The sequence below is a fragment of the Rhyacophila brunnea genome, unplaced genomic scaffold (genome assembly GCF_057557595.1).
Source record: "Rhyacophila brunnea isolate RB1 unplaced genomic scaffold, BYU_Rbru_1.0 scaffold_1, whole genome shotgun sequence".
NCBI classification, from domain to species: domain Eukaryota; kingdom Metazoa; phylum Arthropoda; class Insecta; order Trichoptera; family Rhyacophilidae; genus Rhyacophila; species Rhyacophila brunnea.
In genome coordinates, this window is record NW_028232751.1 from 39,597,698 (window position 1) to 39,669,158 (window position 71,461).

General features: G+C 32.7%; 1 protein-coding gene and 1 long non-coding RNA gene across 2 annotated transcripts in view; both read right to left on the bottom strand.

Moving 5' to 3' along the window:
* Window positions 1-33,415: 33,415 nt before the first annotated feature.
* Window positions 33,416-52,363, bottom strand: Su(P) (prostaglandin E synthase Su(P)). The gene is made up of 5 exons (XM_085943783.1): window positions 51,961-52,363; window positions 50,827-51,036; window positions 46,266-46,465; window positions 45,971-46,183; window positions 33,416-33,811 (listed from the first exon to the last, which is right to left on the bottom strand). Exons 1-5 carry the CDS (start codon window positions 52,261-52,263, stop codon window positions 33,556-33,558), a joined length of 1,182 nt encoding a protein of 393 aa, XP_085799909.1. The 5' UTR covers window positions 52,264-52,363; the 3' UTR covers window positions 33,416-33,555.
* Window positions 52,364-69,999: 17,636 nt separating this feature from the next.
* LOC147079762 (uncharacterized) overlaps window positions 70,000-71,461 on the bottom strand; it is a 2,418-nt gene continuing 956 nt past the window's right edge. The window contains exon 2 of the long non-coding RNA XR_015070545.1: window positions 70,000-71,461. This exon is cut by the window's right edge and continues 197 nt beyond it. This is a non-coding gene — a long non-coding RNA (uncharacterized LOC147079762).

Below are 71,461 nucleotides of genomic sequence, written 5' to 3' on the forward strand. Positions count from 1 at the left end.
TATCTAGTCGGTAAGTTAGTTAAAAATCGATTGCAAGATTTTTATTGGACAAACTTGTATTGGACAAACAAGAAAAAATGTGTACTCGACAAACAAGAATAAAAGCTAATAAAAACGTGGTAAAAAGAGAAGATATTGTCCAGCAGTATGAAACCTTTTTCTTTACGTATGACGCACAGTAAAACCTCAATTATTATTTTTTTTTTTTGACTTACCTATAAATCGTTATCTTACTTCTCAATATGCCTACCAAATTTTAACACAACACAGTTAACTATCTTTTCCACTAATTTAACTAAAAATGTTGACTTTTATACTTTCCTTAAAAAAATCATATATTTCAGCACAACGGACTCCAGGTTTTTTCCTAATGTCATAGGTCAAACCTATATCTACTGGCTACACTTTTAGCTTCACTAAGTTGATTATTAAGATGTATTTTATCTTACTCTAACGCATATTGCGGAGATTACAAACGTCTACTAAATGCTTTCTCACTCGCACTTATGTTTAGTTTTTATTCAGGTATTCGGTACTTCGATTACTATAATTGAGTCATTCGATATAATGTGGCAATACGTGCTGGTTATGTGTTAAACTAATAAACTATTAGAAAGTACAAGCACGTCATAGCTAATATTTGAGAAGATACTGATGTCGGTTCGTAATTTAAAAAAAGATCATTATTAACAGATTTTTTTGCGAGAAATGGATGTCAGCCACTTGCTTAACCTATTAAGTCCATACCCTGACTCATACACAATTTTAAAAACAATGTGTGTACTTTCCAGACCCATTATTCGAACCTGGGACCCACGATATTATAGGCCGACACTTAAGCCGCGCGGCCGTCGTAGGTAGTTAAGGTAATTGATAAAAATTAAGGCGTAAAAACTACTTGTCAATTGCATCGTAATTAGATAGGACGTTCCTGGCTTAATTTGTAAATCAACTTGGCGCGAATCCTGTGCGGGTTCATGTCGTTTTTTTCAAATTCATCGTTTATATAATATGAAGTGTTTTCAAATTATGTTTGTATGTTAAACTGTTTTTTATTTATTTATTTATTTAAAAAAGACACGTTGATTACATAACAAATTATTAATTCAGCACGTTCACAACATGACGTTTAAAAATTTACATGAGTTTATACATACTAAATAATTAAAAATATAAATGTATCATTTATCAGTTAATTTAAAAATAAACTAGGTTACTAATGAGTTTCAGTTCGTATTAATCAGATTAGGACATACGCCGTTATTTTTTAAATACAGCTAAAAACGAGTGATTCTCCTCGATGGCATATACTGTCATATATATCCCATATAGTGATGCATTTATTAAATAATAAAACATAAATCATTGATTCTTACCTCCTTCAATCCCGCCTTCGTGGTATTATCCTTATGACAGGGCCTGCAGAAGGGTCTTTGCCCTTCAGATAGAGCCAGCAACGCCAACCAAATGACGCACCACATCACGTAACCACCACCCTGTAAAATGGACAAAATATATTGTACATATTTATTAAACAAAATAAACATACTTTCTACTATGTTTATATAGTTTGACAATATGCAACACATCAACATAATATACTATACAATAATTAAATATATATATTATAAACTGAATATTATATTACATATATCAATAAGTACGTGAAAATATGAAAAGACAAAAGTATATTAACGCTAACTGAAATCTATTCAGCGCTCGAAATGGAAAAGTTTACGAACCGGAGCGCTCTAAAATTTTCTGAGGATATTAACAAGGTTATCAAATTTGGTGTGTATAGTTATTATAAACATAAGTGTGCTAGATTTTTTGTTATATCTATGGAATATCTAGCTAAAACGGTAAAATTAATTTGTTGCGTGTTGGTGCGTTCCGGTCCATTTCGAGCCCTAAATCTATTTGTTGTAAAGCTTGGTCTACCCCTAGCCCGTAGTCTTGGCAGCGAAAACGTGGACTATAAAATAACTGAAGTTTTTTTTTCAGATATGGGATTGAAGGCGTTTGCCAAATAATAATAATAAAAATCCATCGTTGAGAAGCTTACAATAAAAAAACAAACACGCAACCTCACGTCAAAACAAACTCTAAGTTTTGCGACCATCCAATTCGGATGAAGGGGGTAATAAGTTATAGAAACCGGTCATCAGAGCAGCAAAAATAGTAAAAAAAAGAAGAAAAAACCTACACGATAGACAGATCAAATCAAAAATGTGACAGGATCTTCATTGGTGTCCGTAATCTGCTCAGCTGAATCCAGTAGCAATTTGAGAGCAATTGTGAGCAGAATATAAACTTCCCATGAATCCCACGATCTTCAGTAATAAAGCAATGATTTTTCGACAATTTATTGCGTTATAAAAATAAAAATAATTAATTAAATAATTGTAAGTAACACATTTATGATTAAGGGAACTTATGTTTTAACACTCAACGACTTCCTTATTACAAACGTGTGTAATTTTAGTTTCTATTCAGTAGACATTTCCATATATTATAAAATATATTTTTCATGGCTACCCGGATTTATACCCTGCCGTTTATACAAACATAGCATATATCCGTATTCAATACTCAAAACTATTAAATTTCACTTTCAATGAGTTATGTTAGAACCGTGGTATGTATATTATCATACAATATATTATAATATGAGACTTGAAATATGGTCTATCCGATTTCAAAATCAATATTTTCTGTAATGTTAAAAAAACTTAAAGATAACTTTTTTTATATCAGGAGTATAACTAAAAGAATTACATTATGTCAGTATCTACTTATCTAGTCTAAGGTTTGGGGGACTTGCGACCTTTTAAAATAAATCCTAATTTTATTTTATTTTTTAAACTGGTACATAGTAGTCATATTATTTATATTTTTAAAAGCATCTAAATGATTTTTAATGAAGCTTTATTACTGTGACATTCTAACAAAAAAAAAGGTTCAAAAACCTTTTTTTTTTAAAACCGGTTTAATCCTTTCGAATCATAGTTACCTACTTACTTATATTTTGAATAACTGCGGAAATGTTTTTTTATATAACTATGTAAATATATCTTTAAAAAAAATGTTATCGTGACCATAAAAATATAAGTACTTAAAAGTTATTATATTTAATAGTCGGTCAACCGTAAAAAGTCTCATCATTAAACTTTTTTCATTAAAAGACGCAATATACCTGATCAGTATAATGAAGTACTTAAGTAATAAAAAAAAATACCTATGTAGGAGTATACATAATATTATAAACCGAGATGCTCCAGGAGTATCTGCCACCCGCATGCAACATGTCGATAACTGCTATTGTTAATAATATGCGTAAAACCCAGGCCTTAGGCCAAGGGTGGGGAACTTCCAGTTGGCCGCATCATACGCCCTTGTATGCCATTAACTGCGGCGTATTGAATGAATCCAAACTTTGAAAAACAAATCATTCGCTTTCATCTTAACCATAGAAAATTTTATATTTATACGTTGGCAGCGTTGAATACATATTTTTTTGTGAATAAAAAATAGATAAAAATGGTAGTGTGAGTTGACGTATGTTTCTCTTTAGTTACTGACGTAGGTACTATTATTTGTAATAATTATAGGTACGTGGTTTTCTATATAAATAATGACGGTTTGTTATATAAAAAATCTTTGAGGCTAATAACAACAATGCAAGGCGTTTTTAATATCGGTATGACACTGGAAAATAAATCTCAGAGCACATTATTTCTAAAAATCAATCTATGAAATGTCATTTGCAGCTCATTTAATGATTTCCTTTTTACGGCTTACCTATATAATTTGTTTATCCATTAGATGAATATTTGTTTAAGTTTGTTTAAGCATTGGCTTATAGCCTCGTGGGCCCCAGGTTCGAATTCTGGGTATGACAAATACACAATTATTTTTTCAATTTGTGTATGAGTCAGAGTATGGACCTAATAGGTTGACATCCATCTCTCGTAAAAACAAAAATCTGTTAATACAAACTTCCACTCAGTAGAGGCCCATATAATCTTATTAGGATCGGATATGGTCGAAAAAAAATGTACCGTAATTAAACTTTATTCGTTAACCCATTTTTTTATAATTAGTAGTTCGCGATCCTTTACCATGTGAGCAAAACACGTGTCGTAAAACAAAATGTTATATTATGTGGTTACTGCTAAGTGATAAATTAATTTCATTGATTATTATGAATTACCACCAAATAAATATGAATGTACCCTAAAGTAAAATCAAAACAAGTCTATAAAACTCTCCTGCGCCAGAATGCTGGGTACTCAGCAAACAGAGTGAAAGAAAAATGGACACATTTACAAGGAAAGTTCTAAAAAAAATCTTTGGGGCTGTTAGAATTTTGGAAGTCGAGGTATATTGAGGAGCTGTACACATTTGTGAGGATGAAATAATCACGTGGCATATGAAAAGACTGTGCATAATATAATGAAGTTGGAATTAAATGCAAAGCGGGCTATGTACGATTCCCCTAAAAGCAAGAGAAGACAAGTACGGCTGAAACTGAGATTTAAAAATGATACCAAAAGCAACTGGAAAGCAGATCGTTCAGGGTGGAACAAGTTTTTTGAGGAAGCCAAGACTGATTATTATCATGAAGTAAACACTGAATCTATTCTCTCGAAGAAATAACTAGTCCATGGATACTTTTTTGTGGCGTAAGTGGCAAGTATCGATATAAATACGTGTTTTGTGCTTTTTTATTTATTTATTATCTGTTATATTTTGATTATAGTTGCATGATGATTAATCTTACCATTGTTTCATTATAGTATAATAATTAATAACACAAATCAATACTTAACAACGGTACAACAATCAACAATAAAACAATAAACTTTTCTAGTTTCAATTTTTGACAATTTAATTGTTAATAATTATCAAATAATACTCGTTTCACGTCAGATAAAAAATATTCATAGATAGCTTAATAATATATTATAAACATTACAAAAATGTTATCAACACAAGATAAGTTCGTTTTATGAGCAGGTACTGGCTTATAAGAAACATTGGCTTAATCGCAAAAACAGATTTTATGATTTTTATATCTTATAATTTTTAAAGTCGCCCGTAAAAAGGGTAAAAACTTTTATATACTAGAGTAAAGATGAGTATCTTAATTATATTTACCTTACTTCAGAACTTAAGTGACGTAAGGGGAAATAAAAATTGAGTAGTGGTTCGCAAACTTTGTACCGCGAAGGTGCTCCAGGTGTGCACAGAATTTTTCTTCCGGGAATTAATAACAATAGAAAAGTTATAATATTACATATTTTTGTATCCCTTTTTCATGAAAGTTTATAAAACCTTCTCTTTATAGACGAATAGTAAATAATTATTATAATGAAAATGAAGCTGAAAAAAGTTTACTGAGACTAACAGAGCTACAAGAGATCGCCAGCATTCGTCAAAAAGCATCGTCAGTTGGTAATCAGATTAGTTGCACGTCAATTCGCATAGCATAATATTATTAATTTGATGTAAATTTCACAATGGTTATAGCCCGCATCTATCAAAAATCATCATTTTGATAATGGCCTCTGCAACAAACCAAAAACGTCGGGCAAATATTAACAAGCAATTCTGCAAAAAAAAACATTCAATAAATCAGTTAAAATGCCTGTTCAATTCATACCGAAACCAGGCCATTGATATTCTAATAGAAATTTTGTGAAAGGATAGTTTGTCTCCATTTTAGACAGGCAGCCAGGAGTGCTTAATCTAACTATTTTTGGCAGGTATACAAACATACATACAGTACATCCATAGATATACAAACATACATACAGTACATCCATAGATAATGTATATACCATTATGTGAATAGTAACCACAGAGACATGTAAGACGATTTGCAAGTTTGAACTATGAAGAGAATATAGTGACATTGTATTTATTATAAATTAAAATATCATACAAATTATTATCACAATTAGTTCAGATATTTTTTATTCTGTACTGCCACATTTTGAGGAACACTTGTCTAGTTAAAAATAATATAGAAGTAAATCATAGTAATTATGTAATCATAAGAATAAAATAGTAATTCATAATATGTGATTTAGGTAATCACAGAATAGATTGGATTTTTAGCATAAAAATGTAGAACCAATACAAAGCAACAACATGTCATAATAAAACAATTATTTTACGTAAGTATCATTCGCGCACACAGATTATGAACGATAAACCATTGAATATGCAATATATTTTTGAAGTAGTTAGTAAATTATATACGCATGAAATTATATATTATTCCATAAAAAACATTTTCTAAACTTTCGAAATCTGAGATCTAGATTTATAAATTTAATCATAGTCATACTGTAATTAAAAATAATTATAAATAATGTATAGAGCAATATTGCCATGTTACCGCTTTTCTTGCTAGAGCTAACATTTTCAACAGGAATCTAGCTCACAAAATTCGCATCTGGTATGTTGCGTTAAATTTAGTATTTTTTCATAATTTCTAATTTAAAATATTCAGTATTATACCAGATATGCTTGGACATGTACGGTTTTGGAACATTGGTTATTTAAGGCGAAGAGTAGCGTTTCTAGCAAACCCTACAATTTGATACATTTACTGATAACTTTCATTTATTAGGAACGATAATATTTATTTTAGTTAAACCTTTTAAATAATAACACGGAATCCTGGCATTGCGATTACCCATTAAACGAAGTTCAAATTTTGCACCTACGTTATAATTATTATGATTATTGTAAATAATTCTAACACAACCTACTCTTAATACAACCTAAATTTCTCGTGTAAACATTTTTCTAAATTACGACTTATTTATTGAGATGCTAGTTTCAAAGCACTTTTTGAATTTAGATTTTCTAGATTTAGAATACTGGAAGTTCAAGGAAGGTCCAAGTTTTAGTGATTAAATGTCATAATACAGAATGCGCAAGCAATCGACATATTCGATTAGAGGAGGATAGCTGAGGAAAGATACAAATCATCACAATAGTAATAGAATGATGAAGTATATACAATATTAAAAATCAACAACAACTGACTGTTTTCTGCAATGAGATCGTGTCCCTATTCAACTGCATTTTTGAAGTTATACTTCTTTAGGCGCGTTTGGGAAAACAGATCAGAGTGTATTTTTGGCGTGGGACGAAGTTGCGCGCGCAAATGTAACGCATTAATTTGGCGTGGGACGGAAGTTTTGCCCGCGACGTTCGGGTGTTCTAAATGCCGGAGGTTTGTAAATTTCAGCTGTGATATTGAGGGCTGTGGCTTGGGCCGGTTGGGTAAAGACTGAATGTTAATTAATGCAACTTTTATTTATGAGTAAAATTATATATCAATAAATAAATAAATTTTGTGAATGTTGAATTGGTAAGTCAAACAATGGTATGTGGTAAATTTACAATATGTCATGTCAATGTCAATTTATTTATTAGCGGTTTATAATAATTGAAGACGATAATAATTATTATGTTTCATCACAAAAGCCAATACCACGTTTCAGTTAAACAATTAAATAGCCTATATTTTACTTTTGATTTGTAATAAATTATTATTGTTAACGAAAATAGTTGTACAGCCATCTGTTTAAGCAAAGATGGTCGAAACAGCGGTTTACTAAATTTTTCAAACACAGGTTTTGAAATTTTTTTCTTCCAAAGTAGGTACATTCTGCAATAATATTTTGTTATGTTACGCCAAAGAAGTATAACTTCTAACGCGCGTACATAGATACAGGTACACACCGATTTTGTTTAAATAAAAAACAAAATTAATGTCTTGTGAATGATTTTTATCTTTTTCATTATTATAATGTTGATCAAATATTTAATTTGTGATATTGATAACTTCAGATGATTGTTTGAATGTTGTAGATTTCCTGAGTAGATATTGTCAGCAATAATATGTTCAAATTGAATATTCAAATATATTATCTCTATGTATAACGCCGGAATAATTCTTAGCGTTGAAAAAAGGAGTCCTACGACGAAAGAGCTAAAAGGAAGATTTCTCAATAGCACTCCACGTTCAATTGAAAGAAATATGTACATCACAAGAGTCCGGAATATTTATCAAACGCAAATTAAATTGCTTATGTAATACATTCAACATAAGCCTTTCCCTGCAAAACTTGTATTTGACTTGCTGACTTGTGCAATAAATAATAAACATAGATAAATTATGGTGAACTTCTTGAAATTATTAATTTTATATTATATGCAGCATTACAAAATAAACTAAACAGACTTATCTACTGACAAACTAAATTGATATATCAATTCAAGAAAACAGGGAAAATTTATTTTGAACATATTCTGCTAGTCATCAATTAGAAAAAAAAATATTATTTATCCTGCTTATCCAATATACCAAAAATATTACTATTCGGTAAAGTTTTATTATAAGTTTAGTTAAGCATTTAGTTATTGCATCAATTAACTAAAATATTTTTAGAAATTTGCTCATTTTTAAAATCTAAAGCGTTACAGCAATTTATTTTCTAATCACCTAATATGAAGGTATATTTATTTACTTTAAAAGGACTGTGTTATAGTAGTCCAGTGTGTCCACCATGATCTTTAATATCACAGCTTGTAAAAAAAAATATATGTGGATATATGGATTATAATATAACATAATTATTATAAACCTTGCAAAAGACAGCTAAAATAGACGTGCTACAAAAATCAAGTACCTACATGGTAAGCACGGGAGAAAAAGAAACCCTTGGAAGCTTTTATATTCATGGTATTCAACTTGAATATACAAAACATGACAGCAGAAGGGCTGAAAAATCACCTAATTGCCACTGTTTGGGTCATAAATGCTAAGCCAAAAAAACGAATTTTCGATATTTTTTATAATTCCATAATTTTTTAAATTGCCTCTACGGTTTTATATGGGATATGAAATGAAAACGAGAAATAGATGTTAGGTACTAGTAATTATAACCTATTTGGACTATTCTCTTGATCCAAAAACACATTAAAAAAACAACTTGTGAATTTTCCCAGGGTTCTAACCTGAGACCCGTGATGCTATAATCCGACAAGATACTGCTTGACGATCACGGGCGCAGAGATCATGTATGGTTGTAAAACATAGTGCCTAACCCATACCGAAGGAAATAATTTCTCTGTCTTTGAAAGAAAAATACTGTGGAAAATCTTTGAACCGACTTTATAAATAATTACAAGATAAAAATAACTTTGTATATACAACGTTTTTAAATTTTCTGTTGAATCATATATACTTGACTTGACTAGCTTAAACGATCCAAAAAATGTACTTGATAGAAATAATACTGAAATGACATTTTGACATGTCATATTGATTTCCATAGTAACGCACGTATATATGAATAATTTAGTTGCTAGGACCCCAGACCCCTAGCAACCAATAATGGTGTCGAAATAACTTTTTATACTAAACAGAATTAACTGAAAATGAATTCAATTCTACTTAAAAATGACTAAAAGTATAAAAAATGCATTGGCATCGTGTTCTGATATATTCTAAGTTTCAAATGTCTAGCAAGTCGGTAAGTTAGTAAAAAATCGATTGCAAGATTTTTACTGGACAAAGAAAAGAAAGAAAAGAAGCTAAGAAAAACGTTGTAAAAAGTGGCTTACAGAAGAAAAATGAACCATGAGCCGGACACCAAAATATTTTTAGATTGGAGGAAAAGTATCAAAGATTCTGACCATGTTGGAAACCTCTGTGGAACCAACCTAGAGAGGTACTGTAGCAGGATGGGAAGGCATGGAAACTGGAGACCAATATAGGAGTTAGTGGAGGACCCATGTGTAGGAAGCCAAATCCCACCCTGCAATATAGCACTGAGGAGAAATGGAAGTGATGTTTAAAATAATATAATATGTCTAATGAGTGACGCTACTGAGTAATATATCTGATATATTTATTATACCTACATATATATATATATATATATATATATATATATATATATATATATATAGTAAAGTTGACGATAATATAATTACGTATGTTATACACAGAAACTAGGAAATCATATTATCATTTAGTACAGCGGGTGATACGGATATGGAATTTCCAACAACACACCTTTAGGGCAAGGCTTAGGAGTGGCTTGGGTCAAAGCTCCGTGTTGTATGGGGAATTAAGACCTTGTATAGGGGTGGTAAGAGACAATAAAAAAACGCTACATATTTCACAAATAGCACTACACAAAACTCTATAAGATGGTAAATTTTAAATACATAACTTGGAAAAGCCTAAGAAAAATTACACATTACATCACCATCTTTGATTGTGATGCGTCCACAGGGTGGAGATTATATTAACAGATTTTTATGTTACGAGAAATGGATGTTAGCTATTAGATCTATACTCTGACGTCAAACACGTTAAAAAGCGACATATGAATTTGCCAGACGCGGCAAAAAACACACTCGACAATCGTGGGTATAGAGAAATCCTACTTATTAGTAAAAATCTAGAAAAATCTCTATTCAAGTGGACATTGAACACGTTTTTCGTTTGCAAATCGAGGGCTTTGATCACTAAGTCACTGACCTAAGTAGGTACTAACTAAAAATATTACCTAATAACCAGGTACGCTATCTGATATGATTTCAAATTCCTTCAATAGTGACGACATGTGTTCAATTTCGAATACTTATGAAATAAAACCAAACTGAAACTAAAGCATTAACATTAGCTCTAACTATTGCGAAATAAAGAGGCACGTCAATTATTTTACTTATATAGGTGGCCAGCCAAATATTCAGAATATCGAGTATACCTACACAAAATTCTATAGCAACCTTTTTACAATGCGCTAACGTGCACAATATCATTTTCTCTGCTACCAATTCAGCACCTCTAAAAACGCTGCGTTATCATAATTGAATCAAAAGTCAAAAATATATATATTTATATAATATAATATATTCTTTTTAACACTACAACAGGCCTAGAGACCCAATGACAGTAGTGTAGTTTAACAGTAGTATATTATTTAGTAATAGAAGTTAAACAATCACAACCATCCAGGCTTTGAGAAAATCACATACATATATTGTGTCGTCATCGAGAATCGAACCCGGAGCTTCCGGATGAAAGGCCAGTGCCTTATGCACTGCACCATGCGATAAACAAGTGTTATAATAGAAAATGGGTCTATAAACCTTATTCTAATTGTTATCTATAATATGTTAAAATTATGTTTTTGAAGAAGAATCAAATGTTTCCATCAATCGCCTGTGCTGTTTCGTGTATTTGGCTTATGTACATATCTAATATAAGTAGATAATATTATATGACTTCCACAAAAAGTGGAAAGCACTGCATGTGAAAAGTAAGATTAAAGATAAAAATATACCATAAAAGTCCATTTTAATTTATGTATTATCAACAATAAATAATTATTATTAGACAGATTTTTTAAAGATTTTTACGAATGTGAATGTTACTGGGGTGTTTCCAAATTATGCATTTTCAATAAAGAATGTCACATTCTCGAATCTTATAAATTACTCAAAAATAAAAAAAAAGTTCATTAAACATTAGAAAATCTAGAGATACACTGACTAGTATGAAATCAAGATGTGTCCTATTATAGGTAGAATTGATTTAGACCACAAAAGCCATTTGCCAATATTAGCGAAATTCGTAATGCGCATCAGTTGCATGCCTATTAGTTAATTTCGTCATAATTAGGTAGGGATAAATTGGTAAATCACAGCAGAATTTTCAAATTATGTAAGTATATTTTTTATTTACTTTAATATAATAGATCATCGTTGAGCTGTTAAAACCGAAGACGAAACTGAAATTTTACAGTAGAGATAAAAAAATACTTCTCTATAAGCACAAATATACAGGTAAAATTTTCATTTCTTTTGTGTCTGTGTTTAGCTTGATTTATCTAAACAACAAGTAGTAAAGAACACACCATCTTCAAGTGTTTTCAATAACTAGATTCGTCAGAAGATTTAAAAAGGGGCCTCGAAACAGTTCATATATGTCATACATTTTTTAACATGTCAGATCCTAAGAAGATCATATGAACCTCCACGGAGTGGAGGATTTTATATATTAATATTTTTTTTACGTGAAATGGATGGTAGTCACTTGTTCAACCTATTAGGTATATACTCTGACTCCAAACAATATGTGTATTTACCATACCTAGGATTCGAACCTGGGATCCAAGATATTATAAGCTGACGCGTAAGCCACTCGGCCAATTATTTAATTAAGTATACCAAAATCTTAAAATGTTGCGTATTTCTCACAAATACAGATAAAAATTGTTCTAATTTTTATATTTATCGTAGGGGGTCTCAAAATCATTCAGAGCTTCGAGCGGTCCATTGTTCCGCCATTGGTAATAATTACATTATTTAAATTTTATTATAGAACATTGAAAGTTTTACTAAACTTCGCGACATTATAATTAAATGAACAGAAAATATTTTTTTTTAACCATTGTCACATCGGAGGTTTTTACAGCTCGGCGACGATTTGTTATTTCGTTCGCCACATTATGCAATTAATAACTAAATAACAAACAAGTTAAAATATATGGTTTTCTTACCATCTTCGGAGAGCGGTTGCGTCTAATCATGATAGCCGTGTTAAGTCCTGCTGCCTCTGCTGTCGTGAAATCTGCCCCAATCTAGTAAATCTTCAGGAAACAATCAAATTTTTGTCAAATTAATATAGCAGACAAAATCACATTCAATGGGTACATAATTATTCAATCACTATAATAGCAATAATCTACCATTAATATAACGCGCAATATGAAAAATATATAGCGCCGTTTAGTTTGCATTAAGTCGTAAATACACTAGACTTGGCAACATCATAAAAACGGTGCTTGCTCATTAATTAATCTCGAAATAAAGTGATAAAATTACCGAAAAAAAACAATTATTTATGATCAAATAAACTATGATAAATTTAATGTATTATAAATATCTTATGAAGTTGTTATTTTTTCTCTGTGTGTACACGGCTTGTTACATCAGTCCATTTTGCAATAAGTATTTAAATGATTTTTTTAATGCAAATAAGTATGCCAATATTGTGGTACGTGTGAACCTGACGATAAGTTTTGTGACATATTACGCGATATAAAATATATTAAATGGGGGACACCCGGTCTCAGAAAGTACGATCATGTTGTTAGTTTGAAAACCAAAATTGTAGACTGTCTAAGATAGAGAATACAAAGACTGACTATTCAATAGACAATACAAAAAATGAGAATCAAATAATATGTTGAGTTTTGTGAATAATACGGTGAGAATTTTATGGACTGATCACGATATGAGATGATTTTAAAGCGAGCCAATGAACAAAGAGAACTTATAGATATAGACACCATCAGGATATCGTATACTTCTGCCATATTTTCTGCATGATATATTCAAATATAAATATAATTTACTCTAACATATGAAGTATTCAAATAAATGTATCAGCAAAGGGAAACGGAAACATATCGGTGATCTGATACGAGTAATGAGTAATAAAAATTATCTGAAATATATATATTTGCATATAAATCCGGTCCTCAAAAAGTTTTGGACATTTAGTATAACTCTCATGAAAATAGAAATGTTGCTCATCACGGGTAAACCAATTTACAGATAGTATGTATTAAATTCCCCGTATTCGCCAAACTACGGTTGCAGTCATAAGCTACTCATGGATTGTCTACAAATCGTATTGCGGTCAATCTGCATACGGTTGTTCGCACCGATTGAAAATGTAGCATGTGAAATGCATCTAGTTGTTGCACGGCTGGTTACAACAACCTGGTGAATACGCATAAAAGGCATTATGTGATACGAGTGTCGTATTTGCAATTTAACGCAAGATTGCTTTTATCCACACAAAGGTGTTAAGTGACTTTTTCTACTTAAAATTTTGGGTTAAATATTATCAAATATTGCTTCGGCTTTCTTTAAAAAAAATCAGTCATATGAACTTAAAACTGCGCGCGTTTTACTTGCTAATACAACGATGTAATCGCGCAATGCATACAATGCAATTCGATTGCAAATTATAATGCATTACAAAACATTTACCATAATAATCTACTCACAGTTCAATTCACTTGTTGCTATTTATATAAGTTTTGAGTTAATCAAGTCCAAACATATGCGATTTTATATATTTTATATATGACAGAATAGAATTACAGGCAGTAAGGCATAAGTCTAAAGAGGACTTAAAACTACATTTTTTTAATAACTTTACCTTACAACAAGTTTGAAACACTGTGACGATATGTGAAAATTCAAGTATGAAGTAAATACTTTCTTTGTCTACGTGTATTTTTATTATTATTTAAAAAAAACTTTCAATAAAGTTTAAATTCATTAAATAATCTATTGTAATATAAAAGTGTCAGAGAAATATAATAAATAATTCTAAATTAAATTAATTAATAATGAGTTTTTCCATATTTTTTTGATAAAAGGTGTTTGATAAATTATATCGTTAAATTAATAAACAATACCAAAGAGAACCAAAAATTATTTTTAAATAACTTTTCTTTACAAAAAGTTCTAAACGCTGTGCCGATGTGTGAAAATTCAAGTAAATGCCAACTTAATTACTTGTATTGTCTACGTGTATTTTATTGTTATTTAAAAAGCTTTCATTGTATTTTAATTAGCAATAAAAACACTAAGTATTAACAAATTTTAAATTCATTAAATAGTTTACTGTAATAAATGAATGTTGGAGAAATATTATAAATAATTTTAAATTTAGTTAATTAATAATGAGTTTGTCTAAAAATTTATGGATAAAATGTGTTGTATAAATAATATCGCTAAATTCTTTTAATTATAAACGATGTTTTCTTATCGTAAATTTAAAGTAGATTAAAGTATTTAAAGTAGTAGTATATGTAGAAAAATATGTTAATGATTCCTCTGGCAAAAAAATAGCAATTGTTTTACAGAACATTTCATTATACTTCGTTACTTTACACGCAGTTATTTATCCTAATAAAAAAAATATTTAAAACTCTGAAAACGCTGCAATAAAATTAATATCTAAATATATGAAATGATAATATATATATTTAATAAATAAATATCTACATAATAATAAAAGAAATAATTAAATACGATTAAGAAATGGTAATTTTATACGAACAGTTAGTTTGCAGGAGTCACAGGAAACGAACTTTATTTTACTTTTGACGAAACACTATCACGCGAACGGTTAAGCTGAGTTGTTCGCGACACGAGACCGTAGCAGGCTGCGTCGCCTCTACAACTGATACCGTAGACGCTACCCAACTAAGGTCTACGCCGCGCGATGTTTTCGTAACGTAGCGAGCATCCGGAAGTTGCGCGCGCCACACAATCTGGCCGTAGTGCCAAGTATTGCTTCATCCGCCAATTGGAAAACTTTACAAGATTTTCAATGCTGCTGAAAGAACATACATCGGGTTTAAAAACATAATAAACATGCAAATGTATCTACTTTCAAAATTATTGAATTATTGATTACTATTAAAATTATTATAAACTTTGAATTTATAATAAAATTATAAATATTGAAAAAGAAAGGTCACGGAGAAAGAAAATTACAAGTTTTAACAATAATATTAAAAACTATAGGTGGGTACTAGTAATAAGAAAAAGGAACATCTTTGACAGTTTTTTGTGATAAACATACAACAAATTAGCACGCGGTCAAATACATTAAAATTTTAAAAAGTGTTTAATTTTAAATAACTAGGTCGGTAGTAACGTACTACTTCGTTAGAAAACTCTAGTAAATTACCGAATTACTTACTAAGTATTTTTTTATAATTATAACTATGATGAACAAAATACATTGAAAACCATCCACCCTCTTTAGTGGTTGATGAAAAAGGAAAAGAAAAGTAATTTTAAGAATATATAATACATCGCCCACGTAAACTGGATGTGGAATATTTAGATATCCGAAGTGATTTGGTTGAACATAGTTTTTCCCCATTTAATTGGCATTGCCAATGGCAGGTTAGTTCTGCACTTTGTGAGAACAAACAATTACTGATACCTCCCGATTTCTAAGATAATTATCAGGGACACACATATAAACACTACCAATAATTGTATTTGAGTTCGCATTTACACCCCGCATAAGCAGTGCTCGAAACGGAAAATTTTAAAACTGCGCTCGACAGTTTTCTAAAGATATTTACATATTTATCAAATTTTATGTGCATTTCATAAAAATAAGTTTGTTATATTTTCTATTATATGGCTTATCTAGCTCAGACGGTCAAATTATTTAGCGATTCCACGAACAGGAACGGCGCTCCGGTATGCTCCCGTTCATTTCGAGCCCTGCGCATAAGTTGGAATATAATCGTTGATCCCTGATCCATTAACAAACTATTAGGAAGACAGTATTTTTTTTAATCGGTTCTACAGTCTGCCTTCCAAAGCGAGTTCTTCTCAATTATTTTACGAAAAACTTTTTTCATTTCTTTTTGTCTATATTCGGCCTTTCAGGATAAGCACGCGAGCGCCACATGGCGGCTTTAAAAACCCTGTAGATCACCAGTTTTATTTTTCCTTTCTAAGCCATGGCATCATCCCGTTGCTTCAATATATACATAGGTATTTTCATAGGTTTTTTTAGAGCATAGGTACCTAAATAAGAAATATATATATTATCAGTAACAGACTTAGAATACCAAGAGGCATTGCATACCGAATGAAAATACCAATACCGGTATTTCGGTATTTCATATTGAATGCCGGTATTTGTGAAATATATTATGTAAAGTCTCTACCAATAAATATAGATATAAAAATGTCTTTAAAATATTATATAATAAAAATATCTAAATATGTACATATTTAAACCTTTTAAAATAGGTAAACGTTAGATATGTTGATGTTCGTCCAGGTAAACCTTTTATGTTAATTAATGCATTTTGTTTCCACTTTCAATAAAGAATGTATTGGTATTGTCTGTTTTTTTTTAAACCGGTATTTCGGTATCTAAAAATACTGGTATACCGGTATTGCAATCCCTAGCCATATCGAAAGAAAAAGTATCGACACTGCTCGCAAGTTTTGGTATCACATGATCTCGACCGCATTAGTCTTCATCAGTCAGCAATCAGTACCGGTATTGAAAAAAAATCGGTGTGTGTACGTATGTACATATATATACTTCTTTGGCGTAACAAAACAAAAATAACAAAACGTTGGAGATTTTAAGTGACGAGATATTGACGTTTGCACTATAACGCCGCCGAAAGAGCCATTGTGGTAACCAAGTCAGACGAGCCGATGGCCCTAACAGTTTGGAAGGAACAGAATAGCTCGTCCCTTTCGGTTCGCATTTCAGGGCATCCACAGAGAATATGGTTTACATCCTGTTCTTCTCCGCCGCAAGGATATATTGGTCGGGTAACAAGTCCAAACCAATGTGCACTCAGGGCTCGAAGTAGACCGGAACGCACCGGAGCGCCATTCCTGTTCGTGAAATTCTAAAAGATACCGTTCCGGCTCGTGGATTCTTTAAAAATTGCGTTCCGTTTCGTGTTATTGAGATAATATTATTGCATGTAGGTATGTTGTTCTTATAATTCAATATTAACAAAGTAACATTTTGCCGGGCGCGCAAGAATAAAAATATCTATGTTTAGGTATGTCATAAATTATTTCTTCCCAACCGGTGTTCAGTAACTATGCCCTTTTTATGGATTTTAGGGTATCTCATATTGTTCGAATTATTGCGTCAATAAAACAAAAGCATCGGACGCGCACTGACCGCCCGTCAGCCAGGCAAACAATAGTGATTTATTGCAGACAGCTTGCATTGATTTTACTTGCATTGTTTGTAAAGTTTTTGTACCTACTTAACTTAAACGAAATTTTGAAAAAATAAAACACTTATTTGGTAATTTCTAAAGGATGTCATATGTCCCAAGGTAGTACGTATCTTCTTTCTCTTTGAACTGGTCGCATTATTTACTTGTAATTTAATATTTCCTATAATAAATCTCAATACAAAATATTTATAACGTAGATACCTATATAATATAAGTGACAATAAAATATCATCCAAATGTTTTTGATGATAAAATTAATATTGATACGTTTGAAAATTAAGACCGTATACCTATTTCTCGTTGATTGCGTATGATTCGTGTTTTTTGCTGAACTTTTTTATTATTATTTTATATATCTACTTACCTACAAATCCGTTTATTAAGAAATATCTGTTATCTTAGTATATATTATTATAGATTGTACGGTACTTAGTGACGTGTCATATAATTACTAAGTATATTAATCTATAATATACCGACCACAAGAGAAATTAAGTGCTTCAATAGTGGAACTAAAATAAATTTGTTTATAATATTTTTATTTTATAGCGGTATGGTTTTGTGTTACCTACCCAGTAAAAATCTTCAAAATTACTATGCCTGTGGTGAGTTTCGTATTTTATTTTGTAAATAGTTCATATAAATGGGTTCTCTTTATTGCTCCAAATAAAAAGTAGACATATTTACATACATATTTAAATGAAAACTTATCGAATTATTTTTTTTATTATTATGTCATATGGAGACGTTAGATTTTCTTCATATTATTAGTAGTTATATTAAAACAAAATAGTAGAAGTGTGACACCTTTGTAATACAATCCAATCAAAATCGAAATAATATTCAATAATCAATAATATGTAATAATTGTTGATTTTTTTACTGCAAAACGAGTGTAAAATAACGCACTATTAAAATGTATTAGTTGTTCAAGCATTATCAAAAAAAACTTCGAGGGATGGAATGATGTTCTTACGCATTCACATTATGTCATATAGCATACCTTGGACTTCCAGCTGTCCAATTTCATTTGAAATAGTTGGATAGGAACAATAACGATTGACACTATTGGCAAAAAGAGGCTGCGTGCCATGTAGATTAAACATTTATTTATATATATATATATTTAGAATTATTAACAACAATGTCCTTGCTTTTTCGTACAAGTTGGTTGTTAGTAATTTTGTACAGTCACAAACACCCAGGCTTTGAGAAAAACACATAAATAATGTATCCTCACCGGGTCGAACACAGAACTCTCGGGTGGAAGACCAGCGCCTTACGCACTACACCACGAGAGCCTTATAAATATTTATAATTGCTGATTGAAAATTTAGAGATATTTTACAATATAAGTATTATGATAAAATTATATATGTGGGTATTATCTATGGGCTTGTTTTATGTTACTAAACTTCCAATAAATTTGGTAGGTAATTAAATCATGATATGAATAATATGATTGACGGTCCTAAAATATTATCGAAAAAATTGGGATGGCCATTAACTCTGGCATGGGGCGATATTTTCTCTAGTGATTCCATAGAGTAGTCACGTCTCGAAGGGTAGGTAGGTAATGCACTGCTTAGGTGTTACATACATTAAGGAGCGGCAAACAGAGAATGAATAAAAAGAGGATAATATAATTTTTCGAAGAACTGTTTCGTGGGAAAAAGTTCGCCTGCGACACTGAGAAGGTTTTTATATTATTTATTATTTGATTTGTCCTACAAAGGCCTATAATATAGGCTGTTCGGACTTCAGATGTGCCCCAAATTTGCAATTGTTTACCCTTACAAGCAGGGCTGAATTTACCAAAGGGCTAAAGGGGCTACAACAGGTCCGAGACCTTAAATTAGTAGGTCTCCGGAACCTGAAAAATAATTTGAAATCACAAAAAAACCATTGCAAATGTACGAGCTTCTAGAATTTTGAAGATAAGAGCCCAATCATAAGAACATTGATGAAAAATAAGTGATTTTGCAAAAAATGAGTAGGTATTTAACTACATTTAATGTGGTATTGGGGGGGGGGGGTAATGTGTATTAGCGCAGGATCTCTTTCAAGCGTAAATGAAACCCTGATTACTAGGCATATCGCCCTTATCATATCCGAAAAATATCTAACCCACTTTGATATTTTTTGATTATTCAGCGCTCCGGCTCGTAAGATTTTCTATTTCGAGCACTGAGTGCACTGTAATAGTCAGGCCATGACACGAAACAATAAATTTCGACCTCAGTACGTGCCTCTGCCTCCACCCACACCTGAACAAGTGGTGAACTGGCGACGTTTGGTTTAACCAAGTAAATCGGTGGCATTCTGCATTGAGTAGAATGTTGATCCAGATATTCTAATACGAATAAAATGTTACGTACGTTCTACGTTCTGTACTACATCCCCCGTTATTTAAAGCTGCGAACAAATAGGTACACACGACACAATAGCGCGCGGAAGTGTGGATACGAACACTGTGAAAGCAACTGGGCTGATGAATACCTTATGACTGATATTCTTCGGCGAATATAAGAACTCTGAGAGAATGACGTATGATAATCAAATAGGTACCTATACTAATGACGTATACCTACCACGTCCGCAAATATTCGACACCCACTGACTTCATAAAACTATGGACTGAACCAGTGGCAGCTCGACGACTTTATAGGTGGTGGGGTTTAGCCATTAATTATTAAATATACATACCTACCTACTTTCTCATATTATACATTATGTACCAAATAATAATATGATTATCTGAGTCGCTATTTATTCACATCTAAAAAGCGTGTTTTAAAATATTAACTTAATTTATAATAATATTATTATAGACTAAATATTATCAGTTTTGAACAACGACATACAACGAACGTTTTTATTTACCTAGGGGTATTTTGATTCGCTCCCCAGTATGCGTATACTAACGTTAATGGATTCACATTCTTTGTAGAACGAGATCTGTACGCGGCGACGGGGTGGGACTGACGGGTCACGTGAAATAGGATATATTTAATTTAATTACTGATTTTAATACCGCGTAATCATCATTATGTTATTACATAATTTACAATTTAGTAGGTATATTATGACAATGTTAAAAATATCGGACGTGTATTTTTGACAAGATAACGATGTGGGGATGGTCCCTACGAACCCTTAAGGTAGAGCCACCCCTGGACTGAACTATGTAGGCCATATGCCAGAAACACGATTACGAAAAATAGTTCTTATTGGAAACACAAGAGAGAAGTTAAAGATTTGAGTTTCCCCATCTCAAAACCGATATGTTCATCGCCCCTAGGTGAATGCCGACTTCTTCGACTGCTATCTTATAGACTAACATGCTCACTTTTTCAATGTACGATACATCATCGTATTTTGGAGGGTGCGTCAGATAGCCACGCCGAGAGGCCACAGTTGTGCTGGAATGAGGTTTGAAAAGCGACGCAAGAGCGCTTCAAGTCAATGACTGGAGAAGGCCAAGATTCAAATTGAGCTGTACCGCCATTGAGAGAAGAATATGCCTATGTACATGCTCTGAACATAAAGAACCTCTAAATTTTCCAGGCATGCGATTTGAACCCGCGCTCCACCGCAACACAACATACTAACGTTAGATTTCAAACATTATTCAGAGCCCACTCGTCAGGATTTTATATTACGGTTTTATGATGATCCAGCAGGAAAAAATACTGATCAAAACCCGTATTATTTTTCATCAGTGAATCCAGGGGTAGACTTTCAAACCGGTTATAACCGAAACCGGCTAACCGGGTAACCACAGGTTTCTAAACTAAGCGAAAACGATGTAATTTCATGCGGTTAACCGGTTAAAATTATTAGTAGGTATCTAAGTATATTAACTAAAGAGACAAACAGTCAAAATAGCATGTGAAAGCTTTTTCAAAAACGTCGCGTCGTAACAGAAAATCAACAACTACTGTCTTACACTAATAGAAATAAAATTGCCTGCCTAAATTATTTTATTACCTACCCTTTATGGCTTACTTTACTATTTCCTAGAATAAATAATAGCGCGGCTGCCTTTATTACGCATGTGTCTCAGCTGCTAGGGTTTTTTTTGCTTAATCCCCCATATTGAGTACACTGTCTTGTCTTGCCCGTAAATCATTTTGCCTTTATAAAAATATATTGTAAATAATATGTAAATAATCTAAATCTAAATGATAAGCGTCAAAATAAAATGGTAAGATATTAAGTAAGTATATTATGTTACCATGGCGTACCGTATCGTAGCAAAAATATTGTTTTGATGCTCGTAATATGCTCTTTTCAAAAGTGACTATTATTATTATTTATTTGTATTATTGAATTATTGCAAAATCAAATAATATATTGGTAAATCATTCTACAGTGGCACCATAGGCGATTTGCGCGTGTATTGAATTACTTGCGACACTGCCTGTTTAAATGCTAGCAAACAATACCACTACAACTGCAAGCCGCATTTGCCGTACCCATGGTGCCACTATAAAACGATTTACCTATACCCTCATTACTACATTGGTGTAAATATGTAATAAGATTCATGTTGTCATTGATAGGATTTTCTAAAAATATCGAAACTATGAAATTCTAAAAAGAGATTACAAATTAATATTGACTAGCTACTCAACCACTTTTTATTTAAGTGACAATAATATGTTGTTAAATAAATTAGTACCTATATATACCTATATAAAATACTAAATGAATTGCTGACTTACTGTGGATTATTGATTATTAAAAATCCAAATAATTAAAAAGACGAACAATAATAATTAGTAGGCAATGTTTATAACGACCAGGCATGTCCAATTTGAAGTAGGCTGTGTTTAACTATCCATTATCCAGTATCAGAATGCAGTGATCTACCACACTCTACCTTTATTAGTCTTCAACTTATGTATTTGGCTTAAGATAGTGAGGCACTACAAATTAAACAACACGTTTTGTATTTTATCATCCCAGCTAAATCACCAATTTCCCATTCGTCGTAAAAATGGTTTCTTCTTTTGGGCAATCATTATCAAACGATTGTCTATACTAAACTATTATTATCCAACAATTAATTATAAGTTTTGGGCACCAAATGCTATCAAAAACAAATGTCAAAATATCATATTATAATTATTTATATTATGTACCCGCATGAGCGAGTGATAAATATTGTGTCACAAGATCTTTTTCAATATATGTGTTTGGATCCAGAGCATGGACATGAACGTAGTTGGTTCAGCAAGTGGATAACAATATATTATCATGTTATATCTCATTAATCGAGAGGTGGCTAAAATTCACGTCTAATTATTGTAGAGTCAAAGAGAAAAAATGTGCAAAAAATAATATCGAAAATAAGTGAAAATTTATTTTTTAAAATACGACGGTTATAACCGGTTACCCGGTTAGTTATTCGCAAAATGAGATATTTTTGTCAAAGTACGAACTTCCAAATTCTCCTGCACGTGCCTTCATAAATCTAAATAATAGATTAGGTAGATACTCACTCGATTAATAATTTTTACTAATATTAATTGCAAATTTCTTGTCGATTTGCGAGTTTGATAGAAATTACGTCATGTACTCACTCTTTTATTGATATTAATTTTTAAGTCACCGAATTCCTTTTCGATCTAACTTCTCTGTTTGACACAATTTTCACGACGTAATTCGTATGGCCCAGTGGACCAGTGGTAAGATTGCCCAGAATCCATCCCGCGATCGGCTAGAGTGGCTAATCGATCACGATTGACGCGTTTGGCACGCCTGTTGTAGACGGCGATCAAAGTTTATCGGGTCTCGATGGTGTTGAGGATGGTGATTTATCCTATTTGGGCCGGGTCGAAGAGCAGCGAACCCTCGCGACATTATCCTGCAGATGTTTAATCAAGCTAGAGTCACTGTGAGATAACTGACGCCATTCTAACTATAGGAATATAATGATTAATTTATTATGGGGTGCCATACGTTGGAGACATAACCGATGATAATATTACGCCATGAAAACCACAAAATATGCATTTGGAGAAAGGGTAATGAACAATGCGTAATTATAGCTGCCAGTGTTGCCAATTTAATGTTTTTCTTGCCAGATCTAGTATTTTTGAATAGGGGTAGGTATATCTAGTAAAACCAAAGAGATAAAACGTTTTTCGACACCTTCAGTTTTTTTTCAATGGGTATCTACCAAATCTATCTATTTTTACTTAATTTTATTTCTTACCTTTTACTTATTTCTCGGAGAAAAAGATGAGAAAACACATTGCATAGCCTATATAGTTATAAAGTATTTATTATCATCATCATCGTCATCATCATCGTAAGCCTGAATCTATCCACTGCTGGATGAAGGCCTCTTCAAGCTGCTTCCACTTCTCTCGGTCCTGTGAATTGCGTTGCCACGTATTTCCGCAGAACTTTATCATTTCATCGATCCAGCGGCCTCTAGGTCTACCTCGCGGACGTTGTGTACTTCTTGTATACCACTGGATGACTAGATTTGTCCAACGATGGTCTCTTCTTCGAGCTATGTGCCAGCCCATCTCCATTTAAGGCTTTTAATATTAAGATTATTTAAATTAAACTCTATTACATCGCAAACCCTTGTCTGCTTCCTTATCCACTCATTCCTCTTTTTGTCCTTTCGCGTATACCCAGCATGCACCTCTCCATACTACGTTGTGCGACTCTAAGTTTCTGGATCTCTCTTTTACTTAGGATCCATGTTTCACACGCATATGTGATCACGGGAAGCACACACTGGTTGAACACTTTGCGCTTTAGGCACAGTGGAAGGTCACTTTTATAGACATTATTCAGGCGGCCAAAAGCACTTCAGCCTAGCGTTAATCTGCGAACAATTTCATCGAATATACATCCATCTATAGACACTTGTTGTCCCAGATAGATGTAGCTTTTCACCTGTTCGAGCTGAGTGCCATTGATGAGGATCTCTTTTTGGCCCGCAAAGCAGTTGAACATGACTTTCGTCTTTGTTACATTTATTTTCAAACCTACTTTGTTGCTTACTTCAGCGAGTTCCTGCATTCTGCTTTGGAGTTTTTGGAGCTTCCAAAGTATTTATTATAAGACCGATTTATTATAAAAATCACATTATTGTTTGCTGTGCTTAAAATTGAACTACCTACTGTAATAGTGAAACTAATACGATTTTTTGTATTACCTACAACGTTTTGGATAACAATTCCGGAACATTTTTTGTATGGTTGAATTAGTAACTATAGAGAAATATTAAGTAAATTAATTATCAGAACAGACAATCACTGGACAAATCTAGTCAACCAGTGCAACACAGGTGGTAAAAAATGTAGACAAGCAATACGCTGGATAGCCGATATTATAGAAGTACATGGTATGTAATGTAACTCACAGAACTGAGAGGAATTGAATAAATTTGAAGATGTATTCATCCAGTGGTGAACTGTTATTTACTGATTCAAGTTGATGATGATGATACAAGATATTCTGGTCACTCCACTCAGTATTGCGTAGGTATATACTTACATGGTGAAACCCAGTGTCAGCACTAAGACCAACTTTTATATCAAGCGTTTGTACATCACAATACTGCATGCGCTGTATATGTAGACAATGTATATGTAGTAAAGACAAACAATACGCTGGATAGCCGAGATGGCGATATTATAGAAGTACATGGTAGGTAATGTAACACACAGAACTGAGAGGAATTGAATAAATTTGGAGAAGTATTCATCCAGTGGTGAACTGTTATTTACTGATTCAAGTTGATGATGATGATACAAGATTTCTGGTCACTCCACTCAGTATTGCGTAGGTATATACTTACATGGTGAAACCCAGTGTCAGCACTAAGACCAACTTTTATATCAAGTGTTTGTATATCACAACACTGCATGTGTGAATAAGTGAAATTGCGTAGTACATGAAATTGGCTAAATTTTGCATGATTCATGAAAAATACAAGCCCGTTGCCTTATTCATGAATTAGGCAAATTATCAGCCGAGTGCGTCAATTCAGCAGGGTAGGTATTTTTTTTTTTTTTTTAGTTATAATTGGACATAATATAATATTATTATTATTAGGTTAGGTTTTGTAATTCTGCATTCAACTGAATGTCCATTTTGAGGTTAGCTAACAACTGTCAACAAACTATCAAATTACCTAATCATAATATCACAAACACTCAATCGACCATTGCACGATTGATACCCAAGCACGAATCAAATCGCGAAAATACCTTTTAATAAAATTCTTCCGTTATCACATTATAGTTCTAGATTTTTTTTGGGCATAGTAAATGGATATGAACGTCACTGTACCATTGATTGGTACCTAGGTATATTTTTATATAGGTAATCAATGACATTTGACACATTTGGTTTAGTTGCAAAATGTTTTTTGCAACCACTGGAGCGCCACTATCTAATTTTCCCAATGCATGAACTAGGAAGAAAAATTACTCCCGAATTCACGCACTCGGCAGATATTTTGCCTAATTCATACGGGCTTGCATTTTTCATGAAATAGGCAAAATTTTGCCGATTTCATGTAATACGCAATTTCACACATTCGGCGTAACACATCGTCGTTGATTCTGCAATACCTGCTATGTGCACATTTTGTCAGTTTTGAGTTATTTACATCGTTGGATAGGTTATTTTTTTCTCCATCCATCTATACTACTTGCTATGTGATTGGAATTACCAAAATATTCTAAATAAATAAAAACAAAAGCTGTCATATGTCGGTGTTGAATTCAGTGATGGTAATATCTGCTATGTGATATAAGTGTACATAGCAGTAATTAACTTAAGATCACCTTTATGACATTGATCACATGCAGGGCTCGAAATGGAACGGAACGCACCGGAGCACCGTTCCGGCTCGTGAAATTTGTAAAATTATCGCTCTATCTCGTGGAAAAAATATGTTACCGTCTGAGCTAGATAGGCCATAGAATAGAAAATCTGACACTTATTTTTATAAAATACACATACGATTCGATGATTATGTAAATATCTTCAGAAAATTTGTCGAGCGTTCCGGTTCGTAAGCTTTTCCATTTCGAGCGCTGATCACATGGCAGATATTACTAAATGAAATAACAGTTATGTGCAATTCAAACAAACACTGATATGACTCTCACACATTTTAATGAGTCAAGTTAATACTTTTGTCAGTCACATGACAGTAATTATCCATGGATTTGTTGTATGGTAAGAATTACATTATTTCTTCTACTTACTATAATAAAATTATATACTTGTATTCAAGAATTAAAAGTGTTTGAAATTTAGTGGGTAAGGTTGAGGTAATTTTTACTATTTACTCTGTTAGGTGTAAAGTTATTGTAACATCAACATAGTTGAAAACATATTTTGCCATTATTTAATTTCAATTTATTTAAAAAGATTAGAGCCGCTACAATCTACATTAAGGTTTTATCCGAATTCAGGAAGTATATTAACAACCACCACCTCAATAGCCAATATTTAAATTTTACTTTCCTATGTTTACAATAATCAAAAGTGAAACGTTTTATCTGTTTTCATTCGTGTGTTCATTGTCATTTTAACTGTTTTTTTTGACATGTAATTTTCATAACATATTTTTTTAGAGATGTCATATGGAGGAAAACTATTCTTGAATTAACAATACACAAAAAGTATCAAGAATCTGGAGGATCTTTAGATAATTTTACAGCTTCTGGCTCTGATACGAAGCTCCTTCAGATTTTTAATGAAGCTCCTCCTGAAGTTGGAGATATTATTTTAACTCCCGTAGATGGTCATAGAAATTTAAATGAATTTACAAATTCAAATTCAGATACCTTTGAATTTCTAGACTATATTACATTGCTACCCCCTGACGACGGACTTACTCATATTTTAAATGGAACATTCCGTTCAGGTGAACAACATAATATTATACACATAAATAATGATCCTTCTACGGTCGTCAATGAAAAATGTATCCGTGTCTTCAGATATTATATAACAAGCTGAGTTGTTGGAACCTTCGGTTAAAACTCTTCAAAAAAACACTCTTATAGGGCTGCAAAAAATGCTTCAAAAGAGAGTGCAAGTTCTGAAAAACTGGTATTGACAATGAATCTCCAAAGTGTACTTTTGTGCCCCAAAACAGATGCTTCTGCCATGTATTACAAGCAAAAACTCCAAGTTCATAACTTCTTCATATATGAATTACATAATAAAGAAGTGTCATTGTACGTATGGCATGAAGCAAATGGGGGTGTATCAAGTATGCATTATGGATTACTTAGAAAATCTACCCCTAGCTATAAAGAAGTGGCACTTATATCTGATGGATGTAATTACCAGAATCGCAATAAGGTGTTAGCCAGTGCTATAAGCGATACAGCTAAGAAAAAATCGATAACAATTTATCAACATATTTTGGAAAAAGGTCACACTATGATGGAGGCCGACAGTGATCATGCGACGCTGGAACATCATTTCAAACCACCAATAAATTCACCATCGGATTACATAGCACGGATGAGATTAGCACGACAGAAGCAACAATATAAGGTGAAAGTACTAAATTTTGATTTTTTTTACAATATGATCAGTTACAAACAAACCTCACATCACTCAGACCAGGCAAGAGAGCCGGAGACCCTACTGTCGATGATATTCGTCAATTAAAATATTTACCGAATGGTGATATCAACTATTGTTTGAGCTATTCATGTGAATGGCTACCTCTTTTGCAATGAAGAAAATCAGGCAATAATATTGTCTAAAAATGTATATGGAGGATATACCCATTTTTGCATCCAAATATCATCACCTTCAAGAGCTGAAAAACGATAGGTATTGAAAAGGATAATCACATTCTATGATAATTTGCTGTTTACGTCAAATTCCAAGAACTAATTAAAATATCATAGCAAAATATTATAAAAATAATTTATGTTCTTTATTTGATTCATTTTATTTTCTATAAACTTGATTATAAAATACTATGTATATTTTATAATAATGTATATTTATTTATAATTATATATAAATATATTTATAATATAATAATTATATATAAATATATTTATAATAATGTATATTTTGTAATATTTTTTCATGGATGTTTGCATTTTTCTAAAATTGATTATGAAAATTTGTTCACAACAAATACCTGTTATATAATCAAAAAGATGCAGACAATATCTGTCATATGCTAATAAAGAGAATAATTAAGGTTTATTGTTTATTTCCTTCCTTTTTAATTTTTTTTTTATTATTCAATCAATGTAAAACTATTAATGTCATCAAATTGTATAGTCAATTGACTTGAAACATATTTACCTATTTTTTAAAACAGTTTTTTTTGTCTCCTGAACAATTTGGTTTTGTACTCATAGCAGGTATTGTAGAATCAACGACGACATACACTTCTACGCCATGTGGTTTTGGCGCGCTGATACTATTAAGTCACATGCTCCTTGCGTGTTGACTTGTCACAGCAGATACTCTATCTCTGGCAATATTGTGAGGAATTAAAAGCTTTCTTTTCTGTTTCTCTTCTACACAATACTTCTACATTCGAAATAATTCTGTTCGTTTGCTTCCGCAAAGGTTTAATCATTTTAACGCTAATAAATCTCCACGCGATATCGAACACACACTGAAATGCAGGGGGAGGGTTTTAGTGAATATGATAGGCACACTATTTATAGTGAGATCACTGTTATGTAATGCTAACATTGATACTTTCCTTTGTCAACGAGAAATGTTTTGATTGCCTCTAAAAATAAGAATTCAGATTCAGAACAAGATGTTGCTGGGCCCCGATTTCCTAACTATCGACTCGTGTGGCACCAGACGACATGATGTAATTGTGACGTCAGCCAATACACGCTCGAAGCATGCCGCCCGCGCGCAGTGCTCACCGTAGATCATTATTACGATGAAACACCTATATGTGTATGGTGACAATGAATAGCGTCGCTGTCTGAGTAGCGTGATTTTCTCGAGTGCTATTATCACTCCGATAGTACGTCACAATGATGTCATATGACGTCATGTCGACCGGGAAGCTTGCACTCGCAAGTTCTAACATAGGGCCCCTGGTGTATAAATACAGTGATAATATTATGTAATAGTGTTTGACTTTTTTTTCGTGGATCTCTTTCGTTTCAGTACCATTTCAAACACCATCTTTTTTTCGGAATCGATTTTTGGAGGACTTCTCGGTTGGGAATCTGTCATGAAAATTTGTACCTGATATCACCCATTGATTTTAGAAAGATTATATTTTGAAAATGGAATCGATAGACCATAAAATTGGATAAGTACCTACCAGACTCTACTGTAAAAGGAAAATAAGATAGGTACCTAATAAAATGAACCATTTATTAAAAATACAATGAGATTTTGAAAGAAACTTTAGTGATACATTTTACTTTGTCACTCATATTATTGTCAGATTCGGTTAATTATTAAATAGTAATAACATGCTGGATTATTGCACATTCTTGATTTTTTCTTTGACCATATCCGATCCTAAGATAATATGGGTATCCACAGAGTGGAGGTTTGTATAAACAAATTTTGGTTTTTACGAGAAATGGATGTTAGCCACCTGCTCAACCTATTAAGTCCATACTCTGACTCATACACAAACTGTAAAACAATATGTGTACTTGCCATACCCAGGATTCGAACCTGCCACTCATCGTTTAGCAGAGTATTAAATACTAAAAAAAGAATTTTAGTTTAAATTGTAAGCAGTGATAGGTACCTATATCATTTTTTTTAATAATATCCATATTACCACATGTAGCCATACAGCACACAGCTTGTACAGGCTATAAAGTATACAACTCAGTGGTGAAGGGTGGAGGTAGTCTGTGGAAATCTGACATAAATCATGCACACTAGACTTTATCAGACATATTTATTTATGTTCATTGAACTAATAATACAAAATGCAGATAATATTGGATAGTATTTAAAAATTAATTAAACCCTGCCTGAACCAAACCATAATAGATAATATTTTTTATATATTAAGTACATAAAAAAATCTAAACTTATGGTAATAAATCAGACAAAGTTTTAGATATTTTAAAGACAAGAATATTTTTTAATATATTATTTGAATTTTAAAAATTAACCAACACCATCTGCAATTTGCATTCTCAGTTAATAAATAGGTATTTCTGACAAGGTTTAGTGTACACTATTAATGTCAGATCAGAACAACTTACATCCACCCTTCGCCACTGTCACATAATAGTTTTTAATTGTAAACTAACAGTTTCACTGAACTTAACATGTGCCTCACAACAATCACTGAAGACTAAAAAATATAATATAAACTGATTATAAACCATTTTCATGATTTTTATTGTTTCAATTATCTGCAAACCATCGATCTGAAAATAACATGCTTGGTTCCTGTTTCGCATTCTGTAGCTGGGTCAAATTCACCATGTCGTTTGTTAAATCAATGAGTATTTGGATCCAGTTAACAGAACCAATGTGTTGAGCGAATCAGGCCCAATCTTAGGGCGATTGGACCGATAGTACCCAATCAGGATTCACACTTTAGAGGGCCTCACAACCCAGGTGAACAAAGCTGTTGCAAAAGAACCACAAGAGAAAAGGTGGTTTGAAATTTGAATCAATTATCTGATTGTGTAACATCTAAAATGCGGGACTCCAAAAGTCCACTATTCAAAAAATATTGACGAGTTTCTAATAAAGTTATTCAGGACCACTATAGATTAATCATTTACAGTGGCACCATGGGTGAATTGCATGTTTATTGGTATGATTTTCTACAATGCCTTCTTCAATGCTAGCAACCAATGCCAATACAACTGCTAATTGATTTTGCCATATCCATGATGCCACTGTAGAATGATTTACCTATACCTTGGGAAATACATTAAAAATAAGTTGAAAACAATATTATTGGGCCTTATTAGGAAATGACCATTGATGTCATTCTTGAATGGGCACTCGATATCAACCACCGGGTAGCAAAATTGTCCCTGACAAAATGTCAATATTGCTGATCTCTTTCAATATTACTGAAAAGAGCCATACTCTGCTGACAGGTCGTACGCTGCGTAGGAGTGATACATTCCATGGATGGATGGGCCATAAAAAATATCAAAATCACAATACTTACAAAGCAGTTATCGTAGAAATAAAAAAAAAATTGCCTACAACGTTAACAAGGCTTCTCTACTCTAGATGCTAATTGAACTGTCTTCTGTATATGAATTTTTCCAATAGAAGATAATCAAAACTGGCCTCGCACTTGCTAGGACCGCCCCTGCCTACAATCAACATTCATAAAGTTACTATAGAAGTTTGTGTGCTTCATCTTGAATTGGAAATGGTAATTTACTTTAACCAATACTATTGTATTGTATCTATTATAATTTATTACACTTAAAATACTACGTAATATGTATATTATGTTGGCTGATAGATATTTTGGTGTTTCTATCTTTATTAGGGAATGGATTGAATTTTACACGCTAACAATAAACGCATGTTTTTTCATGTTAAAAATACATGCGTTTTGGAGTCTTTTTAGGCCCTTTTTCATGTCAAGTTCTAGTTTTACAAAATTCTACATGATTTCGTATGAACACTGATTAAATAAGAAAATAGGACTATTCAATACTTGATTTTTAATAAATATATTATCATGAATGTACTGATATGGAGAGATTTATGTTGGAGGGTTAGTTTTGACTTTAATTAAAACTACGGATTCAGAGCAATCAATATCAATCGAACGCTTCTTAGAACTAAACATTAACTATAATAATCAGAATTTTTTTCCCATGTTTAATTGTAGATTTCAAATAAATTAATGAGTCTAAGCAGACCACTTGTCAACTTAATCACTGTCTTCTTAATATACTGTATACTGACATATGTGTTGCCACATATCAAACGTCGTAAAGTCCACTGAATGTCAAACTGAGAAAAATGCAGTTTTATCATATTATCTTGTAATACAAATGGTTGTAACATGTGAGATATTGTAAGATAATTGAATCTAATACCCACGATGGCTACAAGGATTTTTCTTCTTAGCTTCGGTGCTCGACCTCTTTCTGGCTTTGTCTGGATCCACAAAATCCACTTCTACATCCATTTTATGTTATAATTGTTTAGAAATTAAGGAAAATGATAGGTGCCATCGTTCACCTTTAGCTTGTGGACTTAAGGTGGTTTGAAAAAATATTGATATTTCGAAACGTGATTTCATACGTAACTTAGTGGACTTTTGGGGGTTTGCAGTATACCATAATGTGCAGATTTGCATACTCTTTTAAACGTATATCAAAAGTCATTTTTTTAAATATGTGGACTTTACGGCGTTTGATATCCATCAACACATATAATACGAGATCAATTCACGTATGTCTCTCCCACATACAAACCACAAAAATGATGACTCCATAGTACTCAAACTCAAATCCTCATCTTCCACCTTCCCGGAGTTACAATATAAACAAGCAAAAAACTACATCAATAAAAGTCTATGAATATTTAAATGCTATTTTAATAATTACACGATTGGATAAATATAAATAAAGTTGATTTTTAAAAATGACAAAATTACTCCCAAAAATGAACTCATTTTAACTGTCTGAAAATATAATTTTATAAAACCACATTTGGTTTTAAATTAATTTACAATATGGCCTTTATGACTATTTATATATTCCTCCATTGCCGAAAACCAAACATAAATTCTAGTATTATCAACTGCGTCTTTGAACGCATCGCATCCTTTAATACTGCTTAAAACACCATACACAGCCATATCAGAAAGATCAGGTTCTGATCCACCCATAAATTTTGTGCCATTTTCTTTGAGAGATCTCGTCCAGTAGTTACATTCATCATACAATGATTGGCGAACGTCTCCTTTGAGACTATGTCTGAAAGAAATAAAAATAACATTTATATATCAAGAATATTATAAACAAACCTGTCAGTAAAGCTATACGTAACCAAGTTTTATGTATAAGTAAGTTAATCATGATCAACCATTCTTTTTTTTTAAATACTGAACCCAACCCAACCTTACCTCACCTAACCACTCGAGAGTAAAAAAATTATGTACAACAACAGTAGGAGAAATAAAAGCTTTTGTGACTATTAGAATGGAGATGGGCTTAACCATAAGATCAGATATTATAACATATTGGTGTATAAACTCAGATGTATTCCATGGTTCAGAAAATGATAACAAGGGATTTTAGCATGTATATGTTTTACCGCTTGCCACGATATTAAAATTTGTGTGCACAAAATCAAGTGTAATACAGAAATGTTACCATTACTATTTTATCACAGTTTTTCAAATCATCGCGGACGAGCATGCTAGAACATCAGGCGCGGGTAGTACTTGGATGGGTGACCGCTTGGGAACATTTATATTTTATTACACATTGACTGCTGACTAGATAATTACTTTTTAATTACCACATTTAAATAACATGCTAATTATATCGAATGGCCACCTTAATCATTACGCGCTGGGCGCGTCTTTAGCGTTCAATGTATTATTATATATTTCCTAAATTATTAATTTATATTTTTAACCTTAATAATTGTGTGTCGATTACTCGATAACTCATAATTAGAGTGAATGTATTCAAAAATACAGAAAAATATAATATATAAATACACTCTTAATTTTACCTAAAACTAAGCTGCCATTAGTAATGCCATTGGGAGGGCAATAACTACCTATGTTTAATCAAATTGCTTTGGATATTATTGCGTAACGCTATTGATATTGTCAAACGCCGAAAGGAACACAGCGTTCAGTCGCGCCAACGCCACATTGCTTTCGACCATTGGCTCTGTTCCCACTTCGAGTCATCGCTATTTGCTGTTCCCGCTTTTAGGTTGTCAAACGTTAAAGTTCGTTATTGTTCTATCTACAATTCATTTTTGATAGTAATATATCTATTACTATTTTATAAGCCATAATTCAATCTTGTTAGCATGTCTCGTGAAAGAATCAAATTAATCATGAGGCGTGCGAAGGAAATGTCTCAAAATAATACAAGTAAGTAAATGTCATAACTAGGGAGCGGATTTATATGCAACAAAAAACATGATTATATGCATGCATGTATGCACTTAAAATCATTAAAATATGCACTAAAACCGAAGAAATATGCAGTTAAAAATTGACAATTTTTATGAAAGATTGTAAATACTCACTTCACACAATATTACTGATATAAAATCGAATAACAAATTAATAAACTTAATCAATATAATACAATAACAAAAAAAATACAAATAATCATGTATCATAAATCATAAATTATGTATGTTCAATAATTAGAATGGTACATTCTTAAATCTTGTGAATTATCCGTTGAATAAAAGAAATAGTTAATTATAAAGTTCATCAATTACAATTTTCAAAAAGTTTTTTTACAAGTAAAAATAATTCGACGGCCCCAGGAAAAACCGGTGTAAGTCTAAAATCACAAATGTTCAGGAGAGCAAAAAAACTTAAATATTTACGCTATTAAATTCATCATATAAAATGAGTGAGTTTTTTCTTATCTTATTTAAATAAATCAGATAGACCAATTTATTGTCTATATTCCTATTAAAATTTAATGTTGATTAATTAATAAACAGCTGAGATAATGTCAAAAAATCGTTTTTATTTGGAATAATATTACGCGCTTGGTGCTTTGACTTGATTCAACATGCTTTTGCGCGGACGAAATAGATTACAGACTCCGCGTAACAGACTCATACTCTGAGATGTAACCTTGTTTTACGTCACGTTTTTCTTACTCTATACGATTTCATTTAGTACAACTATATTTATAATGCTCTTTTACGGAAGAACCATCATTGCGCAATGTTTAACTCGAAATAATACAGCGTGTCTATAAAGTTTTAACAAAGAGTATGAGGATATATTGACATATATATTTTTTTATACGGAGTTTTTATAATTTAAAAGTATTTAAGTATGATTTTTTAAATTTTTTTGTAAATTATTATTGATGTTTTTATAAATAATGAGAATATGTACATTACGAAACAATAAACATTCAGGAAAAATGTTAATAATGGAATAATAAAGAAGTTGTATAAGAAATTATAAGTAAGTAAAATTATATATAAGAAAATAACATTGGTAACTATTAGATTTAAAAAATAGCTAAAAGAAATGTTTTTTTATTCTTTATAACACAATTTTCATTAAAACTGTTGAAAAAACATAATGTTAATCGCCATGTAAATCACTAAGACAATTTTAATTTATTAGTAGTAATTGACTTAATTATGAAAACTAAGGAAATAATTGCTTATATACTAATTCTATTAACTGCATCATTGTATTTCTGAGGGAATGAGTTTTATTTAAATAAGTAATTACCATTTTAGAAAAAACATATGTACGGTTTATTACAATAATATAAATCACTAACCGCTTTGCTTATTTGAACATAATAATGTAGGTAGTAAACAACTACTGAAATATATTCTTGAACATTTGGCACAGATATACCTATCTAAACATTATACTATTTGCAAAAATATAGATTTTCTAGTTTGAAAATTATAACTACGTATTAACAAAATAACTAATGTTATGTATACCTAACAATTATTAATGAAAGAGAGATTTATTACGTTCGTTCTCAGATGAGACCGCAGTCAACTGTTCATCATCAGAAATCTTTATAAAAAAATATAATCAATATAATTATTAGGCTTGTATTACAAGCCAATTGGATAATTATGATTTAGTACCTATCTAAAATGATATTCATACAGTATCTGTATAAACAAGAGAAATTCCTTTGTCAGTACCTACCTTCTATTTTTTTAAGAGTATCCTTATTTGTGCATATAATTTTATAATACCTTTCTATAATTAAACAAGTAGGGACACTTACTTATTAGATTATAAAATTTCATATAAATTATGACCATATTAATTATCGTTTGTATTTTTTAATCTCTATCGTTAATATGAATGTTATTGCCAATTATAATTAAATATAGATTGATTAAATTCTATTGTCAACATAAACTTCAGTAGGTATATTTCTTAATTGAGCTCAGTTACGTTAATTAATATGATGTTTTATGATTTTTATTATTTATTTAAAAGGTTGGAATAAATGTGTACTAATGCTCTCAAATTTAAATAATCAAATTTATTTTGTTGGTGTGGATTTGCATTTTTTTATAAACTGAAAAAAATTAAATAATTTGCATTCAAGTAGGTAGTATGTTCTTCGTAGTATCGATTGCGTAGAGTTTTAATACAAATTTTCTCAAAGAAACACAGTTTCCTATATCATTTGTCCATTCATATATTTATTTTGATAGTTTTACAAAATGTATAATTCAGACCGATTTAAATTGGATGAAATAATAATTAGGTAGTTACTATTTAAAGTGGTTTTCATAATTTATAAAAATCATAGTCAATAGGTGAATAGGAGGTAAGTATATGAATTTAAGTACATACTTACCATTACAGACTTTTCAAATCCAATTGATATTTGAAGTTTTTCACAAACTATAGATACATAATATTTATGTACTTATCTATAGTGTTAAACTCAATTAAGCCATGTCAAATTGTGATGAAAATATTATAGAAATGTTATTGTTTGTTAAAAGCAACACTGTATATTTATTTTGAACAAATTTAACTAACATCGAAAATTATGTCACCACTCACCAATGCTAAGATTATAATATATGTCTTTAATTAGTAGGTAATATTAAAAATTCCCAATCACCAGCGATGGGTTTGTTTTCAAAATACCTACACATCATTTTGTTTACTTTACTTCATCCTTTTTCCAAAATATATCCACTTAGATAAGCATAAAATGCTTTAGCAATTATTGATCATTAAAATTTTATTGTTACTTTCAAATTGTATTGGAAACAATTACACGTCTTCAAAAATTCCAGCCGCTTAATCCCTTTCGGCGAATGGCATGTAATAAAATAATATAATCCTTTGGGTAATTTCTATCTTTGAAGAATATTCAAAATACAAAATTATGCATAATATACTTAATGTGTACCCTTTTATATTTTCAAAAATACTAAGAACTGACGCACGTGTTAATGATATTTAGACGAAGTTCATTACTATTATACTATTTCCAAAGCAAGCCATTCATAAATAATTCCATTTCAAAATGCAATGAAAAGGATTATTTAACTTGGTTGGATCATAAAAAAATAGTCAGCAATTAGTAATGTTTTCAAACTGAACCATGATAATAGTGATTTTTTATTATCTTTGTGCAAGATTAATTTAACCAAAATAATATGGAATGTCATTTTCTACTAATGATAAATATTTTAGGTAGTTACCTTTTTAGGTCCAAAATATTTGATTTTATAGTGATAGTAATATTTAATTAAAATATGTATTTTTCTACTGGGTATTTATGTAAATTAAATTTATATATTAGAATATTACAAACTAATTTTAAGTTAAGTAGGTAACTGCAAAGTAATTAAATATAATTATATATAAATAACGTTTTAAATATGATATTATTTTTCTATTAAATAATATAATATTTTCAAATTGAAACTTTACTTCATTGTTTTGTTGAGTATCTATATGGGAGAGTAATCAACCGAAAAGAGTAAGAGAGAGCTTGAAGAGGTCTTTATCATGCAGTGAATTAATTTAAATAAGCGAATCAAAATTAATATAAGTACTTCAAATTTTAAGATAATATTAATAACTGAGAAGTTTTTTAAAGTAGCTAGGCAAGTGAAAATTAATTCCGTTACTTGTATTTGTTTTATATTAAATAATATAATAACTTAACTTTCTGACACAATAATATTGACTAACTTTTAAACTAATAATGCAAATACTTACTGCAAATACCAATATTTTTCGGAGATAAACCAATATGTTTTTTAAATTATTGTGATACGTCAATATAAATCATGCCGTTTATTTAAATCTCCGTAAAAGAATGTTATAGCAAGTATAAAAACCTTCTTATTTGTAAAATAAAGCGCAGTGCACTTTTGTTATCGAGGTATGACTATACTCCTCGGATATTTCTGTGAACACAAATTTGGTCGATGCGATATGTAGATATATAGCACCATTGTCAAAAACCTAACTTCGTCAATTTTTATGCTAGAGACCTGATTTTTTTACAGGACATGCATAAAAAATTAAATATTATAAAAAGCGAATAAAACCGGAAACGCTATTTTCAGACTTACAATGGTTTTTCCTGGGGCCGTCGAATTGAATAAGAAATGCAATGTAAACTAAATACCACTTAAGGACCCATATGCTCAGCGTAGGTCAAAATAGAGCTATTATGGTATTTTCCGAGCATAACCCTGGACATTCCTTAAACGTTGCAGATAATCTATTTATATAATTTTGAAGCCTTATTATCCTTTATATTTATTTTAAACATTTGATGACTGCATTAAGTATTTTTATTACATAAAATAGTATTCTTTTAAACCTCTCGCTCTAATGTTTTAGAATATAGTCATATTTCAGTACATAAATGTGCAGTGGTGTTAAGATTTTTTAGATTTATTAATTTTTAAACGCATTTACAAAACCATTAATAAAATTAATGTTAACATTAGATAGTGACATATTTATGATAAAAATTATATTTTATAATCTTTGTGATCCCAAATTGGACAAGAATTAGGCATTTTATTATTCAAAAATGGGCACGATTAACACATTTAAAGATAATAATAAGAATATAATTAATAAGAAGATAATTCTAAAGATACTGATTATAAGCTATGTCTTTGACCATTCAAATCCTACGAATAATGATTGCTTTATAATAATTATTGACCTAAGAATAAGTTAGTATTTTTTTGAAATATGCCATTTCTGTTGGCATTTCCCAGTGGTTAAGCTACAACATACAGCCATAGCCATAAATTGACAAACGATAAATGAAGTAGGGAGTAAGATCATGGTAACGTGCGTGTTTTTGAAAGTCCAAGGTTATGCTCTGAAAATACCATAAAAGCTCCATTTTTACGTACGCTGAGCATGTGGGCCATTAAAAAAACAAAAATGACACACTACACACAACTACTCCTAAATATTATTTGCTGTTTTTTGTCTGAAAAAATAAGTTAAAATATTTTTTTTCAATGTGTTTATACATTAAACTTTTCCGCAAATCGGTCAGTATTTTGTTTATATGCGGAAAACGACCTCTCAACGTCCACAGAGGTGATTGGGCAAAATTTAAATAAAGGCGTCCGAGTTGACTTTTTGATGAATCCACAGTTCGGTTATGCCATTAAAAAATTGCAAGTGCATCTAAACTATCTACCTACCTAATTTAGTTATATTTCGATAAAATAATTAAAAAAAACTAAAATTATAAATGTGAAAGCCCTAAAATATGCATTTATTTATGAAATATGCACTAATGTCTCTAATATGCTCTAACGTCTCAAATATGCATGTATTTTTTAAACATTTTTTTAACTAAACAGAAAAAAAAAATAAGTTAAAAGGTATCAATTTTCAATTTTTTGAGACGGTTTTTGTTTGCCTGATGATGCCATGAATAGTGACGTCACGTCTCTGACGTAATACGCGTCATGCCGAGACTAATGTTACCAATTTTTAAATTTTGATTCCCCGATAATTAATTTAAAATATTAAAATTGTGAATAGGTGTAAAAATGTGCAAACGGTACCATATAAATTTAATAATTATAAATGAATAATTATCATGTACTTCAAATAATTTATTAGTTATGACATCATATTTATTTTATACTTCTAACAATATAAATATTTATTTAGGAATCGAGTTGCCACACTTTTGTCTCACAGCTAACTTCATTTATGTTATGAGATGACGTTTATTAACTGCGAGAATTCCATCCTAATGTACCATACAGAAATGAAAAAGGATCTAATAATTATCATATACCAATCAGCCTATGACAGTCTTACCAGTGTGTTTGAGATTTTAATCTTGTTTATTACAGTTTAGGTGATATTTTGAAACAATGCAGACTGCTTCCAATTGAATATATAATATCTTAAATAACGCAGTAACTACCTAGTAGGCTCATATTATTATGTAGTACCTATTTTATCGTAATGTCACGTAAATCCATCTTATCCATGGGAAACACTGCATTTTTATGACGTCTTTAGTGAGTAATCGAACCACGGGTTCGAACCATGGATTAAAATTCATGATGTGTTTTTTAAACGGCACAATTACTGTTTAACCCTTTTACTCCCACGGGGCCGATATTTCGGCCCACCATACCTATGCGAAAACTCCATCTGGGCCGATCCATCGGCCGAAAGTATGGAACCAAATTTACGATTTATTCCAAATTTTTTCTCGTCATATTTCGTCTCGTGTAGACGAATCATTATATTCACTGTGTGTTGAGTGTGAGTAACATTTATTTTAGTGTCGGCTTTATTTATAATTATGTCACACCCTATTAACTCACAAGTCATAATTGCTCTGCTGTCGAACTTGAGACCAAAGAGGGTCATAAAAATAATAACTGATATTTCTTTTAGTTGTTTTATGATTCATATATCACATTACAAAATGAAGTTTGTAATTTTTGAACTAACAATGGATGCCACTGTACTTTTGGTAAGATGGTGAAAAAATACATGAATATAAATATTATTATAAATGATTTAGTGCTTTGAGACTTATTTTTTGAAATTACTTCATTCCATATCAGTTAGTCGTCGATACTGTATCGAATTCTCTTGCGATTTCGTGAATTGAATACCTTGGAAACTAAACGATTTTTTTTGATTACTTTATAAAAATTCTATTTCATAGATAAATAATAATTTGTTTTTTTTTTTTCTGTTACTACATAAGGATAGATTATATTATAAAATTTGATAAATCAATTATAAATAAAAAAATTTTGTCACACTTGTTTTGTTGTTCAAACATAGTTTTATCCGTTCGTTTCTAAATAAATATTGATACATTATTTTTTTCTTTTGTTTTATTGATGTAAACTATCAATATTATTACTTATTATTGCTTTATACACCATTGAGAACACACAAAAAAAGTTTCAAATTTTTAAAACATGTGTAGAATTAGTTATTTAAAAAAAACTAAATCGACGATTTTTTGTCAAAAAACGCTTGGGAGTTTTCGCATATGCTAGGCTAAATCAGCTGGGAGTAAAAGAGTTAAAGTTCGCAAATGCTCTACCAAATCTACAAAATTGATGGGTTCTTAATTATAATTATATGTATTACATATATTATAGTATAATGACAATTCTAACCAACAAAAAACTTGTAATGAATTCATTTTTGCCGACTCTTTACGTATGTATATAAGTATGCTCCTGTCATGTGTCAAACTGACAGGAGGTGGACCGGCATGTTTCATTTTCGTGCGCATTCCTGTGCGCATCTCATTTTTTATAGGTTTCTTATTTGGCCGATAAACCGCTTACTACGTTGAGTGCGATTCAAAAGTGTATGAATACGGCAGTAACAAAACATGCACTAGCATATAAATCCGGGCCCTATTCATAACCTCAATATTATTACAATTATTAAAGTGATGATAATTCTTTAAACCAACAAATTAATTATTTTAAGTTTCAAATTACATTATCATCTTCCATTAGTACAAAACAATATGTATGTCATATGAATAATTGATTTTTGAAGTGATAGTATTTATTACAGGGAAGTGTTTTATATTTATCTTTGTTTACTATTGATTATGTTTGTGTTATTGCAGGTAGGTACTGAATTGGCTACTAATTATGATATACTGAATGCTTCTCAGACCAGTAGTCTTACCGAAGAACAGTCGAAAGTAGCCCAATAAATTGAAGCCACGATGCCATTTTCTGATTCAGAAGGTAAATTTAATGGTATTCAACAACTATGCTATTGTCGAGAAATCTCAAGACTAGTGGGGAATATTCAATTGTTTAAGTTGCGAGGATTTGTATTAACTATCAATTGATAAACAATTTCTTAGTGTTTTTATTATAACAAAACCTTTTTGAAAAACAGTTATTCAAGCTGAGAACATATTGACCCCTACACAAGCCCTTGTACATAATTACAATTGCACACATTGCAGAAGATGATAATGAAGGTAAATTTGATGATACATATTAAACAATCAGGGTATTAATTTTAGATAAATGTATCTACACAACGTTTATTCAGTTCTTTAAGATGCGAGGCGTTGTATTAGCTATCGATAGACAAAAGATTTCCTAGTATAATAACTAAACCGTTTTTTGATTGCAGACATGCTGCGAGTACATCGACCAATACACAAGCACTTCTACTAGATGAAAGTTCGAGAGACCGAAAGACTGGTACAATCTAGTTAGAAATTGTACGAAAAAAGATAATAAGATTGTAGTCAAAGTAATGTACAACGATATGTTTTTAAATTTTGCCAGCCTCTTGAAGGGTCCATTACAGTTGAAGAAAATTGATAATGCGGGAGATAAATTCTTGAGGCAGCAGGTGAAGTGGATTCAATTTAAAAAAAGTACCGAGGCTAATAATATCTAACATCCTTTTTAAAAATAGCCTGGATGATTTGCAACAATTCCAGTCAATATCTTTTAGTCGCCGAGGTAAGGCAAATAATGTTACCCTTGAACTTCCTAAATGTTACAGTGGTTCAGTGCAAATTAATAAGGAGAAGAAAAACATTTAATCGATAAAGACTGTCATGAGTTTTGCTTGTCAACCCCAGGGATATGTCAAAAAAATATGGTAAAATCCATAACTAATGAAAATCTCATATAATTATGACATAGTATATCAATTTTAATAGACAAGTGCAAAAAAAAATTTCCAAAAAAATGATTATGTTTGGTTTAATTACAATTTTAAGAATGTTCTCGAAAATGCAAATTTGGTTTTGCCTCTCCTGAAAAGTACCGATTTTCGACTTATCGCCCTCTTCCTTTCGCACACAGATATGTTCTGAGAGACTATACTATATTTCAAGCCGAGTCAAGCCAACTATTGTGTAATCAAGCAAAGGATAATACTACACTATCAATCCGGACAGTGGAATGCAGAAATCGGTGAAGGGACATCATTAGGCGTCACGATCGTCAACAACACATCTACCCTGCACCACAGCGTTCACAAAGCCCTACGTTTAGATGTGAACATCAGTAGTTGTTTATGCTTAGTAATCTATCAGGAGCAGATACCCAAGCCTGGATACCACGCACTTAACTTTGCTTTGACTGAGTTGACAGAGACTTTCTGCCAATGGGGGAAAGGACCACGGTGAACTAACAGAAATAATTCTAATTAATACATATTATATAGAAAAGACAACAACAAAAATGGGCTTTGTGGCGACCATATTGAACAGACCGACTTTCCTTTCGAAACACACTCTTGGATTTTTTTAAATTTTCAGCAAGTAAAGTTGATCGTACCAATACTCTCTTCTAACATCATTACATGCCTTATCAGTACATTGCTATTAATGAATCGCTGGTTGGGATGAAAAATCATATAAAACTTCTACAATACTTGCCAAACAGAAGACATCATAAGTGGCGTATCAAATTTGAAATGCCATAAACGAGTCAAGACACAAGTCTGTCGTCAAGCATGTTGTTGTGTTGGTGTTGGCATGTTGGTGGTTATTTGAGAAAAGGCTATCTCCTAATTACCAACAATTTCTTTACGAGTATTCCAATGGCGCGATATTTATTATGATGTAACATTTATATACCGGGAAAAATGAGAAGAAATAGAAGATGAATCCCAAACCAACTGAAACAGATAATGCTGGTGAAGACTGCACTATAACAATAACAAAAACTATCCATGATCAAAACAAGACGATAACAAAGCCACCTATAATAATTATTTATAATAAATACATGGGTGGTGTTAACACATCAGACATGATGGATTATTGTTATTTAGATGAATGTAGATCGGTGAACGATTAGAAAAAAGTTGTGTTAATGAAATACTTGAAATGAATCTACATAATTCAATTTAAGTCCCATGATGGCCGCGCAGCTTAAGCATCGGCCTATAACGTCATGGGTCCCATATTCGAATCCTGGGTCTGGCAAGCACACATATTTTTTTCAATTTGTGTAGAGTCAGAGTATGGACCTAATAGGTTGAGCAAGTGGCTGACATCCATTTCTCGTAAAAACAAAAATGTGTTAATACAAACCTCTGTGGAGGCACATATGATCTTATTAGGATCGGACATGATCTATTATTAATTATTTAATTAATAATTATTAATTAATTAATCTAAACTATAGAGAATATGAATGAACCAAGATTATCAAGATATCAATTCATATCTCAAATTATAGACGCTAATGAAAAAGGTTGGATGGTAGGAAAACATAATTTATCTGATGCACATAATCACACGCAAGGGTAAATACAGAATAGTGGAATTAGAAAATTACCCGAGCTTAACCAAAAAGTTTGCGTGATACGCAGTAGGTAGAATGGTGGTAGCGTCATTTAAAAGAACATTTAAAATATTGGAAATGATAAAGAGTTTTATGTTGTATGTTGTGTTTTGTATTTATATAATCTTTTTAAATAAAAATACTGACCAGATAACAAAACACAGTAATACAAAATCATTTATAGATCTGTCCAGTCGCAATATATCTATTGTTCATGTTACACAACAGTAAAATTAAACACATTTAAAAAATTTCATACCACTGACGGATTAGCCCAGTAGTTGTTTAGCATTCAAAGGGTTTTAAACATAATTCTCTAATAATAATTATTATAATGCATTTTATCTCATTTGATTTCGCAGTTCACCTTTTCCAATTATTTACTAACACGTTCGCAAAAAAATATTCTGTTTACAGTCCTAAATAATGTCCTCGTCGGTTTTTCATAATCATCACGAAATAAATATTCATGGTGGTAACTGACTTTGAAACCAATAGTCTCATGTGGTCTAATTCTTTTACGGTTATGTATCTACACTGTAGCACGCACAAAAAACGTCCTGAATTATTGCCTGAGTAAGACATACCTTTTTTTAAGTCGCTTTCCAATCATCCACATAGCAAAAGCACCCACATTTATCATTAGGTCGCACTCCCATTTTGGAAAATGTTCCCGCCATTCTCCAACATCAGCAAACCAATTAAATGCCTGGTACGCCTCATCCATCGTACGGTACACATTTGGCGATAGTGTATGAACAAGTACCTCATCAGTCCATCTTCTCCACTCGCGCTCAGTACTACAACAGTAATAATACTTTAATTCAATTATGTTCAAATATTATTGCGGGAGTTTGTTTTGTAATGATGTGTTAATCTTACTTTAATTTTTCATGAGTTCTTGTTCTCTGAAGGTCCCTGAACATTAAGAAATATTTATTCAATACTTCATCTGTACTCTTCCCGTTTTCATCAACAACTGACATTGATGGATAGTAATCAATAATCTCACTTAGATCTTGGGATGTATCCATCAAATAAGATGATAGAGCCGATATAATGATACTGCTATCGTTCAATTGCTGTAAAAAACATAAAACAATAGTTAATAATATAAATAGGAAACGAATAGATAATAAAAATACCATATAAAATATGAAGCGCCTAGTTTCAAAGCAACCTAAAGTGATTTTAGGTAGTTTTGAGAGAAAAACTCATATCTCTTAAGAGGACGTTCTACAGAATTGGCCTTGAGAATTGAAAATATGATTTTTTAACATGTGGTCCATAATATCTGGTCTACTAGTTAATATAAAAAGGTCGTGTCAAAGTTGTTTGTGTTAATAAATTTGCTCTGTGACTGATCCGACTCATATTTCACATTTATTTCATCAGGGCTGTCGAAGACATAAATCATAATATATATTTATAATTTTAAATTTTTATTTATAATATATATTATTTAAGTTTTGTGCATCTAATGCCGGGTCCACACTGGCAACAAGTTAATTTGCTGGCAACCTCGTTAGATTTTACGATAATTATTGTAAAATTTCTTAAGCAATTATGGTAAGTATCGTAAAATTTAATGAGGTTGCCAGCAACTTGTTGCCAGTGTGGAAATGGCTTAATATCCACTGTGGTTCACGTAGTGGCATGGACCTGGGGTTAGCTAATTCAGGAAGTCAACACCCATGATAGAATTTTTTCCAGTTTTGGTTGCATTATATTCCAAAACTCTTCTGTAAAAATCGTTTCCGAGTTTATAAATGGAAATTTCTCGGTGTACATAGTAAACAAACCTACGAATAAAAAAAGACAAAAAGGAACATACTGATTCATCGCAGTAAAATCTGGTAATCAAATTCGCCATTTTGAAAAGCGACGATTTTGCGTAAACAAATATCACGTGGTCTGTACGTGTGCGGCAAACTTCGAATGTGTTTGTAATTTTGTGCAAAGTGCGAATGTAATGTTTTCAAATAATTGATATGGATTAATTATACCATCGTATTATTTTTTCGAAATCATAAACATACTATAATAGTATTTGAGTATCAACCTATGTTCAATTTGAATTGGGTTATAATAATAATATACCCGTATATATATCAATAGTATGTTTGCTACAAAATCCACCCAAGTTATCAGTACGTACTTGCACAGGTTTGATTAAAAACCATGATGAAATTAACATTTAAAAAATATGAATGCTTAATATTATTTTGACAGCCCTGTTTTCTGATGCGAAAAGATCGATTTAAATTGACGTAGTTAAGACGCCAAGGTCCTTTTTATACTGAATTATATTTGAACGGCGGGCTCTTCAGCGGGCCCTTAAGGGGGGACATGCTCAGCGTAGGTCAAAATGGAGCTTTTATTGTATTTTCAAAGCATGATCCTGGACATTCCTTAAACGTTGTAGATAATCTATTTATATAATTTTGAAGCCTTATTATCCGTTATATTTATTTTAAACATTTGATGACTGCATAAAGTATTTTTATTGCATAAAATAGTATTCTTTTAAACCTCTCGCTCTAATGTTTTAGAATATAGTCATATTTCAGTACATGCATGTGCAGTGGTGTTGAGATTTTTTACATTTATTAATTTTTAAATGCATTTATAAAACTTTTAGTATAATTTATGTCGGATTATTATAGTGAAATATTTACAATAAAAAATTATATTGATAAACTCTGTGATCCCAAATTTTACAAGAATTAGACATTTTATTATTAAAAAAATGGGCAAGATTAACACATTTGAAGATAATTCTAAAGATACTAATTATAAGCTATGTCTTTGACCATTCAAGTGTGATAAACATCCTACGAATAATGATTGCTTTATAATAATTATTGACCTAAGAATAAGGTAGTGTTGTTTTGAAATATGCCATTTCTTTTGGCATTCCCCAGTGGTTAAGCTACAACATACGGCCGTAGCCATAAATTGACAAACTAAAACTGAAGTAGGGAGTAAGATCATGTTAACGCGCGTGTTTGAACATGTACCTAACCGATTACATTTAAGAGTTTATCGGCTGAAACAAATTCTCATTTGGTTCTAATTTTGACATAGAATACAACGGAAAAAATAATCTCATGTTAATACAAATAATTGAAGCTTGAAACATAAAAACATTGTTTCCCGAAAATATTGAATTGTGGACTTGTCGTTTTTTGTAATTAGACGTCTCATGTATTTATTATTTAATTCGTACATTCCAAACAGTATTTTGGCTTATACATTTTACGGGTACGTATTTGAAAAGTACACCCGAACATTTTTACGGGTTTTGCAATTCACCCTAATTGACTGTTTTTGGCGTTTTTTAAAGTTCATTGGCCATTGTATAGATAACAAAAATATCCATCTAAATACATATCTTACTAAAAAAAATTCAAAAACCGTTTTAGGGGGATTTGAAACTAGGCGCTTCATATATTTCTCTCGATTTAGATGAGATGTAAATGTCTAGAAGAAAACGAGACAGGGAGAAGACGTAATAAATGGGTTTAGGTGAAAGAAAAAAATAAATGTAAACCCTAATTCTGAAATTGAAAAATAAACTGACGTAAAAATAAATGACTCATTAATTGCAATCGGGTCGTGAAAGAAAATAAATGATATTCTCAAAATAGTTTAAAAGATGCTTACAGTGCAGTACTAACATATTGAGTATAAAGATTATTAAAATGACATTACAATTAATTTGTGACAAATTGACGGATAAGTATAAATAATTATGGTGTCAGATAGAAAACACGATTTTGAAAATGATATATCTCTAAAAATGTTAATTTCAATAAGAATATGCTCGATTCAAATTGAAGATATTTCAGTAGTGGATAAATCAAAGTAAAAGTGTTAAAAAATCGATAGAGTGACAATTAGATAAGAAATTAGTGTATTTTCCAAAACAAAATCAACCAAAACATCATGGATGAAGAAGAAACATTAGCTACGTATCGCCACTTCACAAATGAAGTAGTCTAGCAATGGCGTACTGGACAAAGTCAGGAAACTCTACAAAGACTCAGCCAGGCAGCACCGCACAAAAATTGAGTCTGAAAATGGCGAAGGTCAGAGGGGGAGACAGGAAGAAGAGTAAGCAACATCCGAGAATTGACAGGTGACAATGCCATCTGGTAATTTCCTTGTTATAATTTTATTTAGACAACATAACGTCGGTGTTTTGTAAAAAGGGCGAATCAACCATTTTGGTGAAATCGAGATTTTAATGAAAATACAATATGTACCCCACTAGCTTTGTTGTGTAAAAACGGCGAATTTGTATCTCCACAAAAAAGTACTTAAAAACGATAATTGACTAAAATTAAATTAATTAAAATTACAAATAAAAAGCGAATGTGACATAAATTAGGCCTTTTAAAATATTATATAATAATGCCTATTATAATGACAATATTCTTTCTAAGCTTTATTATAAACTTGTTAGATATTTATAATCATCCACAGGTAATAAACAAATAAATGTCAAAAGTTAAAAATCCTCCTCCTGTAAAATAGCATTTTGGTTAATTCGCCCTTTTTACAAAACACCGACGATAATAAAGCACCAAATTTATCAGAAAATATTTATCGTGGATTTCATTGATACGAACTGGCCACCTTAGCCCGTTCACACATAAAAAATTGTCTCAACTGGGATATGCAAAACAGCCGGCAATATTGCAACTATCTTCCACACGCACAGGCGAGATCATGCCTTGAAAGTGATGTAATGCGGCTAGCCGAAATGAAAGAAAAATCAGCTTCAGCACATGCGCTGATGCAACATTCCGCTATTCAATTTACCCATGTGAAGTGGAATTTGTTAGAATTTGCCAGAAGCAGATTTTTTTTCTACCAAAAGTGTCCCACCAATGCCATGTGCAGCAGTACATTAAGTCACATGTGTTTTGTGAATGACAATAAAATTACATCTACAACTTCCAAGTGTTGCAGTCGAGACGAGTTTTCATGTGCGACCGGGCTTAAAAGGCTTTTAGAACTTAAGCTGTTAAAAGAATTCAAACCAAACCTGAATCCTGCATAATTATTTCAGCACCAGAACTCTCATTTCATAATTTAGTAAACCAGATTTCTATAAGAATGTTGCAGTTTCAACTATTCTACATGTTCTTAAAGACATAATAAATCATTTCAATTATGATCGACAACCATTCAAAAGTCGAACATTATAATTATGTCAGTTTTCAGACCCGCGTATGGAAGTGGTAGGATGGACAATACAAATGAAAGTTGCCGAACACTGACAAGTTAATCCATCACTTATTATTTTGCAAAAAACTGTACTGAACATTTAAAAATTATAGAGGTTTGAGAACTCCGAAAAACATTTCAAGTCTTTGTCTTGTGATAAAATAGATAATATCTAATGTAAATAATAATATAATAAAAATATACAAACCACAAAACCATTCTTGGTCTTGGCCAACAGTATTGGGACTTTTTTATAGGTCGACCACTTAATTGACTGACGAAGTACCGCGTCAACCTCAACAACTTCGTAAGACAACCCATTAGAATCCAAAAATGCTCTGACTTTGCAGCAAAATGGGCATGTTTGATACTGGAATAGTACCAACTGAAGATTTGAACTGTCAGTTTCACTAAGTATCTGAAAAGAGAATGTAACATAAATTGTTGAAAGCAAAGAACAGGATCATACGTTCAAAAATGGCATTGCATGTAGATTGCTTAATTTCAAGGGTGACCAAAAAAATCCCTTGAAATTTTATGTCAAGTATTAAAAATTTGACGAACAAAAATCAACAATACGTGCCATATTACTATTATAGAAAAGAATCCACCATTATGGAGAATGCGACAAGATTATCTTGAGATTCCGCGGCAGCGCCCCCTTATTTTGTCTAGGTATTGTGAGAGTATTGGCAAGACTAGAAGATATTATTTCCCACTTCCTTGATAAAAACAGAAATATCAAATACAATGACATACGGCACATGGCAAGATTGAAATGTCAAATGATCAATTCTATCATCTCCACGATACTTTCGTGAACATTGTTTATGGGCAGAATATACAATATTTGTCATTTTTCTTCTTCATAGTACAACTTATAATCTTCTTACCATCACTTTTTTTGCATTTAAACGACTTACAGCAAACACAACTAAGAAACGACAAATGTTTCATTGTCAGAGGAATGAATAGAGAGGCGCTAGAGGAGGTTTTAGTACACCAAGCTTCCGCATCTTCCACTCTGTAGAGGCCCATATAGTCATAGGATCAGACATGGTTTGAAAAAAAATGTTTAGTGTGAATCCTACATTTAAAAATATGAATTACGGCCTATTTTCCAGTTTTATTGAGGTTAAAATGTGCTGTAACTTTCCTAAAATTCGTATATCTACATATTACATTACATTTTACGTTCAGCTATGATAGTCAATGTACTTCTTAAACATAATAGTTAGATTTAGAAATAGTAAATAAAGTTGTTACATTAAACAGATATCATGATATTTCAAATTTAAAATAAATAGCAGTATATCAATGTAAACGAAAAGGGGTTAAATACCTTCTTTGTCGGTTTATAAGCGGGCGGTTGTTTAAGAATTATGGGCTCTTTGTTGCTATTAAATGCCAACTCTTTAGTTTGATTAATATTATAATGTGTATATCCAGAGTATCCCACTCCGATAAGTGCACCAAAGCTTGCACCAATTAGAGTTATCTTCAATATTCCTTTGCGTTCCGGAGCTTGGGTCGAGTATGGTCCGAATCGCACATTCCGAAATACATTGTTAGATCTATACGCAAACAACGGTTTCACGGCACTTCCAACTCTATATAGTGGCCGAACAATATTGAATACAGACATGACTTAATCTAAATAATAATTAATACAGGTATTATGTATCTGTTGCAAAAAAATATGGAACCGACGTACAGTTTTAATCGCGAAAGAACATTTTACATTTGACATTTGAACCGTGTTGCCATCTTTTTCTATGCTGATTATAGTACAAAGGCGTAAAAATTATAGTATTTCTGTAAAAAATATAGTACAGGAACATTTTTAAACTTAAATCCTTTAGTATTTTGGCATATTTGGCGTAAAATTATAGTATTTTACATTTTTTGCAGAATGAAATTATAGTATTGTACTATAATTATAGTACAGTTGGCAACACTGCACCCAGCATAACTTTAGGTTCGTATCATTCAACCAGAATTGAACAGATCAAATCGCACCGTTGCATTTATTGGATTTGGGACCGTTTGGTGGAATGTCCACGGAAACGCTTTTCTGACGTTTGACAGATCGTCATTCGTCTATGAACCGTTCGAATTGGTTTGACATTTCATGTCAAACCATTTCTGATGGTCTGAGAACGGTTTGATTTTCAATGATATACTGAACCAAACGTCAAGTCTCAAACCATTTCCGGTGTATTTTCTACTCATACAATTTGTACGTATATTGTCTATGGTTTAGTTTGATTGTTTGATTCAGGTTGAATGATACGAACCTTTTAACGGATAATATAATGCCCATATTCCATTGGCAGATTGCGTCTGGCCCGATCGTCTGCCACGACTGTCAAACTCTATTCTATATGGTTTTCAAGGATCGTGAGCGATCGGGTCGAAAGTGGAAAATTTTCTATTATCCGTCGTGCGATCCTTTCATTATCAAGCGAAGATTGCCGAAAGCGTACGAAAATAGCCGAATATGCGCCTGAGTCATGCAAACGGTCGTTCATTTCATTCGGTCGATTTCAACTGAACAACTAGAAGATGGCGAAAACTTAAAAAATATATATGGAGTATCACCGAGGACACAGTCCTCGTCGAATAAATACACGCCAAAGATATAGTGTGGAACGTAAAAAAACTCGCCATATTTAATGACGATCACGCTGTTCTTCAGTTAGCCAATTTTTGACCCAGTGTTTTCGTTTACGGCGAGTCCTGACCGCCTGAGCCAGTTGAAATATAGCCATACTCGCTACAATAAATTAGTCTTTGGATTATTCGATTTCGATATTCGAATTACTCAATTGGTTTGGAGATTCAAGCTCGCCCAGTTATTCATGATGTAAATTAACAATAAGTATACAAACTTTCTATAAATGTCAAACGGCCGCATAAATTTTAACAGATCTGAAGCTCGCTAGGTTTGACAGCTGACAGCTCAGTTTTGTTGACTAGACACGCGTCGTTCTCGAACGAACGTATCCTTCAAAATTAATCTATAGCCAGCGAACAAATCGGTCCCGTGTCACCTGGCGCTTATGTCGTTCGAGGCGAACGAGATTCGCGAGAGTGCGCGCGCAGTATAGGAAGAAACGTGGTTGCGAAGGATACGCTGCCCGGCGAACGGAATATGTCGTTCGCCTCGAACGAGATTCGCGAGAGTACGCGCGCAGTATAGGAAGAAACGTGGTTGCGAAGGATACGCTGCCCGGCGAACGGAATATGTCGTTCGCCTCGAACGAGATACGCGAGAGTGCGCGCGCAGTATAGGAAGAAACGTAGGTGCGAAGGATACGCTGCCCGGCGAACGGAATATGTCGTTCGAGGCGAACGAGATATGCGAGAGTGCGCGCGAAGTATAGGAAGAAACGTGGATGCGAAGGACACGCTGCCAGGTTAGTACTATACATTTTATTACGGCAACAAAAGACACAATTGACCTAATCTGTCCGAACAAATCCCTATCCGTAATTAACCTATTCGGTCGGAGTCCTCATTAAGTGACTCATTTCCCATATCTATTGTTGACGTAAAATTGCGCGGGAATGCGTTCAGTGTAGCCACCAACCTAAGAAATATCTAGTTTTCACTCAACCTATATTTTTAATAATAGCAACACTAGTATTATTTTAACCAATCAAATCAAGGACCAACGAGATTGAATCGTTGCGTGTAATTGCAAATAGCTAGCGACGACGGTTGGCGTCGATCGTTGGATCGGGTTGGGTCTGTGCGTCTGCCAATGGAATATGGCCTTAAGAATAACTTCAACATAAAATGTAGATTTTATGGTATTTTCAGAGCATAGGCCTGGACATTCCTTAAACGTTGTAGATAATCTATTTATATAATTTTGAAGCCTTGTTATCCTTATTATTTATTTTTGACATTTGATGACTGCATAAAGTATTTTTAATACATAAAATAGTATTCTTTTAAACCTCTCGATCTAATGTTTTAGAATATAGTCATATTTCAGTACATCCATGTGTAGTGGTGTTAAGATCATTTAAATTTATTATTTTTTAAACACATTTATAAAACCATCAGTAAAATTGTTGTTAACTATAGTGAAATATTTACGATAAAAAATTATATTTATAATCTCTGTGATCCCAAATTTGACAAGAATTTACTCTCCTTTTGACAGCTTCTCAAATCAGTATTTTCCGACTAACTTTCTTCAAGGCATGCTCGCCTTTCATTCTCTTGAAGCTCATAGGTAACTTCTGCTCTTAAAGCATTTTTTCCTGCTCTCACGTGGTATAGTTTCCAATCGCGTTATTCTGGTAAATTTGAATTTTTATGCACCCGTAAATTACATGCGTGGCTATTTTGGGTGAAAGCTGTTTCCTCATGTCAGGCTCACCAGGCACCAATAGCGAGGGCTGTGCGGCTGGTCAATGCACTCCCTAGAGATGTAGACATTTTAGCAATGCATTCTGTTTTTTTAAATTCTATTTCATTGTTTAATTTGTATTTTTGTTTAATTATTGTTGTTTTTTATTTTTTTGCTTTGTTATTTTTTCTCCAATTGATTTACTTATTCTAAATGTCATGTTGCGAACGTCTTGAATTAATAATTTGTTATGTGCTCAACGTGTCTTTTTTTAAATAAATAAAAAAATTATGTCGGATCTTAACAGCCTAACTCCACCCTTCGCCACTGCCCCCCTAATATTTATTCTGGTTACGCTCTCGTTTAATTGGCATAATTTTATGAAAGAGTGGCAATATGAAATCAAAATACTTAAAACACTAATTTGTACAATGTACTTAGACGGTAGAGCACTTGAACTCGTGATGAAATTTTACAATGATTCATCGTGTTTACGTTTTTTTCATAATAAGAAAAACCTACAAGGAAGATTGACAATTAGAAGCGCTACGTAATGTCTAAACTAAAACCTATAATTCCTAATAATAATTATTCGAAACTCTGATTGGCAAGATGACGTGTGACGTAGGTACTTTATTCTGCATCTTCAACTATAAAATTTTAAAGGCTCGTTCGCCTATTTTTTCTTAGCAATTATATTTTTTACGTTCAACTTCGCTGGAGATTTCCACCTTTTCGGAAGTTGTCCTGTCCTGCTTTTTGACATGGACGTCATCTTGGGAGAATTGGTTTGTCCATGGATATTTATTTTCCTGGTTGTATAATACGCCTTTCGTACTGCCTTTTAAGTAGTATATTCTTTAATCTTATTTCAATCTCAATTTATTTTTAACATATTGTCGGCATTACAAATTATAAGTTTAAGACGTTCACAGCATGACACGAAACATTATTATAAATAAAAAAGTAATAAAAACGATAAAAATGTAAATATAAAAAGAGAACGAAAAGAGTAGTTTTGAGATAATCACGCTTTAATATTTATAAAAAATAGTTATAAAAGAAAACATGTCAGAATGTAGGTATCTATTCGAAATTGAAATATATGGTTAATCGCCACTTTTAAATGGAAACAATTCAAAATGCATTTGTACAAAACTGGCTCTCGGGGTATCTAAATTATTTATTTCGAATTGTTTTCGTATAAAACTGGCAAGAGCTCATTTTCACGAATATTTGATACCTACCAATATCTCAAAATGTCGAATTATTGACTTGTTACCGTTCAATACTGAGCCATCGATAATATAAACATGCAAAAGCAGTGAAAATACAATTATACATCTATAGAAGATCTAAGATATAAAACCGTCATACGCACATTGTTGCATACGGGAGCGAGTCATGGACGTTAAATATGAAAGCAGCTGAAATGGTAGACTGCTTTGAGAGAAAAATCCTGAGGCAGATATACGGGGAATGGGACGATTTGGCACCGCGAACTGGCCTCCGCCGATTGGCCTCCGGTAATATAATCTTTAAACTTTTTTAATAGCATTCTTAAAAACTGGTTTTCATCTTTTTCTCATGAAAAACTGCTCGGTGTGTCAGACAGTCGAAAAATTATAATAGGGAAATTTTGGCCGGCGTACGTAAAAAGGTTCGCCAACCCTGATCGAGATAATACTATTAAACCTATTTTTCTCCAAAAAAGGGGTTTTCAAACTGTGTTCACTCCTATAATTCTGTTTAATATAATATTTCTTTTATTGTGTTAACTGTCAATTCATGGTAGAAATGAATTGTTTTATTGATTTAATTTAATAAAAAGCAATTTTTTATCGTACTGACTAGACTAGCCACTGGGTGGACGAAACCGGTCGCAGTTATAAAGGTTCATCTGATTGGGTCATCGATATATTCAATATACATATTAAATTCTGTTCATTTCTACATATTAAGTCATAATTTGTGTTATGCTAATAATTATTTATTTTATAAATACGTGCTGCAATATAATCAGTTAATGTCGATTTAATGATTTATTTTCTTCCAAACTCAATAATTACCCAGTATAACCTAACTAAAAAAATACGACATCCAACAGGATTCGCGCCCAGACGCGTTATTGGCAATCGGCTTTTGTATTTTAAATCAAAGTAGGTATTGAATTATCGATTTCGGGATCACTCCAGTGTTTTATATTATATTTTGCTGATATTTTTGTTTGGCTAGGTATAATGAATCTGGACGAATCCACTGGATGGCCCTGCCCTTAGACTATTAGCCGATGAGTTAGGCATTTTTCGAAATTCTTGTCCTATTAAAAATATTTTAACGCTATTATAATATTTTGTATGATTCTCATAAAAATGACCAATCATTTTTAACCCCTGACTAATGATGTAGTTAGATTAGATTATTTTTAAATACCTGGGGCCTTAGCGCGTACCCAGGTATTTCCACAGGTAAATTAAAAATAATTCCCTATCACAAACATCGGCTTCCTAGTGATTTATATAATAGGTATTATATATTTCGACGTAGTTACACAAAAAAATACAACTCGTAAAAAATAAATAAAATAAAATCGAGTTGGCTTGAAAAACAGCCTTGGTCAGGCGACAGGTGGTGGTATTGACTTTTGTTGTCAAAGAGGATATATAATTATTAAGTTTACACTGTTACTTATTCCAATTCTTTATACTATTTTTGTTATATTAGGTATACGTATTCATATTCCGATGAAGGTATACGTATTCATATTCAGATGACAATGACACCAGTACAATGCCGGGTAAAGCTTCAAGCGGAAATATCCGAGCCATTTGTATCACTGAATGGCCTAAGGCAAGGTGACGCTCTGGCATGCCTTCTTTTCAATATTGCGCTAGAAAAGGCGATACGGGATGCAAAGATTGATGCCCGTGGCAGCGGCACGATATTTACTAAGCCTGTGCAGCTGCTGGCGTATGCCGATGATATCGACATCATTGCCATATCAGAATTGGCGCTGAAAAAGGCATTCACAGCACTAGAAGCCTCTGCCAAAAGAATGGGTTTACAAATAAACGAGGCAAAAACTAAATACATGCCTGTCTATGTCACACCACGAGAAGTCGCACCAAAGTTAGATATTGGTGCATACAAGTTTGATACGGTCGACAGTTTCATATACCTTGGATCTCTTGTAACTCGACATAATGATATTACAGAAGAAATCAACAAGAGAATCATGTCTGCGAATAAATGATACTTTGGTCTGTTAAGACATTTTAAGTCCCGCTTACTATCTCGTCGAACTAAAAGCACTCTTTACAAAACACTTGTAAAGCCAGTGCTCGCCTACGCATCGGACACCTGGACATTAACTCTGCGAAATGAACGAGCCCTGAACATCTTTGAAAGAAAAATTCTCCGCCGTATATATGGACCGATCAGGGATGGCACCAATTGGAGGAGAAGATATAATGCTGAGCTCTACGGACTGTACGAAGATTGCAGCGCAGTTCAATCAATGAAGATTGGGAGACTGCGATGGCTAGGTCATGTGCACCGTATGAATGACAATGAACCGGCAAAGAGAGTGATGTCCAGCAATCCAATAGGACGTAGAAGAAGAGGGAGGCCAAAGATTCGCTGGTTAGATGGAGCTGCCAGTGACTGCCGTATTTTGGGGGTACCAAATTGGAAAGCGGCCACACTGGATAGGGACAGGTGGAGGGAGCTGTTGGAGGAGGCCAGGACCCACACCGGGTTGTCGCGCCCCTGATGATGATGATTCATATTCCGACAGTGAATTTTGACCTTTTTGACATTTTCATTTTTTGTGACATTTTCTTCAGAAATAAATATTTATCTTCTTCTTCTTACTGTGCCATCCCCTAGCGGAGGTCGGACACCATCAAGGTAATATTAGCTTTGTCGTCTGCTACCTGGAATAGTTCAGTGGAGCTGCACTCGTACTAATCACGGAGGTTTTTAAGCCACGCAATGCGGCGCCGTCCTCTGCTACGCTTACCATTAATCTTTCCTTGAATGACAAGTTGGGGAATACTGTACTTTTGTCCTCTCATAATGTAGCCGAGGTACTGTAGTTTCCTGGTTTTGATACTACGTAGAACTTCGTGGTCCTTCCCTATTCGAGTAAGAACTTCAACATTTTTCACCCGGTCAGTCCAAGAAATTTTGAGGATGCGTCTTTACAGCCACATCTCAAAAGCTTCAAGTCTCCGTGACATCTCTTAGTATAGCGTCTATAATAATGTTTATAATAATGTATTAAGTTAGCTATACTATCTATCTTTCAACAAAAATATGTATTGATGAAATACACATTTAAATTAAAGGTGAAATTTTTAACAAATGAACATTTCGACTTAAATTAATATCTACTTCACTCTACTCCAGTTATTTTTAAATTAATGTAAAAAAATATACCACAATATGAAAAAAATATTCATTTACCTATGCACCATGCTGAATTTTTTAAGTCAACTTTTCTTGAAATTCATCTAATCTGAGTTAGCGCGTTTTTTATAAAATACGTTTAGTAATAAAAATGGAATAAGCAATTTTAAGTCGAAGATACCTACTACCTATTTCAAACGATGGTGTATTAATAATAATATACACCTACATACAAATCCGCTTTGTCAACATAATATATAATAAAGTAGGTACTGAATACGGTATAGTTTGCTAATTATTATAGACTTATTTTATTTATTACGTATACGGCGTGATTAATATAAATTACACCTAATTATTAAAGATCGATCGACCAACACATTTGAAACAATAATATAAGATAAAAATTAGGTATGTGAGTACCTTTCAAGTGGTTTACCTACTTATATTGTTTGTAATTTCATAATCTTCAAAATACTTATTTACGGATTATTTACACATATAAAGTTCAATTTTATAATAACATGAAATCGAAAAAACGCCGAAAGATATTATTTTAACCAACCAATTCATTATTAATATTTGTTTTTTTTAATATGAATAGGTAGGTAAACACAATAAACCACTTAATTATGCACATCTTCAAGTTCTGACGAGGAAAGAATTCTTTTCTTTTTATAAACAGCATAAAGCATAAGTAATAATTATTATTAATCATAATAAAAATACGTTAAGCGCAAAATATATTAGGTACAACCACTAAGTAGATAGAAGCATATTAAAGTGTCGCGTCTACTTTCTCTACCAAGTCGTTACGTAGGTCTTTTCCTTTGCGCATTTTATTCAGTCGTGCGGCGTCCAATCTCCCGGCGGCCAGTTGGGCCGGTGTCAAATTGGGCCGGCGCCCAATTGTATCGGCGTCCGATCGTCCCGGAGGCCAATTGGGTCGGCGTCCGATTGTACCGGCGGCCAATTACCGGAGGCCAATCGGCGGAGGCCAGTTCGCGGTGCCAAATCGTCCCATTCCCTTCGGCATGCCGTTTAGGGGCGTTACATAAAAAAAACAATATCTGTATTAAACAATATTATAACGACAATGTTACATCTTCTTTTAGGGTTCCGCGTATTAATGTACTCCAATTGAGTAACCGCCACTGGACAAAGCAAAAGCCTCGCTTATAAAATGAATGCCAATAAACTGTTAAAAAAGTAAATTAGCATTTCTCTTTCATTTTCAATGAAAGTTTTTTTATAATATAACATATTATGTGTTCGTAATTTCCCATTAAATCATTTTTCACTATTTTTTTTTTGTTTTCGACTCGAAGGCCTAATATTTTCATGAAACTAACAAACAAGGTTTTCATTGTAAGTTCAAATTATTGTAAACATGTATTTTTGTAAAGTTTTCCTTGTTTATAGATAAAAATTCTGATATTACAATATAAATTTTTGCCCCTATCTTGTAGCACCGGGCTATCACGGACTAAAATCACTTCTGGTTTTTTAAAGTAATATCTTTGTCTAGATACAGTGAATCCACTCAGAAAATTGAGTGAATGATTAATAACTAATCCTTTTGAAACCACGTAAAGTATCCTCCATGCTATGGAGGATCATGTGATCTGTCTTGGATTTATCATTTTGCATAAACTACCAATTTTTTTTTTTAAATATTAATTCATTGTCATAAAATCTCCACACCCCGGTGTGGAGCTTAACTTCCCCCAAAGAGGTTTTTAAGAACAATTTTCTCAGCATGTTACGATCCAAATATGTACTAATAAGTCATAGTGGGAATTTGCTATTCGCGGAATTTAAATCCGTGGTCCCTCACGGTATTATGTGATTGCCATTTCTTTTGTAATTAAGTAACTAGGAAGACCTTCATGGTGCAGTGGATTGATGAAAGCAATTGATGATGATACAATCTCACAATATTTGTTAATGTACCTATATTCCTTACTTCCAGTAAAATACTGTAGCTATCTAAAAACGCCATTTGCAGAAGAGCCATTAGAAATTACAAATAATAGGATGTTTGAGACTTTCACGGTTGTTTATTTTCGTAATAGATTTTTGGGTTCTCATCGCATGCTCTCTTAGCCGGCGCTCACATCAAAACTCGCCTCGCCTGCAACATGTCGAATACGCCAATGTGACGTCTCGTTATTCACAAAACACAGGTTACCAAATGGAGCTCGACAGATCGGTCGAATGCGACTGTTTAGTTTGGAAAAAAACACCTTCTGTTACAATCGACAAGTTGCATGCTTCTCGGGCTCCGAATCGAAAACGCCAGGTCGCATCAGTGTTGCCATCTTTTTCTATATGGCTGTGCGGCAAACGAGGCGAGTTTAGATGTGAGAGCCGGCTATTCCTTCTTTCTTCGACGTTAGAATGGCCTCTGTAAGGAAATCGAAACTTCGAGGAAGGCAGTGAAAGAACACGTGGTAACAACGCAAATATCTATTACAATTTTTAATCATATTATACTGAAAACCCTTTATTCGATACGTTTATCCTAATAAAAGGGCTTCGCCGGTCACTTGGCTTCTATAACATTGGGTCACGACTCGAAAAAGGTCCGGAACGTGTACTCTAACGCATTTTACGGATATCATATTGGAAATGTTTTCTCTCTTGCACGTATGCTTAGATTTTGTTCAGGCGATTTTCATTCGACTACGTCATTCAACCTAATAGTAGGAAAATATATTGAAAATTATTTAACATATCAATACATAGATGGTACCTAGTAAAAAAAATTGTGGGTTTTTTTCTTTAACTTTGAATTACACTCTATCCGAGTTACTATGGCGATCAATAAAGTTTTTTTCAATTTCAGGGACCTACAATAATTTAGTATCTTTTTCAATTTTCAGTCATAAACATTAATTATGTTTATCTTGATTCTTTTTTCGACAGGTAAAATGAAGAAGAAAAATACAAAACAATGGGATAGTGCACTGGAAAAGGCGTAACTAGGCAGAGATCGCATGACGTGGGTAGGTATTAAAACTTGAGACTCATTATACCTAGATATTATATATTGCATTCCAAGACAAGAGGATATTCTATCTTCCCTCATGTTCAGTAGAATCACCTCTACGATAACCGATTTGCAGCTCTGCGATGAATGTACGCGAACAATTAATATCGTCCCAAATTTCAGCGACATAGAGTCAGTAGAGCTGATTGTCAGACGTCTGTGAGCAGTGACGTCCCGTGGGGGTAGGCATATGGAGCGTCACTTGGGGGCGGCAGTTACTTGAAGGGCGGCAAATCGAGGAGAATCATTATATAGATAGGAATAGATACCTAAACTTAGTACCTACCTAATAACGGAAATATCTTTCCATTAAAAAAATAACCTCACTGTTAGGAAACAAAATATAAAAGATTTAGTAGGATTGTAATTTTTTTGTTGGGTTCGCGATGTCTAGTTTACTTCTGTTGTCCTTGGACGTGATGTCCTTGATGACCAGCAATGACACGTGCAGGTTTGTGAATTATAATTGAATTATAGGTAGGTACCTTTTTTCCGACCATGTCCGATCCTAATAGGATCATATGGGCCTCCACAGAGTAGAAGTTTTTATTAATAGATTTTGTTTTTTACGAGAAATGGATGTCAGCCACTTGCTCAACCTATTAGGTACATACCCTGACTCACATACAAATTGAAAAACAATATGTGTACTTGCCAGACCCAAGATTCGAACCTGAGACCCACGGCACACGCTTAAGCCGCGCGGCCACCGTGGGTGTTGTGGGTGGTACATACTTACCTAATTAATTAATCCAATTATTTTTACCAGTGATGCGCAACGTGGGGGTGCGCAGGCACGAAAGTACCTACTCGAAGCATAAAGTTACCTGTATTTAAAATTAAATTAATCATGAGATACTTGCTTACGATTGCATCATTCATCTAGAAGCGCTTTGTCTGCAGACATTTCCAGAAGAAATTTGGAACGTCATGGAATTGGTGATTAATATTATTAAGTCTTTTATAGCTAAAGCTTTTAATCATCGCCAATGTATAGAGTTTTTGGTTGAAATGGAGAGTATGTACGCAGATCTTCTGCTGCATAACAAAGTACGTTGGTTATCAAGAGGAAAGTTTTAAAACGTTTCGCCTCCTTATTAACAGCAATTAAAGCATTTCTCTTTGAGAAGAGTGTTCACTGTCCAGAACTAGCGGACGATCAGTGGATCCAAAATATTATTTCATGGAAGACGTTATGTCTCATCTAAATCTGCAGGGGAAACAAAATACAATTTCTTCGATGTTAGAAGAAGTTATTTTATTCGAAAACAAATTATCCTTTTTTGCTCAAGTTTTTGAAAGAGAAACTTTGATGCATGCCTGCTGAAACATCGCCAAGAAAATAATTCTGATATTGACATTCGCTATTTCAAAACAACAATTTTAAATATGAGGGAAGCTTTTCTCAATAGTTTTCAGAAATTCAGAAACAGCGAAACGACGTTAGTCTTTGTTAAAAAATCTCTTAATGCTACTGTAATAAAATTATTTTTTTCTTCCTTTATAATATTGACAACCTTGAAATGCAATTGATGGATTTAAAAAACAAAGAATTGTAGAGCTCTAAATTTGAACATCTTTGTGCTGATATGGAAATATTGGAGAAAAACAAAAATGTGAACTTAGTTACACAGCACAAATGGTCTGATTTGAAAGACCTGGAGAAGGAAGACATGATGATTTTTAACACGTGGAATAGTATACCTGACTCATATTATGATCAGTTGAAAAAAATAGCGTTTGCTGTTCTTTCCCTTTTCGGTTCTACATATTCATACGAACAATCTTTTTAAATCATGAGCCCAGTGACGTTCCGTGGGGGTAGGCAGATGGAGCATCGCTTGGGGGCGGCAGTTACTCAAAGGGCGGCAAATTGAGGAGAATCATTAGACATAAATAGGTACCTAAACTTAGTAATAACGGAAATATCTTTCCATTAAAAACACTCAGCTCACTGGTTGGAAACCAAATGAATTAATTAGCATAAAAGGTTTAACAGGAATGTAATTTTTTTCCCGGGGGGTTTGCGATGTCTAGTTTACTCCCGTTGTCTTTGGACGTCACGTCCTTGATGACCAGTAATGATATGTGCAGATTTGCGAATTATATTTGAATTATAGATTGGTACATAATTACCCAATTAATTTAGCCACATATTTTTGACAGTCATTCGCGAGTTTTAAAAGTTTTCAGGTGTATTTTTAAATGTAGGTATCTGAAACCGTGGACTCGCAATATTGTCTATTGAAGTAGAGATGGCATTTAAATTAGATTTAGTGGTATATATTTTGTTAGTAATGTATTCATACAACACATTTCTTAGATATTGGAGTCTGGAAAGGATGATATAAAATAATGTATAAAAATGGGGCGGTGTTTTGGCGCTGCCTAGGGGCGGCATTTTGTCAAGGGACGTCACTGCATGAGCCTTATCAAGAGTAAATTGAGAAGTCGTCTTATTTATGAGAACCTGGAATCGTTCCTAAACTTAAAAACAACAACATACAAACCTGATTTACCCAAACTTTCCAAGGAGATGCATTAAGTGTTTGTCAGTCATTGTCATGATTTAATTTTATGGGTACCTTACTTACAATTTAATTATTATCAATAAATAAGATCATTATTAAGTATGATATCAAGTTTTATTCAGTATATGTACCTATAGTTTAATTAAGACTTAAAACTTTAATTAAAGTTTATTAATTTAATAAACAGTGAACATGCACCGTAGGCGACATGCGGTTGTATTGGAATTGTTTTCTGTAATGCTTGTTTCTACAACCGCACGGTGCTTTTACCGTGTCCATGGTGTCACTGTATACCTACTGATTTACCTGTAAAAAACTGAAATAGTATGCAGTGGCGGGTATAGGGACTTGGAGGGGTGAGGCACTGGCTTTTTTGACCCCCCCCCCCCCCAAGATAAATAAAATAATGACCATAAATTTCAAATACCAACATACCCAGTAAATATAACAATATTATTACCATCTATCCTAACCTAACCAATTATTATTGAAGATTACAGTGATGACACATACGAGGGTGGGTCAATAATTCCTTAGAAAAAAGCATTAAAACAGTTTTTATTTTTGTATTTTTTTTTATTTCTCAACATAATCTCCTTGGAGCTCAATACACTTGGTTAGACGTTTCTCAATTGTTTTTAAACCGTCAGAAAAATAAGTTTTCGGAAGGTCCTCAAAATAAGCATTTGTCCGATCGATGACTTCTTCATTTGAAAAAAAACGTTGTCCACTTAGCCATTTTTTTAAGTTTGGGAAAAGGAAAAAGTCACTGGGGGCTAAATCTGGCGAATACGGTGGGTGGTCGACCAATTCGAACTTCAATTCTTCAATTTTAGCCATTGATCGTAAACATGTGTGAACACGGGCATTGTCCTGATGAAAGAGGATTTTTTTCCTGTTTAAATGAGGCCGTTTTTCTTCAATTTTGTTTTTTAGCTGGTCCAATAAAGATGCATAATAATCCCCTGTTATTGTTTTTCCTTTTTCCAAATAGTCAACGAAAATAATTCCACGTGCATCCCAAAATACAGTAGCCATAACCTTACCAGCTGATTTTACGGTTTTCGCCTTCTTTGGACATGGTTCGCCTTTCGCAATCCACTGCTTTGACTGTTCTTTCGTCTCGGGAGTATAGTGGTGTATCCATGTTTCATCTACAGTCACAAAGCGACGAAAAAATTTATCCGGATTGCGTTGCATGAGCGACAACAGGGCTTTAGAGGCCACCACCCTATTGCGTTTATTGTCGACTGTGAGCAAACGCGGCACCCATCTTGCAGAAATTTTTTTCATGCCCAATTTGTCATGTAAAATAGAAATGACGCTACCTTTTGAGATCCCTGTAACCTCAATTATCTCACTCAACTTTAATCTTCGGTCACTTAACACCATATCGTGGATTTTATTGATCATTTCTGGTGTAGTCACCTCTACAGGACGTCCTGAGCGTGGTTCATCCTTTGTTGATGTACGACCACGTTGAAATTCATTTAACCAGTTATAAATAGTTGCAAGTGAAGGAGCAGATATGCCGTGAACTAAATCCAACTCATTTTTTATTTCCTTTGCTGTTAACCCTTTTATATTAAAATGTTTAATAACAGCTCTAAACTCAATTTTCTCCATTTTCCATTTTTCCATTTTCCACAATTTTTAAATGTACGAGAAACACACAACAACCCGACCAATCTGATTGAAACTTCGCAGCATACTGAATCGGTAGTGCCGCTGCATGAAAACAAACCGCTTACAGTACTAGTCGCGCCACCTGTCGGTTTTCTAAGGACTTATTGACCCACCCTCGTAATTAATCTATTCTGTGTATAAATAGGTAAGGCCTGAACAAAAACGATGCATGAGTGCGAGTGAGAAAGTATTCGGTACCTTTACAATCTCTGCGACACGCGCTAGAGTAAGATAAAAGGTCTACATACCTGTGGGCTAGTTTCCAAAAGTTATCGCCATCAAATCGGGGCGAAACGCTTCACATAGCGTCGATAACTTGCGAGCTCGAGTTGCTAAAATTGATATTTTTTGTGTTAAACATAAAGTCAATGGTAAATATTTTTAGTTAATTAAGTAGAAAAGATGGTTCTGTGTGTTGTCTTAAAATGTGGTAGCCGTACTGATAAGCAAGAAGATGGTATTACGTTTCATAGGTAAGTTGATACATGTTCGTGATAATTTATTTGTATTTTATTATATATTTTAATATCAGTGACCTAGTGTTTCTTTAAAATAACTTAAATTATGGATATCTTTACCTAATGGTAGCATTTTGACCGCTTAAAAATACTATATAACGTAAAAAAATAGAAAATTCTATTTTAATTCTGAGCGTCTAGAGCGAGCACTTTGGGCGAGCACTAGCGAAATGGTCTATAGTCTCGAACATTTGTAGACGAATGCGTTCGCTCGCCCACAAACCAAACGCAAGGCACGCGGCTTCATTTAGCAATGCAACGGGTGGCGTCTAGATGTATCTATAGTCTAAGGTAGGTAAGTATCTGTGTGGTTAAATTATGGACCCTTTTGATGTTAGTTGCAGTAAAGTTAATGTTTGTCACATTATGCATTTTAAATGGGCGACACGACTATTTGCGGATTTGAGAAACACTGGTCTAAACTATAGATTATATCGGTTGATATGGCGGATCATTTTAATTTATTGATGAAAAGAAAAAGTTGCAGTAGTATTATAATTATTCATATATTGTTTCAACAGATAATTATTGATAATGTAAATAACCTAACATTATAGTAAAAGTATATTATAAGACTATAAGTAAAAACGAAAACAGAATTAAATAATAAGAAAAAATATAAAAAGAATCTACAATAATTGTGGTGTATTTTAACTAATAAAATACAGTTACTAAAAGTGTAAACACAAACACATAACATCGTGTCAGTTTACTGAAGGTGTGTCTATTAGAATCAATATAAACCTTACAATTCAACCAATCAAGACTCTCTGTACGTTGAATATAATATATTATATTATTTTCGAAAAACCCAGTCGCTGGCACTGTCTAGGAATTCCCAGTCAGTAAGTCGCCGTAGTTATAACACTATTATATTATTTTATTATTATGTTTTTTAATGTTTGCTGTCTATTCTAGGATTGCACAATACTTTTAAATATTAATAAAGTGACGCCGTGCGCCTATTTCAAGAAGAAGACGAAATTTCGTGATGTATTATCGCAATCTATAAAAGAATAAAATCAAAAGTTGCCATGATTCAACGTAAGAATTCGTTATTGTTCGGAACCTGTTTTATGATATTACGGTTTTTCGCAAATCTGTAATTAGATGCTGCATGGTATGATTGCACAGTTACAGATTGGTCAAAATAATGATAGCTACCTATATCAATTGCTGGGAAAATTTATTTAAATTTTTATATCGTACATCAATATTCTTCTGGGAAGTCTGAGAATTAACGCAACTAAAATCCACAGTTTCCAATCAACGATAGGTAGACATTATCTAAATACAATTATTATGCTATGAGTACCTATACTAGTAGGGTATTAACGTCTAAATGGCTATCAATCATTTCTTGTAAAATAGCATTTTAAAGTTTACCTTCTTTTAGTTAGTCTTCTCGTATTTGACAGCAGTTTTTATGCAAGATACCTATCTCGTAAAGATAATGTGCCTATAGGTATTATCGACACGTTTTCAAGATAACTCATCTCCAATTTGGGTCTGCGTGTATGACGCAACACGTTGGCACGTGCGGCTCGCGCGAGATGATACTGGGAATGCATCACCCGAGAGTGGACTGTGATGTGAATGCTGTTTGTTGAATGCATTCTTCGAAATAAATAGAGTAATTTCTCTTCATTGGATTTACAAGTGCAATTCTGTATCAGTTTACCGTAATTTGTGATGAATCAACATTCCATTCAGTACCTAAATAGTTTTGCAAGTCAAAGACTAAGCATACCTGATGTATAATTTGTATCATGGGACTTTTAAATTGACCGGTAGGAGTCTGAAATTTTAGTAAAATTAAGAAATAGGTTATGGTTTATTATATGTGCCTGTATTATGCCAGTCAGTGTATTAATTATTGAAACATAATTATTTATTTACTCTGTCATTTAGGTAGATACCACAGAACAGATAGTTCCCTGGTAGATACCGTGTTATGCCCCAAATGATTTTTTATACTTAAGTCAGTTTATAACTTGAAATTTTTTAACCTATATCGAATCGTGTTTTGGTATGGTCATATTAAGGCAAATGCTCCACGTCTGCAATTTAATACAAAACGTACCTTTCTAATACATTTAAAAATATAATCCTAATAAAATGTGAATTCGTTTAAGGATCTCATATTAATGTATGATTATATTTTTTATTAAAATTTAGATTACGTTTTCCCCAATGTATAGAAAGCTTTTTTGAATAATTAACTTTTAATGCACCTATTTTACACTTAAGGCGATGTCTTTGGCCTAAATAACACATATAATGTGACTTTTACGCCATCTTTTTATATTTCAAGGCATCTACCATGAATTTCTAAAAATCTGTTACTAAAAACTTTGGTCAATTCTAACCAGATGGCAGTAAGTTACCATAATATGTTGCAAGTATTATTAAATTGCCAGATGAAAAAAATCGCTAGACAAAAATTCATTTACATATTATAAGAATATAATAATATATTCTACTATAATATTATTATATATATATACCTATTCAAATAATTATATTTTTTTTTAAATAAGTACAATATTTTATTATATCGTATTGACATTTTTATGATTTAAAAGAAAAGTTTTAAATCAATTTATACTTGCCAACTTCTTTTTTCATTTTGAATAGAAATTTAGAATACAAAAGTCCAATATAGGGCCAAAGGAATGAAAATATGGAAGAGAAGTATTAGTCTATTGACAAATTTTTTATTTTTATTTTATAAAGTAAAATATACTATATGCACATACCAGGTCACACTGCAGATGAATATTACCTACTCTATAAACTTAGGGAAGGTAAAGAAAACAACTTGTTCATAGGAGTGGTCAATTTTAATAGAACATTACACAATAAAAATAATACAAAAACCTTATAAATAGGATAATTAAATATATTTACACTTAAAATTAGTTAAAATTATGAAATAAAACCCTAAATATGTACTTTAAAATTGCTTTGAGCTGCATCCTATACTGTGTGATATAGCTCAAAGCAAAATTTTGTGCACACGTATATATTGCATTTTATGCAAATATACCTGGTGCGGCACTTGCATCCAGGGTATCTGCACACGGATGCTGAATGGTGGCCAACGCTGTCCAAACATACCTCAGCGATCGGTTGGGGGACAACCGTTCTCCTGCGAGCTGGTGGCTCTGTGTCTACCTGCGATGTCGACATGTTTCTTGGCCGACCTCGTGCTGGCAGTGTTAAAATGTTGGCTACCCGATCTTCATACCGAATAATAGCTTTCGCTAATCTGATTCAGTACGACAACAGTCCCATAATATCCTTTCGGGGTACATTTTCTAGTTTACAATTCCGCATATACATTAGCCAACAGTTTACCACCGCCAAGTCCACAAAGTGGTTAAAAACCCTCACAGGCCATTTGCATGTCTTCATCGCAGTCCTGTAATAAGTAATTATCCGATCGCAAAGATCAATGCCACCCATCGACATATTGTAGTGCTTTACAATGGCCGGCTGAGTGGCACTGATCTTCCTCTTTACTTCCTTCGACCATCGCATGCAGGTACCAACAGGAGTACTGCCGACCGCAGTGGAAAATAATAACACGGATTTATTTTCTTTCCACTTGACTACACAGACTTTGTCATCCTACCGAACCTTCTCATCCCAATCTCCCCTCTGCATTGCCTTATCGTTTTTTTAATTTCTTAATCACATCGCCGAGTCTATTACTTCTGACAGTTCCAGTTAAGAACATTTTGTCGTGAAGTAACGAATCGGCGAGCTTCAAACTAGTGAAAAAACGATCAGTATAGACAATGCAGGAGGATTGGGGAGAGTCCGGCAGAGTAACTTGACCACACTTGCGCCCAGACCGAACTGCTTCATATCTCCATCTGATACCGTTCCCTTCCCTACATATATGTGAAAATCTATCACTAATCCATCTCTGGCCGCGAGAACAAAATTTTTAAGGCCTACAGGATTTGGCTTGTTAAGCACAAATTGCCTGTGTCTACAGCGGCCAGTGAACGGCATCATTTGCTCATCGATGGAGTTATGAGCAGGTCTGGGCAAAGTATGGCATTTTTTTAGAACCTCACTTAAAAAGGGACTAATCTTCCAAAGTTTATCTGTGCAGCCCGTGCGGTCAGCAGTGTTATCTGCAAAATGAAAGTGATTCCGCAGTTCGAAGTACCCGTCTCTGGGCATTGCTTGATTAATGATTGGAATGCTTAGATCATAACACCAGTACATTCGAGTCTGCGGAAACCTTAATGTACCCATCATAATTTTGA